This window comes from Panicum hallii, chromosome 7 (assembly GCF_002211085.1).
Source record: "Panicum hallii strain FIL2 chromosome 7, PHallii_v3.1, whole genome shotgun sequence".
Classification (NCBI taxonomy): Eukaryota; Viridiplantae; Streptophyta; class Magnoliopsida; order Poales; family Poaceae; genus Panicum; species Panicum hallii.
In genome coordinates this window covers 8,633,544-8,703,229 of record NC_038048.1, presented here as the reverse complement: position 1 = coordinate 8,703,229, position 69,686 = coordinate 8,633,544, and the positions used below count along the sequence as shown (strand labels likewise).

General features: G+C 47.8%; 5 protein-coding genes across 12 annotated transcripts; 1 reads left to right on the top strand and 4 right to left on the bottom strand.

Annotated features, from left to right (window-relative positions):
* The first annotated feature begins 2,039 nt into the window (after positions 1-2,039).
* On the top strand, positions 2,040-7,025 carry LOC112899576 (ATG8-interacting protein 1-like). The gene is made up of 3 exons (XM_025968094.1): positions 2,040-2,202; positions 2,913-3,620; positions 6,593-7,025. Exons 2-3 carry the CDS (start codon positions 2,923-2,925, stop codon positions 6,597-6,599), a joined length of 705 nt encoding a protein of 234 aa, XP_025823879.1. The 5' UTR covers positions 2,040-2,202; positions 2,913-2,922; the 3' UTR covers positions 6,600-7,025.
* A 362-nt stretch (positions 7,026-7,387) lies between these two features.
* On the bottom strand, positions 7,388-10,184 carry LOC112899575 (protein YIF1B-B-like). Its single transcript, XM_025968093.1, has 5 exons — positions 9,987-10,184; positions 8,509-8,681; positions 8,329-8,427; positions 8,085-8,236; positions 7,388-8,003 (listed from the first exon to the last, which is right to left on the bottom strand). Exons 2-5 carry the CDS (start codon positions 8,677-8,679, stop codon positions 7,622-7,624), a joined length of 804 nt encoding a protein of 267 aa, XP_025823878.1. The 5' UTR covers positions 8,680-8,681; positions 9,987-10,184; the 3' UTR covers positions 7,388-7,621.
* Positions 10,185-22,090: 11,906 nt separating this feature from the next.
* LOC112899829 lies at positions 22,091-34,292 on the bottom strand. 6 transcript variants are annotated; one of them, XM_025968449.1, is made up of 6 exons: positions 33,770-34,292; positions 32,449-33,693; positions 32,259-32,377; positions 26,393-26,446; positions 26,090-26,162; positions 25,631-25,979 (listed from the first exon to the last, which is right to left on the bottom strand). In XM_025968449.1, the coding sequence occupies exons 1-5, from the start codon at positions 34,170-34,172 to the stop codon at positions 26,136-26,138; spliced, it is 1,848 nt and encodes a 615-aa protein (XP_025824234.1). In that variant the 5' UTR covers positions 34,173-34,292; the 3' UTR covers positions 25,631-25,979; positions 26,090-26,135. The 6 variants fall into 6 exon arrangements, with proteins under 6 accessions (XP_025824229.1, XP_025824230.1, XP_025824235.1 ...); XM_025968450.1 differs by lacking the exons at positions 25,631-25,979; positions 26,090-26,162 and adding an exon at positions 24,018-24,146; XM_025968447.1 differs by having other exon boundaries at positions 25,630-26,162.
* A 574-nt stretch (positions 34,293-34,866) lies between these two features.
* Positions 34,867-35,415, bottom strand: LOC112900477 (uncharacterized mitochondrial protein AtMg00810-like). Its single transcript, XM_025969341.1, has one exon. It carries the CDS (start codon positions 35,413-35,415, stop codon positions 34,867-34,869), a length of 549 nt encoding a protein of 182 aa, XP_025825126.1.
* A 2,223-nt stretch (positions 35,416-37,638) lies between these two features.
* LOC112899830 ((R)-specific enoyl-CoA hydratase) lies at positions 37,639-45,110 on the bottom strand. 3 transcript variants are annotated; one of them, XM_025968453.1, is made up of 4 exons: positions 44,749-45,110; positions 44,508-44,644; positions 44,293-44,420; positions 37,639-37,697 (listed from the first exon to the last, which is right to left on the bottom strand). In XM_025968453.1, exons 1-3 carry the CDS (start codon positions 45,034-45,036, stop codon positions 44,303-44,305), a joined length of 543 nt encoding a protein of 180 aa, XP_025824238.1. In that variant the 5' UTR covers positions 45,037-45,110; the 3' UTR covers positions 37,639-37,697; positions 44,293-44,302. The 3 variants fall into 3 exon arrangements, with proteins under 3 accessions (XP_025824238.1, XP_025824236.1, XP_025824237.1); XM_025968451.1 differs by lacking the exon at positions 37,639-37,697 and adding an exon at positions 42,989-43,608 and having other exon boundaries at positions 44,293-44,423; XM_025968452.1 differs by lacking the exon at positions 37,639-37,697 and having other exon boundaries at positions 44,037-44,420.
* Between the last annotated feature and the right edge of the window lie 24,576 nt (positions 45,111-69,686).

The following is a 69,686-nucleotide window of genomic DNA, read 5'->3' as shown; positions in this document are numbered from 1 at the left end:
AATTTTGCAACGTGGAGGAGCAATTGCATATAGAAGAAAGAATAAAGAAAAAGAAAGAATAAAGAAAGAAAGTAATTAGGCATCCCTTACAAGCGTCCCCACCTAGCATTTGAATATGAGGAACATGAAAAATACCACCCTATATTGGACGTAGGGCAATCGTCCGAACCGGTCTAAATCCTTGTCTTCGTTTGTTGGCCATCGAGCCATGGAGAAGGGCGGTGCTAAATTTACTAGCCGGTGATTGAAAAACCGATATATTTATCCCAACTAAAATTTAGTCCATTAGTCCATAAAACCCACATAATTCAAACTAATTTTGGTTTCACATATTTATATGTTTGAAATGGTTTACCACATGATGTTTAGTCCATGGATCCCAAACAGGCATGGACTAAGGGGGTGTTTGGATCCGGCGACTTATTTTTAGTCCCTATCACATCGGATGTTTGGATGACAATTAGAGGAATTAAATATAATCTAACTATAAAACTAATTGCATAAATAGAGACTAATTCACGAGATGAATCTATTAAGCCTAATTAATCCATCATTACCATATATTTACTTTAGCATAATATTATCAAATTATGGACTAATTAGTGTTAATAGATTTGTCTCGCGAATTAGCCTCCACTTATGGAATTAGTTTTATAATTAGTATATATACTCTTAATTGATGTCAAACATGATAGGGATTTATTTTTAGTCCGGACAAGCTTTAGTCCTAGATGATCCAAACGGATTTTAATGTTGCTCGTGTTACACAACTAATTTAAGGCAAATTAATTAGTTTCAAGATGCGGAAATCCTAATGTCCACGAAATACTCACACATCATGGGGTCACAATCGGAGGTACTTATGCAACTCTGGCGCTCGCATGTGGGAGCATGCATGCATGCATGCTTGTACATGTGCATCATCCATAAACAAAAAAAAAATGGTGTGGATTTGTATGTGTGGCATGGAACTTATGTTCGACATGGACCCTATATTCTAGAACACTAACAAAACGTAATTTTTTTCAATAAGCTATTTATTAACCATTATGACCCTTAACTTGTTTTGCAAATTTCTGAATAAAAACGTAACAAAGCCACTCGGATGGGGGAAAATTCAAGAACCATGAAGCTAAGGGTATAACGGTCCCTTTTTTCTGCAGTGTTCTGTGCCCTGCATCAAACAAAAACGGACAAAACCTGCCAGACAAAATTGATTTAAAGGTGTCACATAGACAAAACCTGCCCTTAAGACAAATTTAGTTCAACCAATAATTCGGAAAACCTTGATGAAGATCTTGTAGTTTGAACGGTCTATCCAAGATGAGAGAGGACATATATGTGTCTCATGCTAATATACATAATGCCAAGCAAATAAAATTATAATTTTGATTTGGGTGAATAGTGCTCTTTAAAGCTGATGTATGGGTTAAACTTAAAAGCTTTAGGTACAGATGATGGCATGATCGGAAAGGATCAGTGCATTTAGCTAAAAAGGACGCCCACGTTTCCTTTTATTTGGATTGCATGGGTCCCTACTGAACTGGATCCTAGGTCATCACACATTTCACCCTAGCCCACAACCGTCCTGGAGCATAAGACCATCCACACCTACCATTAAGGTGTTTCCAATGATGACAGCTCTTTTATGTTGCTTATGTAGCAGAGAAAGTTAACAAGTAGAGATAGAATTTTAAGAATTTTTTTGCGTCACCTACTATCGTCATGGGCCTGGTTTTAAGCCTGTTCCGATGGGCGATTGGAAACGGAAATGTCATGATACTAGCTAAGGTGACAGCCCCGCGGAACCAATGGAAGGCTAGGCATGTAGCAGGAAGGCATCAATGGAAGCGAAAAGCGGTAAAATAGGATTTACGCTTTGTCTATTGGAAGACGCGTGATAACGTTTCCAGGCCGCCTACGTGCTGGCAGGTAAGGTAAGGACGAGGCACGTACGCGTGAGCCTAGCCCGCGGACCGCGGGCCCCGCCTGCCAGCGTCCTGTCCCACACCTCCCCTCACCCTTCCCACCACTTCTCTTCCTTCCTTCCTTGTCAGCCTCTCCCACCCATGGCGGTTTGATCTGATCCCCTCCCACCTCTTCCTCCTCCCGGCCCCAACTCCCTCCCCCCAACCCAAGCACACGGCACCCAGCACCCTCTCGCTCTCCGCCTCCTCCCCTACAGGAGATCAGTCTCTGCTGGTAAGCCCTGCCGACCTGCCTTTGCTTCAACTGATCTCGCTCGCTGTGCTGTTGCCCGCGGGCGTCCGTGAGCGACCCGTGGAGTCCAAAGCCTTCGCTACTGTGAAGTCCTAGTTGCGGATTCGTTCCCGCTGCTGGCGCGAACAGTCCGTCCATACTGTTCCTGTACTTGAGAGAGCGTCGAGCGCGCGAGATCCGTGGGGGCTAGGGGTGCATCCCCACCCTGGTTTTGGGGCTCTAAGGGACGAGGTCAGCGATAAGCTGTCGCCGTTCATGGTTACTCTTTGTCAAGTTCGTCTGTTTCGTGAGTGAGGTACTAAGATGTGGGTGGATACGATGATAGATTAGATTGGCAGTGGCTCTAGCATTCGTGTTGCTTAGATTAGATCGGTTTTTCTTCTTTGGAGACCCTCTCAGGCTAAAATTGGATTGTTGATGGTGAGTCCCTAGTGCACATTTATCTGATAGCTGTGCTTTAGTCCTAGTCGAATCACCTTAGTTGGTTCAGGAGTGTGAAAATCGGTACCTCTAATGTTTACTTCTTGGTGAGTCAATGTATGAATTCCAGTTCCTGTCTCCTATCCGCAAGACTTGATGACTGTGACTTGCTATGTAATGCAGTGCTGGCTATCTGATTTTTATGTAATCACATCATTTGTCTGCAAGCCTAATTGCTGATTTTTTTCCTCTCCCAATAAATGGCACATCAGATTTGTGGATATGGCTGATAACGAGAAAGAGGTGCGAGAGGGAACCACCCCCCGTGGGGCGGACTGGGAAGTGGTGACTCTCACAGCATCTGCCTATGAAGCAGCGCCCGGGCCTGCTGGAACTGAACCAAAGCCTGTTAATGAAGAGCGCAGTTCATCCAACGCATTGCTTATGTCTGACCACTTTGTGTTTCCGCCCAGTGAGCACGAGAACCTGCCGATACAGACCAGTTTTGATGATATACAGCCTGAGAAAGATGTGCAGGAAGCTAGTACCAGTGTGGAAGATTATAGTATCAAGAATGATGCTGGGTCTGAGAGAGTTCAGTTCTATGATGAAAGGAGAAACCTATCAGTTGATGATGCTGAGATGAGAGATGATGTTCCTGGGTATGGTTCATCTCACACTGAAGATGATGGGGATGGCTTTGTTGCTCATGATGATGACAATGAAGCTGGTGATGGTTCTGATGAGAAATCAGGCCAGCCTTTAAAGCCTGCAGACAGGAAGAGCCATGATGCTGGTGCTTCATGTAAATGCTGGTTGAAGAAGCACATGACATGTCTGTATCACCAAGCGAAGGAAACAAATGCTATCTGGTCTGTGGTGGTTGCAGCTGCCCTGGTTGGGATTGTGATTTTGGGACGTTGGCACAAAGATAAATTGCACTTTGACCACCTTAAGTGGCGCTCTGGCTCAGCAGTGAGGTGTGTTAACTTCTTGTTTCCTACAAATATATACATTATTTCGTAGGGTTGAAGTATGCAGATAACTTATTTGATGCTTTTGGACTTGTGCACTTTAGTAGTTTAACGTGTACACACAAGCGTGTGGTTCCTCTTCAGGTTATCTGCAGTTTGTCCTAGAATTTGTCTCTGCATCATATATTCTCTGTAGCAATAGCCAAATTCATTTTGCAGTGCTAGTTGATGTTCTAATCTGTCATCCTCATAAGTTTCTAGCGACTAACTAGTAAGGTGGTAATCTTTTGGAACTGATAGTTGGATGCTGTGTTCTGCATTTCTCTAGTCGTGCTTGTTTTGTGGGTGTGATTTGGAATTCAAAAGGATTGGACAGCAGTTGTACCAAATTGCATCCATTGTCTAAAGCAGATTTGGATCAGATTCATTCATCACATGGATTTGAATATGGATTGGTAACTAAGGAATAGTACTTGGCTAGTTCCAGATTCTCGTCTCAGTTCGGATTGAACTATCTCCTCAATTCTATTTCATCTGATGTTGTAGACTTAATATACACTATAAGTGCAAACACAAGATGACCACATGCTCATGTTAAAATTAGTCTATCCTTACCAAAGTTATTTCATTTTATGTATTATACAATATATGAGTTAGGTCTATTTATGCAAGATATAGGTAGCCCCTCTCAAAACCCTATAACTTCAATAAAAGGACATCATGCATCCTAAACAGGGGTTAGTGGTGGGGTGGGTGGGTGGGTGGGTGTGTTGGTGGGGGTAGGGGTTGACTATTAAACATTTTTTCTTCCAGTATTTTGCCCAATCTGTAATTCTGTATTAGATCTGAATTTGTGCTAGGAACTTAGGATATTGTTTCTGATATTGGACTCAATTCTTACATGCTTATTTGGATAGAAACGGAAAAAATTATTGCGTTGTTGAAAACTATATATAATCAATATCAACGTCTTTTTATATTTGGTACTCTCTCCATCCCTATAAGGAAGTCATTCTGTGATTCAAAATTTGTCCCACAATTCTTGTCATTGTTATCCCATTTAATATCCGCATGTGCATGCGGCAGTCAATTAGTGCTAAATATGGCTAATAAATAGGGGCAAGCAAGGTCATTTCACACTTTTGCTAATTTGTCTAAGTTTTTCTAAAGTGACTTTCTTTTAGGGACGGAGGGAATAAATAATATGGATGAAACCATTTTATTTTCTATTGTATCTCTATATTTTGCATAAAGAACCAAAGGGCCAAATTTTCTTTTGCGTATTATCAGGCTGGTGCTGTTCCAGTCCGTTTTCATATTATGTGAACTATGCATGTTTTGTTGCGTGAATAGTCACTCTGAAAACTGTGCTTAAATTATTTCTGTGTTTCCCATTAGGATTCTCGATTGCATATATTCTGTGAATTGACATGGTTGCTGTCGCATTTGAGGTTTTTAATGTACTACTTTATGAAAAGAACTTAGTTCATGCAGGCTCCGATTTTTTCCCCCTTCTGTTGTTCCAGAATTTGGAACCATTTTTTCGAATTTTTTTCTTGCAGCTCACAATTTAACTAATTCTTAACTTGGGTTTGTAGCAATGACCTAGCATGTTGACTTCATGCTTTGTATGTTATAAATAATTTTTAATTCCTCTTAAAATGCCTGATAAAGTGATAATGACAAAGATTTCTATGGATATGGTACTGAATGGTTTGGAAGTTGAAACATTGGTTAGTTGAAACAAATTGGGAAGTGATTAATTGGTTTAATCATTTCCAAACAATTTGGTTGCACTGTTATGTTATAATTTTTGGCAAATGTTATATGTCATCAACCAATATGATCCTGTTCATGCATCAGTAATCAGTAAGTACTAATGTACCAGCAGTTGCTGCTTCTTAAAGGTAATAATAGCAACAGGTCCATGGTGCCCTGTGAAATGTATCTCTCTTTTTCAACTGTGAATGTGTTCCTGTTAATTTTTTATTAACATCAAGGATCTAGATCAATATCTAAGTTTCTTAGGCAATGATATCCATTAGAAATTGTTCTATCTTGTGGTAATAACTATTATGTGCAAACTTGAGGGTATTTTTCTGGCAGTGCTATGTGTCCACAACGATAGATTCTTGAAGAACTTTTCTGCTGCTATACCTTCAGTTCTTTTGCACTTTTACCTTGTTATTAATATTTATCTATTGGTCGCTCATGTTGGGTTTCATCTCTAGCTCATCCCAACTTGCTTGGGAATAAAAGCTCTGATGTTGTTGAGTATAGCTTCAGCCTTTTGAGCACTTGGTACTTTATTCTATACATTTAACTGCTTGTCCCACTGGCAGACATGTTAAGGCCCCTTGCACTGACTATTGACTACTGAGGAAATGTGCCTGAAACATGCTGAGGGTTCTTATAGAATAGCGTACCAAGGGTGTAATGAAATTAAGAGATCTGTGCAGTGGTTTCACTGCACTAGTTGCTCTGACATATGCAATACAAACAGCTCAGCGTCATGGGCCCTACTGAAAATGGAATGCTTGACATTCCATCAGCATGAAGGGCACCAGAAATTTGCCATGTTCTGTCCTAGTGCGATGTTTATGCATTCCCGCCACCCCCCCCCCCCCCCCCCAAAAAAAAGGTTCCATTGACAAGGAAACATATTTTTACACTTCATGTCCTGCACATTGTTGCATCGCCTTTTCTATTCTCTTTGATATCAAAGATTGACGTTATGATATGCGTTGTTTTGCTAATATATACAAAAATTAAAAAATGATTGTGAAACCAGCTATCTGTTTACTCGTGACTTTTTTAGAGGTGTACCTTACTAAGCTGTTTGCTAATGTGTCAATATTTGGAGCTGCAATCATTTTGTCGCGCTAGTTTCTGACATTACGGTAGAAAGTTTAAATTCCCTCTTACAGTTTTACCCTGTATCTACCTTTGCCTATAACTGAAATTGTTCTCTCTGGCAGAGGATGATCAACAAGTGGTCTTAGCTGATACAAAGCTTTGATGGGTTTACATGTCACCTGAATTCAGTAACCAAGATGGTGGATGCAATATGATTGTGATGATGACGAAAAGGAGTACGGCTGATATAATAATGTAACATTTGACTAGAATTTTATTTGCAGCCTAAAATGCCTGGCTTCTAAGCTGTCAAATTCTCCTCCACCATTCACATTATCTTACCACTTTACTTGCAACGTGGGCACCTGGCACATAATTTTAAGTTCCTGCTACTTTTGCTGTGATGTATGTTTTGACCGAATCTGATGGCTATTGAATACAGAATTGCATACTGCGTTAGAATTTGGTTGTTCACCGAGGGCAACTGAAATGCATTTGTGCTTTTGCTTGTGAAAATGGAAAACCTGGAAAGTTTGTTTGGCTTCTAATTTGTAACTCCTGAGTACTGAAATATTGTTTGGCAATGTGCCATTTTGTCGAAAGCATTATGGTTGGTATTTTGATATGTTTGTGTTATCAATTTTTACCACGTAAAGTGTATCTGCTAATCTGATACAATTGCAATAGCCCCAAGGATCAACTTGCTGGGGTAACTAAGGCAGCATTCTAAGTTTAACGTGGGCCGAACAAACGTACAAAAGTTCGCCTTGTTTAAAGGATCCGAGTTTCCATTAATTAGAATCTAGTAGACACCCCAAATATCCTTAGGGCGTTCTTAATGTTACAATTAGAAACATTTCAAAAATTCTCAATTTAAGACAGCAAAATATAGCAAGTAGTTTTAAAAGGCATAAAACTGAAGACCTGCCGGTAAAAACTGGTTGAAAGCAGTAACCAAGTCTGTGGGAAGTATCACATATAACTTCACAAGCAGCACTCCCGATCTATACAGACAGTCAAGAACATACTGTTGATGCTCAAACAGCATCAGCTGTTGAGATCATTCTCCAACTATTTTTACAACACATTTAAATACTTAAATATCACTTGTAATGTGAACACGGCAAAACTAAAACAAACAGGAAACTGTATCATGCACCTATGCTGCCAAGCCAGAAGAACAGGGGAAACTGTGCTATTGCCATGAAGAGAAGGAAGTAATGCTGTCGCGATGAGTGCCTCTCGCTGCTTCTCATCTCCGTGAAAAGCACCCTCTTCATTGTCCTCACCAAGAACACTCCCATGCACAGGCTCATCCATGGCATCATGACGTAATATGAGTATGCCCATATGAGCCTTGCAACAACAGCAAGGGATAGCCCGGCAAATAAGTAGCCACCATATGCTACCAAGTCGAGAAGTGGCACCTCACCACCGCCCATTGAGTAGAGCAAACCTTTCAGGATCACAAGCTGGAAGGCCCATCCGATGAGTGCCCTGGAAAACTGCAGATTTATAGCTTCTGGAGTGAACCTGCATGAGTACCAGTTACATCAAATTAGGAACTTTCAGTCAACCATTTGGCAACTGAAGAATTGACTGTCAACAACTCACTTTCCCATGAAACCTAATGTAAAGCCTGCAAGAATGATGAAGCTTCCAAATGCCATGAAAGGGATGTACAGATCTGGTGCATTTATGTCATAGATTGGAGGTTTGTAGGACAAACGCCCACCAACAGGTTCACTTATCCGAGTCCAGTGCCCCTGCACGAATAATGGAAAAATAGCACTTTATTTCAGTAGACTACATCAACAAACCAGTTTTACATGCAATGTTGTTAGGAAAGATGATTTACCCTGTGAAAGAATGGAAACAATATAACTTTCAACTTGTTCCTGACATATTGATCATTCACATGGAAGTAATACTGCGGGTTGGAGAAGTATCTATTGATCTGCACGAAACAGAACCAATAATTTAGAGAGAATGTAAGGAACGAAAATATCAAGGATAAGGTTGACTGGAGACTCCTTACATTGCTTTGCATGAATTCTGAACTAGAATCCAAGAACTTCTCCCCATATACTCCTAGCCCAGATCTAATTAGACCTGAGCTTGCACCATATAATGGATTGTTAAACTGGCCAGGCTGAGAATTCTGCTGTGGCATCTGCATCCCAGGAGGGTTCCCATAGTTATTATACATGGCTGCAGAGAACAAACAGAGGTAAGAAAATGTTAGCAAGACCATAATGACAATATCATAATCGACTTGACATATTTGTGGCCAAATCAATGACGATAGCACAGCACTAGCACGATGTGACATAAAACACAGGTAAGTATACCAGAGCTATTTGTGATGTTGCTAAGAAAGCTTTTTTTTTTTTACACTTTTGCTTGATCTCAGGCTTATCATCATAAAAAATAAATTCCCCGGCACATAAGAAAAAGGAGTGCAACATGATTCTGGAGTCATACTACATCAGTCTAGAAGAGAGAATTTCCCAATTATAAAGATAATGAGAAATTGCACAGATCATCTCGCAGTATGAGCTATTCAACTGAAGTTAAAGTTCAGTTACAGAAGAGTCCTACTCATGTAAACTGATTTGCTTGCCCATCGCCCACTTTGAGAGAAAAAAGACGACGATGCAAATAAAGACCATCGTCTACGGCTGGCAATGTATGGGCACAAGAATATCAAATAACCGCAAGCAACCACACTCATTGAGATGTAATGAAGCAGGTAGGCGTATTCAGCTTACCTATTTGACTGTAATATGGCAATGATGATGATTTTTCTAGAAGCGAAGAAATACCAAACTATTGTTTTTTCTCTTTTTATGTAGATTATGGAGGAGGCAAACGAGAAGCAATGCATGTAGTAAAACATAAAATTCCCTTGTTATGTCTATTGCTAGAACACACAGAATTACATGAACAGAGACATAAAAATCTTAAATTTCCTGGGTTGCTTCCAGGGATGATCCTAACTAGGCACTTTGCCATTCGTTCCTAGCATCCATAACTTATCTGATCTCTATTTCTTTATGGATCATCGAGTAATAAAATACACGCAACCAAGCAGGAAATCTTGGTAAGATCAGTATCGCCTGAGTCCGGCTTTCCAAAATTCCAAGAACAGCATCAACCTTAATTTCAAGATCCTCCCGTTCCTATACACCAAGAGCTATCTCCATTACCAAAGCGAAGCCTTGCTCGCTGGTCAGAACAAGACTACCCCTAATTTGTTTTTTTAATCTTCCGCGCAGAAAAATGAGGAAGAAGAAACAAATCGAACCGGCGAACGGATTTGATTCGCAGGGCACAACACGGACGCAGAGAAGCGAACTACCGCTCCACTCGCTCGCTTGATGGATCGGGTGGATCGCGAGTTCGAGGGGTTCGCTCAAACGGATCGGACGTGTGGAGCGGACGAGGGATTCGGGCTCGATTAAGCGCGTAATCGACCCGGAATTCGCGCGAGGCGAGAAAGGTAGGGCGACTTACTTGGAGGAACCGGTGGAGGAGCGGTGGCGGGAGGAGAGATGGCAGGGCAACCGCGCGCGGCCGGCGGAGGCGCGTTGGGAGCCTGCCTGTGCGTGCGGTGAAGGAGAAGGCGGACGCGGTTCAAGGAGAAGGCTCTTTCGGGGGGCCTTTCGTTCGTTTCCTTCGGGCGGAAGGACGCGAAAGAGGAAGGCCGCCACGCCCACGCGCGTGCTTGCCCTCGTGGCCGCCGTGACGTGGCCATGTCGAGTGGAATTTCTAGATTTGTTGACCTCTGCTTATAGCTGTACATTTGGGCCGGGCTAAATGGGCCGGCACGCAGCCTGATGATTTTGGCCCGGCCCAAAAGAGGCACGGCACAATAGATGATGGGCCGGGCTAGGCCCGAGAAAAGGCCCGGCCGTGCCATGGGCCGAGAAGCCAGCCTGACAGGCGGCACGGCACGGTCCGGTTAATTGCCGCTTGTCACAGCACGACCCAATAAGCCCGCGTCACGTATATAAGCCCCCGCCCCGGCGCCCTCCCAACCCTAACCCTAATCCCCCCCCGCCCCGCCCCCCAGCCCGCAGCGGTGCAACACCGCAGTCACACGCCCAGCCGCCCGCGCCCCCGGCACCGGCGGCCCCGCCCCGTCACCCCGCGCCCCCCGCCCCAGCGGCCCCGCCCCGTCGCCGTAGACCGGCAGGCCCGCCAAGCCGCACCGCTGCAGCCCGCACTCCCGAAATCCCGCCCTCCTCGCGGCTCCGGCTCTCCCCCACCCGGCCCCCACAGCCTATCCTGGATGGCTTCTTCATCGAGGTCGCGGGCCAACCCGAGCCCGGGGGGTCGTCCTCCACCTCCTCCTGTACCCCGGTTCCAGCCGCCGCGGACGACGTTTGTCGATGCCGATGCCGACAACGATCCGTCCGACATCGACCACGACCTTGCCGATGGATCCCCTCCGAGTTCGCCGACCTCAGTGCCCTCGTCCACATCGACCCTGTCGTCCACGCCGACGCCGTCACCGACGGCACCATCTGCTACGGTGACCTCCGGCATGGCAGCGCAGCAGGGGCGGGGGAACAAGGGCAGGAGAAGGGCAAGCACATCGCACGTTTGGAACAACTTCGAGGAGATCTCTGAGGAGGTGAATGGTAAGAGGGTATGTTCTGGTGCTAAATGCACCCTCTGCAAGAAAGTTCTTACTGGTGTTTCTACTAATGGTACTGGTCATTTAATTAGGCATCTTGCTTCATGTAGTAAGAAGGCTGATCGTTTTGCAAGGTCTCAATTTGTCTTCAGTTTAGTTCTGATGGTTCTCTTGGAAATTGAGAGTACAATGCTGAGTTTGCTCGTACTGAATTATATCGTATGATTGCTAGGTTAGATCTGCCTCTTGGCATTGGTGCATATAATGCTTTCGTTGATTATATCAAACGTGCTCATAATCCTAGGTTTGCCCCTGTTTCTAGGCAGACAACCACTAGAGATGTTGCTAAGCTTTTCAATCAATCTCATACTTTGCTTATGAAATATTTAAATACATGTTCTTCTGTTGCAATTACATCTGATATTTGGAATGGTAATGCTAAGGAGGATTATCTTAGTGTGGTTGCTCATTTTATTAATTCTAATTGGGAACTAGAGAAGAGGTTGCTTGGCTTGCGTCTTATAGATTGTTCTCACTCTGGTCCTAATATTGCTGAGCGAATTGGTTTTGTGCTTGATGAGTGGAAGTTGACTGATAAGATCTTCTCTTTTACTCTTGATAATGCATCTGCTAATGCTAATGCTAATGCCATGACTTCTTTGACTCCTAAATTCTCTGGATACATTGGTTCTATTTTCTTGCATCAAAGATGTGCATGTCATATTATAAACTTGATTGTTAAATCTGGTTTGAAACGTTTGAAACCTTATGTTGAAGCATTCAGAACTACCATATCTTTCTTGAATTCATCTAATCAAAAGATTGCTGCATACAAATCTTATTGTATTGCTATGGGTGTCCGTCCTAGAAAGTTTGGCTTGGATATGGATGTGAGATGGAACTCCACTTATCTTATGTTAAAGCACCTTCTTCCTTATAAGAGTACCTTCTCTGTTTTTATCCATACTCACTATAAGCAGGCTATGGGTCAGACCCTTCTCACTAAAGATCATTGGTATGTTGCTGAAACCCTGCTTTCTTTTCTTGAATTGTTCTATGAGTCTACTATTGAGATGTCTGGTGTTTACTATCCCACTGCTCCTGTCATGTTGCATTATATTATTGAGATTGCTGCTCATCTGAATAAATATGAGAATGACCCTTTGCTTATGGAGTCTATACTGTCTATGAAAGCTAAGTTGTTTAAGTACTGGAGGACTATTCCTATGTTGTATTTATTTGCTTTTATTCTTGACCCTAGGGCTAAGATTAGAGGCTTTCATAAGGCACTCTAACTTATTTTGCAGCTTACCAATCATGATTACTCTTATTATTATGAATATGTTTGTGTTGAGCTTTCTAAAGTGTTTGCTAAGTATGAGCAGAAATTTGGTAACATTCAGTCGTATCGTCAACCTCAAATTAATACTGCTGGAAAGAAGAGAAAAGTTTGGGGGAAGATTTTTGGTTCTGATGCAGTTGGTGGAGGTTCAGCCCCATCATCTTGTACTAATGCATCTGCTTCACCTATATTTGCTACTGCTACAACCCCCTGCTTGCCTCTCAGTCACCTGAGTTGTCATCATATCTTGATAGTGACCCTATTTCTGATTTTGATGATGACTTCAACATTCTGAGCTGGTGGCGTGATCACAGGCACTTATACCCGGTACTATCTATCCTTGCTAAAGATATTATGACGGTTCCTGTGTCTACTATTAGTTCAGAATCTACCTTTTCTCTTGTTAGCAGGGTAATTGAAGAGTGGCGTCGAAGCTTGACATGCGAGATGGTGGAGATGCTTTCATGTTTGAATGACTGGGAGCTTGGAGCATCTCGACAGCAGCATGACTTGGAGAATGAGGAGCTTCTCTCTGGATTCGAGGACTTGTACATCGATGAAGCGCCGTCTTAAGCCTAAGTGAGAGTGGGTTGTCGGCTGTACTCTTTTCCTTTCTAAGGTTTTCTCATGTAGTTGATATGAGTTTTTACTTAGAAAGGTTTTTAATGAGGCAGCCAAACATTAAGGCAACCCATAACTGAATTGGGCAATTTGTATCACTTAAACTATTTGGTGATCTATTTTGGACGGTTTGATTGTGTATTTGTGTAATATTTTCTGGTTGAGTAGAGTGCTATATATTTGAAATTTTTAATATACATCTTCTCTTCTGTTATTTAAATAATTAAATCATGTGTTGGATAAGCGAGCTGTAAAGACCCGACAGACCTAATGGGTCTATCGGGCTGTCGTGCTAAATGGGCTGGCACGGCCCATTTAAGAGTGTACGGGCCGTGCCATGGGCCGAGAGGCCAGCCCGATGGGCGGCACGGCACGGCCTGTTAGTGTAAGCGTGCCGGGCCAGGCTAGCATTTCATACATTGGCACGGCCCATGTAAGAGTCGGGTCGGGCCGGCCCGGCCTGATGTACAGGTATACCTCTGCTTCCTAGTGTCTTCCGAGTCCATTTCTTTAACGACAAAAAAGGAAAAAAACCGTTTTATTTTCTTATACGAAACGGTAATGATAGGGATGACGTGTGATGCGTCGGATGGTTCAGTGGGTCCAGCTTAAATGAAAATATCGTGATGTCCATCGCTGCTTCCTTTCCACCTTACCTAAGGATGGCAACGGGTATGAAATACCCGCGTACCCGCGGATACTAAACCCAGTGGGCGCGGGTACGGGTTTAGATTTGTGCCCGCGGGTACTGGCGCGGGTACAGATCTAAACCCAACGGATAGTTTGTAACGGATTTGAAAAACTAATACCCGAACCTACAAACCCGCCAGACCCGCTGACATGTGGGCCCCGAGTGGTTATATATATACACACATTTTAGGGTTAGGGTTTCCATCCGATCCCCGATTCCCAGCCGCCAGCGTCCCCGTCTCCCCGACCTCCCATTCTCCCAATTCCCAGCCGCCCCGCACCACCGGCCCCCATCCCCCGCCCCCGTCCGCCCCCGCCCGCCCCCGTCCGCCCCGCCGCCGGTCGGCCGCCCGCCCACGTCTGCCCCGCCACCCCGCCCGCCCGCCCCCGTCTGCCCGCCGCCACCCGCTGGTCGCCTGCGATGTGTCCCTGGCCGGCCGGCATCTCGGGGACGCTGACCGCGCCGCTACAGCTCCTGAACAGCACTACTGGCCGCGTGACCTGTTTCCTCCTCGGGCTCTTCTCCATCGCCTAGATGCATGCATGTCTGGCCGTGTCCGCCACATAGTTGTCATCCCATAATCTGAAGTCAAGGTTAAATATGGCGCTAAATTTTCATGTGGCCATGTGGGTCATATATTTGACTTCCACATGCATATATATTATTTCCATATATTGTGCAGGGTGTCTCTTGGTTGCTGGAGCCGTGGTGGTCTCGTTGGTGGTTTTTTTGTTGTGGACTTGTGGTGGTCGTTTGGTCGCTTCGTCGAGTGGAGGTGTGGGTCGGTGGTTGCGGTTTCTCTGTATTTCTTCTCTACTAATACATAGATGGGCAGTTAACCTTTCAGGTTCCCTTAAAAAATATGTATGAAAAAGTAAAATAGTATTTGTGTTTCTAGTAGGAAATATCAATTTCATAGTTCATGGTTTGGCACATGGATTGCTACTTTCCATGTGCTTTTTTGCTAACATCAATTATATTTGGATACGTTCTATTCTTTTGTATTTGATGAAAATGAAATGATATTCATATCTTCTCTTGTTTAGGCAAAAGTGTGGATAGTATAGAAATAGCAGTATGCATCCGGGTTTTGATTCGTCTGCATTTCTTTTGTTAACTGATGTGTGGTATGTGAAAAATATGTTTCTAGATTCCCTTACGTTTACTTCCATTGACATGTCAATCCATATTCTGAAGTCAAGGGTAAATGTAGCGCTGTGTTTCCATGTGGGGTCATATATTTAACTTCTACATGGACCTATGTTATGTACATACTTTTCTGCAAAATATTGTGTCACTTCCCATGGATTTATATGCAAGGGAAATATTATTCCAAAGGAAAGTTCCTCATGTGCAGCCTAGTTTGAACATACCTTTGTCATATTTTGTTACTTATGTATACATGTACTTGTGAATTTCAGGTAGCGCAAGCTCTTATGAAATATATAGCTTGGCTTGCAAAGGTCCAATAGTCACCCAAAGAAAGGCACGGCATCATCACTTGCAGGTTGGAACTTAAAAGTATTTTGTCCCATTATTGAATCATGATTAAAGTTGTGTACTTGTGTCTTTGTTCTCTAGCTATTTAATTTAAGATCATGTATCATTATTCTCTAGCTATTTATTCTCTAGATATTTAACTTAAGAACATGTTAATTGTTTTACAGTTGCAATGGCTAGTGCTCCTAGTAGCTCCCAAGTTCTAGGTTCCCAAGCATCAGGTGCTGTAGTGGCTACGGTTGATACAACAGAAGATAATGTTGTGCACATTTCGGATGGGGAGGAAGAAGCTATTGCTGCTCCTGGTAAAAGGAGGAAACTTTATTCTAAAGTGTGGAATGACTTCGTCCAAGTTTGTGTTGATGGAGAATGGAAGGCCAAATGCAATCATTGTGGCAAGAAACTTTCAGCCGTATCAAGGAATGGTACAACCCATCTGAAAATCCATCTGAAATCTTGTCCTTTAAATAATAAGAAGCCAGGAGATAAAATTCAAAGTAATTTGCGGTTTGGAACCACTGAAAAAGGGGCAATTACTGTAGAAAACTATATGTTTGATCAAGAAGTAGCTAGGAAAGCTCTTTATTCCATGATCATATTGCATGAGTACCCACTCTCCATTGTTGACCACTATGGTTTTCATAAGTTTGTTACTGCCCTGCAACCTTTGTTTAAAATGGGTACTAGAAATACTATTAGAAGGGACATAATACATTTCTATGAGGGTGAGAAAAGGAAAGCTAGGATATTCTTGCAAAGGACCAATTGCCGTGTTGCTGTTACAACTGATCTTTGGACAGCTGATAATAAAAAAAGAGGCTATATGGCTGTGACTGGACATTTTATTGATGACTCGTGGACGCTTAAAAGCTGCATTTTGAGGTGATTATCTTTTTTTCATAAATTGTTGCTTGCTGTTCAGCTTTCAAATTTCTATAAATTATGAACTTTATATATGAACTATTGCTTTGTTATATGTAGGTTTATGTATGTGCCGTGCTCCCATACCGCTGAAGTTATTTGTGATGCATTACACAAGTGCCTCCAGAGCTGGGATATTGATCGGAGGGTATCAACCATGACTCTTGACAATTGCAGCACCAATGATAGTATGATTGGCTTAATGGAGACAAGACTTGGTGCAGCTAATATGCTTTTGAGAGGTAAATGGCTGCATATGCGGTGCTGCGCACATATTCTCAACCTCATCGTCAAAGATGGCATGGACATCATTGGAAGTGCCGTTTCAAACATCCGAGACAGTATTGCTTATTGGGTTGCTACACCAAAGAGGTATGAAAAGTTTGAGAAAACAGCTTTAGATGAAAATGTTGAATTGGTCAAGAAGTTGGAACTAGATTGCAAAACTAGATGGAACTCAACCTATATCATGCTTAGAATTGCTATACCTATAGGAAGATTTTTGAACGCTTGGATGAGCTTGATAGGAACTATGTTTGTCCACCACCAAATGATTGGATATTTGCTAGTATAGTTTGTGATAAATTAGAATTATTATATGACCTCACTGAGTTGTTTTCTGGGACTAAATATGTGACAGCCAACCTTTTTTTCCCTAAAGTATGTGAGATTAAACTTAAGATCAAATCTTGGGAGCATGATGAGTATGAAACAATTAGGGAAATGTCTGCTGCCATGATAGAAAAGTATGACAAGTATTGGACTGATATACATGGTCTTATGGCTATTGCTGTCATTCTTGATCCACGTCTTAAGATGACAATATTACATGCTTGCTATATTGCCCTTTTTGGTGAAGAACATGCTGAAATTTATGTGACAGAGGCCCATGAATTGCTATCTGATTTGATAAAACAATACCATGTTAAAGAACAAGACTTTGTTAGTACATCATCTAGCGGTGCTAGTTCTTCAGTTGATGCAGCTGGTGTGTTGTCTATTTTTAAAATCCTTGCTGCAAATAAGAAGACTACTAGCTTTGTTAGAAGTAAGAATGAGCTAGATCGCTATTTGGATGAAGAAACTCTTCCTCATGATGAGAATGAATATTTTGATATCCTTGGTTGGTGGAAGTTGGAGGGGACTCGGTATCCCATTTTGAGGCAAATTGCTCGTGACATCTTAGCTATTCCAATAACAACAGTAGCTTCTGAATCAGCTTTTAGCACTAGTGGAAGGGTTTTGAGTGAGCATCACAGTCGTCTTACTCCTAAAATGTTGGAGGCTTTGATGTGTGTTCAAAGTTGGCTTCGTCATACTCTTAAAGGTAGTACTCTAGAATGTATTTTTGATACAAGACGTGTAAACTGTAGCTACTAATATATGTGAAACTTATTTGTAGATGACGGTGATGGAAGGGTCAACAGCTTCTGGTCATGTCTTGAAGATATTCAAGAAGAAATGAAGGCAGATTCTTGCATCAGCACTGGTGATTCCGACTAATGATTTCTAATATTTGCTTGGCTCAATTGGACTTTTATGTAATAATAATTTTGAACCCGAACTCTTGTATGGTTGTATGCGTTTGTTTCTGTTAATGTGTGATGTATCATGTATTTATGTATGAGACTAGTTTATTTATTTGCTCAGATTTATTTATCCCGTTAAATAAATGATGTTTACTTGCTGTTGAAATGTAATGTGTGCTTGATTTTCTAAAATTTGCGGGTACACGGGCGTGCCCGCGGGTACGCGGGTATCCGCGAATAGCGGATATGGGCATCGTTTCATGCCCTTGGCGGGCTGTGGGCGCAGGCGCGGGCGCGGGTACGGATTTTGGTACGTGGATACGGATATACAAAGTTAATATCCGCGCGGATTTTACCCGTTGCCATCTATAACCTTACCCACTCGTTCTTCTCGTTCTTCTCTCCTCTATCCATTCTATTTTCTCGAAATCTCCCAACCCGAGCCGAGCGACGCCGCCCGCCAGGATTCTAAATCCAGCGCCCCTGCCCACAATCCATGTCGAGCACCTCCGCCCTTGTTGCGCCTCCCCCACGATCCGCTAGACGAGACCTCCGTCGTGTCGGGGAGGTGCCGGCGGGACATGCGCCGTGGGAGTTGCGCCGGCGGGGAGCGCGCGGCGGGGTGGCACCGGGGAGGAGCGGTGGCGCAGACCTCCGCTGCGTCGGAGAGGTACAGGCAGCGCTGGCCATAGAGCGCCCCGTGCACCGCCCGGAGCTCCCCGTGGTCGTCCAGGAGCGCAGCGTCGACGTGGCGCGGACGCCGTCCTTCGGTGGCCTTGGCGGCGGCACGGAGGCGGAGCCCGTGCCGGTGTCGGAGGTCACGATGCGTGCACTGGCGGGCCAATAGGTATACCGTGATGCTGCAATACATATTTTGGGACATTGTAACGAGCAGCTCATGGTGTTGCTCATGCTCTTGCAGTAGATATTTTTGGATGATTGGGTAATGTTGCATGAAATTTACGTTTGATGTTGCGGCAGGAATTTTTTCTCTGAATACGATGTTTACATTGAACTATTTTTTCAGTATTTTTTAATATTACAATCTTATATTTTTATATTTTATATTTTCTATATTTTAGATATTTTATTTTGACGTTGCAACGAGCGTCCGATCCAACATTATGATGTTTACCTAGCAAACCCGTATATGAAATAGAGCGTGTTCTGGACGCTTCACTCTTATCACATATTCCTCCACCCATACTGTGTTCAGCTATTACCCCTCCGGTACGGTCTGGTTTCTTTTTCCAACTTTATCAAATCTCCAGCAAGCTGATTAGGATGTTTTGCAAGGTGTCAATAGTGTAACCTGTTTGGTTGCTTGAAATTATTTCAGTGACCAACATCGTATATTCTAGATAAGCATGCTGAATGGACATAGTAATTGTAAAAAGTAAGGTGGGTATATGTGTGATTGGTTGCCTGAACTGATACGGTAATCATTATAATTATAACCAGTAGCGGACCCAGAAATTGAAACCAGGGTAATCCTAGCAAAAAATTTTAAAACGCAAACCGGTATAGTCTAATAGCAGTTCCGCAGCAATACGTATAGAATAATCAAATTTACAATAACATAAGTAAAAAGATCCCATAATATATTCAATTGGACAAATTAGTTCAGAACTCCAATAATTTACAATATAAAACATTGCAACATTAATAAGATCTTAAATAAATAGATAATTACAATACTAGTCTAGTCTAATGCTTTTGCTTTACGCTTCCTCATAGTCATGAAAGTGTGAATTATGTCATCCTCATTTATATTAGAGAAAATTTCACGCTCAATAAAAATAACCTGAAAGGATCTAGATATCGATAAGAGAGGGTGAATATTCAAAATTGAAAAATTACAACAATTAAAACAAGTTTATCAGTAACTTTCGGAGTCTTCAGATATTTGTTCAGAATCTCCGCAACTTCCGGAGATTCCGAAGAAATGTTCGGATACTCCGGAGAAAAGTGCTGAAACCAAACTTGACCAGTCAAACCTCAACTAAAAGTAGATCGAAGGCAGGATTTGTACACTTGTTTCTACCCTTTGCTTTCACTACCTGCAGTCAAAACCTTTCCAACAAGTAGATCGAGAGCAAACCCTGGAATTCTAATAAAAACAAGAACTTCAACAAATCACAAAGTGAAAGCACTAAGACACAAGGATTTATTTTTCGAAGTTCAGTTCCCCACAGGGAAGGCACCAAGAAGAACACTTACTTCTTGAGCTATGAAGCCTCTCCTTAGCAGCCTCAAGGTTGCTAAGATCACTTACTAGAAGGTGGAGGTTGTACAAACTTCCCGAGGCATACCACAAGTTTGGGTGCTCAACGGGCAACGCCTAGCCGGCTAGGAGCTTGAAGCTCCAAGAGTAACAAATACGAAATCCACTGGCTTGACGAAGAATGAGGTGCTCAAGAGATAGGAAATCAGCTCACTAGTACTCTCGCTTGCTTTCCCCATAATTTCCCCTTAATCCCCTCACCAAATCTTGCTTAGAAGCCAAAGGAGGGAGTGAGGAGGGCTCTTGAATGCTTAGGAGTGAGGCAGGTGAGTTCTGGTTGGAGAGAGTTAATGTGGAGGGGGTGAAGGGGTATTTATACCCCGGCCACCAAAATTAGCCGTTGGCCGAAGAATTCTTCGAAGACTCTGGACACCACCTCCGGAGACTCCGGAGATATGCAGAGACTCCGCACATGTCCGGACTCTAAACACTCCGTAGAAACCCCATGTCCGGAGACTCCGGAAAGATCTCTGAAACTCCAAACTTTTCTGCAGGAACACTCTAAATAAAATATTCCATATGTTGTGTGAGTGCAAATGTATCTCTCGTAGGTTTGTTACATCATCTTGAGCACCTTTTTCTATGTAAGGCGAGTATATTTCATGTCCCTCTTAATAGTACGATATTTCTATACTCAAATTCCCAAAAATAAAATAACTAAAACTTCATGTACCTTCATCTTGCAAATTTCATTCCTTTTTATGATCATATCCTTTTTATCTGTTCATCTATTCATCTATCACCAATAGTTCCTGCTCACATTCTTACAAGTAGCATTAGTTCTACAAGCATATATCATTAATACACCAAAACCCACTAAGCGGATCTAAATATTCTTTCATGACCAAACAATCATTCTTAACTATCACACATGCGATTTCTCATTTAATTCTTCACTAGATTCAATCCAGAAAATACTTTTTCCATAGTTGCAGTTACCACCTGTAGAATCAATGCCAATTAAAGGGTCAAGAACACTATACCACAAAGATCATGTTTCTGAATCGCTTCATGTTTTTGAAAAAGAAGTACTGACCAGTGAGGGGAGGGGATTGCAATTGGGCAATGGAGCTGGTTAGCTAGCTGCCTAGCCCCTGCAGCCGGGCGCCAGCTTGGACGGTCGGGGCGGCAGCCGGCCGTGCGGGTGCGTGGGTTTGCCACGGCTGCGTGCCTGCGCACGGCGTCGGCGGGAGGCGCGCTCGCCCAGCAAGCAGCAGGGCCCGCGGGTGGTAGGCGGTGGCAGGCGCGGCCGCGCGGGTGGCGGCCGGCGGAGGCGCGTAAACCTCGGGGAGTTGGTGTTGGGGAAGCCAGGGCGGTAGGGGAGGGTGGGAGACGGCATATGGTGGATTTGGGCTGAGGGAGAGGTGACCAGCTCTTGGGCTTAGAGAGTTGTTAGGCCATTTGTGGCCTGAATTTTGAAGTACTAAAATTTTTTGGACCAAAATTTAAGGTAGTTCTGGGCCTACCTGGAAGACCCGCCGCTGCTTGTAACGATATTTGGTTGGTTGCATGGATAGATGCCGGTGATATTGCATATGAGACTGATGAGTGGACCAGAAGCAGATGCAATGCATTCACAAAGCCTGCATGAGTCGGGCGTTTCCACCCGGCCAGAATGAGAACGTATTGTTGCATCCGCTCGTACAGACAACTAAATACTCTTCTTTTAATTTTATACGGATCCACTGATTCAAGCAGAACTCATATAAGCAACCATACACACCTTAGTGAATAGGATCGGTACGTAAATGGACAAAGACTACAATAGCAACAGGAGTTAGAAAGATGGGTGCCACAAACGGACTAAAGTCCAACTAGAGCTCCACGCAGTGGCTACACACATCGTCACGAACTCACGAAGCTCCAACACAACTCTAGACCGCCATTGCAGGTTGGAGGTACGTGGAGTAGCAAGTGGGTACAGAGCTCGGAAAGCAACTGTAACGTCGCGTATTACGAAATGTTGTGCAAAATTGTGAAGTTTATAAAAAATATTTTGTGCTTGTGTATATAAGTAGTTCATCATAAGAGCATCTTGGCGTGATATTGGTTAAGTTACCAAGCACCTCACGCATAAACAAAAAGGCGAATAGCATAGGATATCATTGACTTGTATAGTTTATGCACAGCACACATCAAATAAGTGATACAATAATTTTTATTCACTAGGCGCAGCATAGACATGCCGGTTGACATCTACTTGGTGAAGGTGGTCTGTCATAAGCCATACCAGGGTTGTGAATTCACCACCACTGTTGAGCTTCTTCGCGTGGGACTCCCTGCTGCACCGGTTGGCCGTGTAGATTAGAAAATCGGCCCAGACCTCATAGACCAGCTGCAAGGTGTTATTGGGCTTGTTGGTGCTGCTGACCAGTATTTTAGCCAGTTTGATTGCCAATGACAAACGAAATTTCTGAACAAAGGGTCCAGAGAGCTCCTTCTCGTATAGGGCGCTGGCAAGATTCTCACTTGGCTGGAACCCGGGATCAGATATGAGGCCATTGCTGATGATGTCATTCCATTGAGTGTCCAGGCTTCTCTTGGTCCATTGGTACAGCTTGTTCTGAGCAAGGCCCGGTAGCATGTCAGGCCGTTTGACGAGGAGGAACATCATGTAGTTGGATAGTGTCTGCACTTCCTTCACACGTTGTTTATCCTCAGGATTGTTATTATGCCTGTTGGCGAGGAAAATGTCCGTGGCAATGTGCCAGATGATGATCCCCTCCTGCAGCTCAGCACCGAGGAAATTGTCTTCAATAGCAATATGTTTTCTCCAGCGCTTCAGTGCCTCCGTGCCCCATTTATCTCTGACCATTCCCAGTGTGTTCACGTAACCACTTTCGATCATGTGTTCTATGTAAACGACCACCAAGTCCTTGAGGCCATTTGGAACACCAACAGCAGGCATGCTATAGCCCAGGATTCTTGCCAACCTTCCAGGCCTTGCTGTGCACATCTCCAACATGTTGTACTGCCCCATGGTGCCTGACCACCTCCTTGATAGCCTGAAGAAGCCAGCGATTCGTGTGCTGTGGGCAAGCCGTCGAAGAGAAAGGACCATACGACGAAGTTTGTGCCACCTCTCCAAGCACAAAGCTGAGTGACGAAGACCACTCCACTGGGTTGCACATAGAAAGGAGAATGTCCAGGTAGACCATAGTGCGCTCAGCAGCGATGTCATCTCCATGAGGAAGGCACTACCCAACAAGACATAAGTGATTGTGATGTCCGTGCTTCTGTTTCCCTCCCTGCCATAGAACAGGAACAGCAGAAAGGAAGCAACCACAGCGAGCGGCGAGACAACACGGATGCAGTAGCCAGGCAGAGTGTGGAGCACGGGCGCCTTGGTGTACAGGATGTCATACATCAGGGACAGCTCCATCTCTGTCAGTGTCCACATATACCCCATCTCATTCTTCTTAAGGTGTGTAAGTATGCCAACCACATAGGTACCTGGATTCTCCGAGGAATCCACCATGGCAGATTTGCAGACGCGGAACACAGCGTGCGCACGCCGCATCAGGAATTCCTCTTTATCGACTACCTTCCCTTTGAAACCCCCCTGTGGTGGTTCATCCTCAAGGTAAAGATCACATTTGCCTTGTTGCTCCGTGTCCTCCGCCTCCAGAGACTCCCGGATGATGCTGAAATCAGCACACCTGAGAGCCCATGTCTTCTCACAAAACTTGACAACCGCAACGGTGGTCATCAAGGTTGTGCCTAGAGAGAACAAGATTCCACTGCCGGTGATATGCTTGTAGACGACGTACCCGGCTCCCAGGACCTGCACGACAAGAGTCAGAAGATGGCGCCTCCACAGCTTGTTATCCTCAAAGGAGTATGCCGTGATGTTGTCTGGGCCAGCAAGGTGCAGCAGCAAGAATGGCGCCCAGAAGGCGACGAGCCGGTGCTGGCGCAGGGTGCTGCTAAGGGAGAGGTTGCCAAGGGCATACATCGCCGTGCTGTCGGCCAGCTGGTATGCCAGCCAGAGAAGGAGCCTTTTGGAGCTGCGGCCTTGACGCCTGCGGATCCCAGAGAAGAAGAGCAGGATAACCTGCTGCGTGAGGCTCAAGATTACAAGGATCTCGGTTGCCCATCCATTCCAAAAGTCCAGCAGCCATCCAGCAGCGACTCTCGGCTTCAGAACTGTTCATCAAATAACATGCAGTGTTGCCACACACACATAATTAATGAGCAAATTACATGGTATAGATAAAAAATTAACTAAAATTAGTGTATACATACTGTGGGTACCCCCTAGTTGATCAGGACCAAAATTAGCCATGAACCCAGCATAGGCAAAGATAGGCAACAGCCGGAGACGAGACAGAATCGAAGGTAATGAGTATGCTGGATTGAAGCTTGGTTACACCAACTAATCGAGCATGCATGGTCTGGTCTACCGTGTTTTTAAGGGTGGTGAGGTCAGCCTGGCGCACCAAACCATATAACAGACAGGGACAAAGTATAAGCATTTTGTTATTGTTTGGCCGTCAGCCTACAAGCTGCAATCAATTTGCTAACCATATGCTATACATCCATTAACATGACCGATTCCAAGCCTTCCATCAATCTGTGATTGGGACCATGTGACGGCTGGAGGTGGATAGCATATCAAGTACAAATATTCTGCCAGGCAAAGACATGGCGGCGGAGATTATCCACTTCATTAATATGTAACTATACTAATATGCTTGGGTGTCATTATTAAAACAAATCAAGACAGCTCAGTATCTTTACTCATTCATAAATCAGGATGACAGGTGCTTAAACTCTTGCGGTGTTCTTGCCTCAATAAAAAGCTACATTGTCAAAAACCTTTTACTAATTGAAAACCTACTTCAATTTTCTACAAGCTCCGGAGATTTGTCCAGACTCCAAAATGTTTGAAGTGAAGTTAAACTAAATAGGGCGCAGTTCCAATATTCACATTCCATGGTAACATCCCCGCCCTTTATTCCACAATGTTAGTTTATGTTGGCTCAAAGCGCAGCACTTTCAGACGAACTGGTCCACGTGAAGAATATTTTTGTAAATAATATTATTTAATAGAAATCTGCAAACCAGGTACCCCTTCTTGCCAATTGTAAGAATAGATGCCTAAAAACATCTGAAATGGCATCTATGAGGGTATCAGGATTACGAAAGCCGAGATCAATGGCAAACTCCTTAATATCATATTCACATACTCAGTCAGTCAGGAGTCAGGACACACTTAGCGAATATTGACAATTCTACAGCTGAGAAGCTGGTTACACTGTTGACAATTTGAATGCCGCTAGGTGGTATCGATGATTCAACTGCCGACATGTACCCATGATTTATCATGCAACCGTCCTTTGTTGAGACACGTAAACACAATTGTCACCCTTGTGTTCCGATATATAAATAAGGCTGTCAAGGAAATGGCCATGTTTTATGCATTTCCATAAGACTAATTAATACTCACTGCTCCACAAATGACCTACTAAGGCTCTTGAGGAAGTGGCAAAGTTTAAGGAATTTCCCTACTAGGAAACCATTTTTTTCTAAAGTGACGGAGGGGTGGAACTCTCCCTCATTTCTAACACCATTCTACTATCCTCCATTTTTCCACTCAACTGTAGTCTTTAGATTTCCACAATATACAATAGGGAGATACGTAGTAGTGAGAGATGGGGTGAGAATGCAATATAGAGACCAAAAATGATTAGAATCAGGACCCAAGTTATGTGATATGTATGGGTGGTCCACCCCTGGTAGGTTTCCTGCCTAGAGCAAATTTGGGGCACAGGGAGTTAAATTGACAATCTGCCCAGTTCCAAATTTAAAATCTCGTCACTTTCAAGATCTGTGGGCTTGGAAAACGATATTTGGTCCAGGCATGCTTGACTCTGCTTCTTGCATACAGAATGTACCTAATACTTGGTGATCTACTCCAGCACTAACACTTAGTGATCCAAAAGCGAACTATGATAAGGTTGAAAAGAATGAAATTAGCTGTCATAACAAAAATATTAGCATCATTTCAAAATGTCAGAGAAAACGATTTTTTGGGGGTCTAGTTGAAAAATCCAATATCACTATAGCAGGGGATCTAGTGCGCATACGTCCTAGGGAAGGAAGTAAGCCTGTTGTGGCAAGGGCTTTAATGAATTAAAGATCAGCCTGTTCCTTGATTTTCTGGAAAAAAAAGAAGAAAAAGAAAGGTCACCGCACAACATTTGTCATCAAATATCTTGGTAGAGTACTGGAGTGAAATATCAATCTTTTCCTAGACGGAAAACGGTAGACGAACGGCGAGGTGCCGTTTAGGGTTTAAACGTGTTTAGACGTGTTTAAACAGAATTAAACGGCCTAAACGGTTTGGTACTGTAGCAAAAAACAGAGAAATTGTATAGCTTTTCACTAACCTTTTGTGAAGTAAACATGAAGATTTTGATGTCCTCCCATCTTGGGATATGTACCTGAAAATAAAGGTACACTTGTTAGTATGTGGTATGCATAATTGTACATTGCAGCAAGACAAATGTTGTTAAATACGCTCACATCAATGAGAGATATAATAGACACATCAAACATCATCCACAAAGTACAAACATAGATAGTTCTTACAAACCAAGCACCACAAAGTCACAAACAAAGCATGGTTCTTACAAAGAAAGCAACAATAGTTCATAAAGTGGATAAACGATAAAGATAGTGCTAATATGATTATGACGACCAAAGTCTAATGCTTAGCCCATCAACTATCATTGTCTTCCTCCCCCTCTTGCTCAAGAGCAGTTGTGACCACCACATCATCGTGATCAGACTCAAAGTCAATATCTTCCTCATTTATTGCTTCTTCTTCACTATCAGACTTGGGTTCTTCTTCAACCTCTCTTGCACTAGCCAATCTTGCACTCCTACGTAGTTTTGTGACCTCATCAGCACCACATGTCTCAGCAATTAGTTTCCATGTGAGGCCTTGTTGACAGATAGAGGGAATAGGAAAACACCACACACCCTATGCGGGGGGGGTGACCTCTCATTATATAGCCAATACAAGAAGATGTACATACCCGACATGGGCCGCCCAGTATGGGCCTATACGCCCAATATGGGCCTCAAGTATACGCACACAGCTATACACTCTAGCACCCGCCCTCAGTCGAAGCATCAGGATTCCGGATGCAAAGGGTGGACCGAAAATCCTGAAATAGTTGCACAGGAAGTCCCTTCGTCATGATATCAGCGAACTGATATTGTGATGGCACATGAAGAACACGAACTTCGCCGCGAGCCACCTTCTCGCGAACGAAGTGGATATCGATCTCAATGTGCTTGGTACGGCGGTGGTGGACTGGATTGGCAGACATGTAGACGGCGCTGATGTTGTCGCAGTAGACCACGGTAGCTACCTTCAACGGGACATGAAGTTCCTGAAGGAGTTGGCGTAGCCAGCAACACTCGGCGACCACATGAGCAACAGCCCGGTACTCGGCCTCCGCACTGGACCGGGACATCGTGGTTTGTCGCTTGGACGACCAGGACACCAAGCTGTCGCCAAGGAAGACACAGAAGCCTGATGTAGAGCGGCGGAAGTCGGGGCAGCCTGCCCAGTCGGCGTCGGAGTAGGCAATCAGCTTGTCAACCGGCCCAGTGCCAATGTGGAGGCCGGCTGACAGGGAGCCCTTCACATAGCGAAGGATGCGCTTGATCAGCGCAAGGTGAGGGTCCCGGGGGTCATGCATGAACAGACAGACTTGCTGTACTGCATATGCGAGATCCGGACGCGTCAGGGTCAGGTACTGTAGGGCGCCGGCGAGGCTCCGGTACTCAGAAGGGTCGGCGACAGGAGGACCCTCGGTAGCCGAGAGCTTGGCATGAGTGTCAACAGGTGTCGACGTCGAGTGACACTCGGCCATGCCTGCCCGCTGGAGAAGATCCAACGCGTACTGGCGCTGGCTGAGGAACAGCCCGTCGGAGGAGCGCGTGACGGAGATCCCAAGGAAGTGGTGCAGCTCTCCGAGGTCCGTCATGGCGAACTCGGAGTGAAGACGAGCTGTGATTCGCCGGAGCAAGTCCGTCGAAGAAGCCGTGAGGATGATGTCATCGACGTACACCAGTAAGTAGGCGGTGGCGCCTCCCTCTTGAAGAACAAAGAGGGAGGTGTCGGTGGCAGAGGCGACGAAACCCAGGTGGTGAAGGTAGGTAGCGAAACGCTGGTACCACGCCCGCGGAGCCTGCTTCAGACCATAAAGAGAGCGCTGCAGCAAGCAAACATGATCAGGATGAGCAGGGTCGACGAAGCCAGGAGGCTGCTGACTGTAGACGATCTCCTCCAGGCGGCCGTGAAGGAAGGCATTCTTCACATCGAACTGGTGTATCGGCCAGCGTCGTGAAGTAGCGATGCTGAGGACGACCCGGATCGTGGCAGGCTTGACGACGGGGCTGAACGTCTCGCCGTAGTCGACGCCGTGTCGCTGGGTGAAGCCGTGAACAACCCAGCGAGCCTTGTGGCGGGCAAGTGTGCCGTCGGAGTGGTATTTATGTTTATAAATCCACTTGCCCGTCACAATATTGGCACCAGGAGGTTTGGGAACGAGCCGCCAAGTGTCATTGTCGACGAGCGCCTGGTACTCCTCAGCCATGGCAGCCCGCCACTGTGGATCTGCCAGGGCAGTCCTGTAGTTCCCCGGGATCGGGGAGATGGCAGTGGCTGCGAAGGCCATCTGAGCCGTAGGAGCTGGAGGGAAGCCGTAGCGCTCAACAGGCCGCAGGGAGCCTGTCTGAGACCGCGTCACAGGCCGGTTGACTGGAGCCGGCGGAGGAGGCGGCGGTGGATGGGCCGCCACAGGAGGTGCAGCTGGACCAGCAGCAGCGGGCGCAGGTGCCGGTGCAGCTGCAGGAGCCCTCGGTGCTCGACGCCGAGTGTACACCCGGAGTGGAGGAGGGGCGACTGGAGCTGGGGGAGGGCCGGCCGGAGCTGCGGCCGGCACGTGGCCGACAACCGGCCCAACCTGGAGGACAGCTGGGTCCTCGAAGAGCTCCTCTAGGTGAGCACGGGACCGCGGCTGCTCGACGTCGACAAGCGACGGAGCGACCGCAGTAGGGGCCATTGCTGCAGTGCGAGGCACCAGTGCAGCTTGACCTGAAAGAAGGAAATCCAGAGAGCTCGGAGGCACACTGGATGGGTTAGCAATGAACGGAAAACAGGTCTCATCGAACACAACATGGCGAGAGATAATGATTCAGCGAGTAGTGAGGTCGAGACAGCTGTACCCCTTGTGGGAGGAGGGATAACCGAGGAAGACACAAGCTGTTGAACGAGGAGCAAGCTTGTGTTTGGCAGTGGCAGTCATGTTGGGATAGCACAGACAGCCGAAAACGCGAAGATGAGCGTAGTCGGGTGGCTGGCGATGGAGCAGCTCATAGGGAACACTGTTTTGAACAGCAGAGGAGGGTCGCCTGTTTAGGAGGTAGGTCGCCGTAGCGAGAGCCTCGGCCCAATACTTGGGCGGCATGCCAGCATGAATGAGCAGGGTGCGAATGCTATTGTTGAGGGTTCGAAGAACGCGCTCGGCTTTGCCATTCTGCTGGGAGGTGTAAGGGCACGAGAGATGTAGGCGAATGCCGCGGGATGCAAAGAAGGTGGCGAGAGCATTGTTAACAAACTCAGTGCCGTTATCAGCCTGAACAGCTCTAATGGGAAGGCCGAACTGTGTCTGGGCAAAGCTGCAGAAGTTGGTTAGATGACCAGCAACTTCGGACTTGTGAACAAGAGGAAAAGTCCAGCAAAAATGAGTAAAATCATCAAGAATGACGAGGTAATACTGAGCACCCGAAATACTCGCTACAGGAGAGGTCCAGACATCATAGTGAACTAGGTCGAAAGGTATAGTGCTGATAGAATTAGAGGCACTAAACGGCAGACGCACATGCTTGCCAAGTTGACATGAATGACAAAAAGGCTGCCTAGATTTATTACACTGGATGGAGGCATTATTTCTAAGCAACTCTATGGTGGCGACCCCAGGATGACCAAGACGCTGATGCCAGAGACTGGTGGAGATGGCGAGACTGGCGTGTGGAGCTGCAGGGCTGGCGGGGATGGTGTACAAGCCGTCGGAGCTATTGCAGCGAAGAATCACGCGACTGGTCGGGATATCCTTAACAGAAAAACCAAGAGCGTCAAATTCAATAGTGCAATTGTTGTCTTTGGTGAACTGGCGAACTGAAAGTAAGTTGCGCACTAGAGAAGGGACAACAAGAACATTATGAAGGGAAAAATTGGACGCGTGGGTGGGTAGGTATGAGCTGCCATGACTGGAAACCGGGATGGTCTGACCATTGCCCACGGTGATGAAAGGATGAGAGGGGGGGTGACGGGAGAGGAGTATACCATCCGACGAGTGCATGTGGGAGGTCGCGCCAGAGTCCATGACCCAGGAGTTGGAGTTCTGGAGTGCCATCTGGTTTAAGGCGGCAATGAGGCCGGCCTGATCCCACATCTGAGGGTTGGAGACTTGAGCCGGAGCGAACGCGGTGTGCGCTTGGGGTTTGGCGCCGAGGAGGCCGGGCGTGCGCCCGCCCTGCACGCCCTGCCACCCGCCGTGGCCGCTGGGCCACCCGCCCTGGCCGCCTTGCCAGGAGCCGCCGGTTTGCTGACCCGTGGGACCCTGAGGGGCGTACGGGTTGAAGCAGACCCAGGGTCCCATTGGGCGGTACTGTCCCCCCTGTGGGGTGCCCTGCAGGACGCCGGTCTGCGGGCCGCCAGTGCCCTTGCCTCCTTGACCACCTGATCGGCGACCCTTGCCGCCACCTTTGCCGCCCTTCTGCTTGGGCGCGCCGCTGCCTCCGCTGTCCCCGCCCTTGCTGCTACCGCCCGTAGCAACCCCCGCAAAGGAGGAGCGGCAAGAGGGGCTGGTACAGCAGGCGGTGGTGGAGGCGACGAGGGCAGTAGCCACCGTTTTCTTCGCGTCGTTGGCGAGGCGTAGCTCTTTGAGGGAGAGCAGCTCATGGGCACGCGTGAAGGACGGAAGATCCGTGGCGTTGGCGATGTCGTCGGCGGTGGAGTCGAAGCGAGGGTTGAGGCCGCGCAGAAGGCTGAGAACGAGCTGGGAGTCGGTGATGGGGTTGCCGACCTGCCGAAGGGCAGCAGCCTTCGACTTGAGGCGCTGGCAGTACTCGTCGATGGTGGAGTCGCCCTGCTTGAGGGTGTGGAACTCCTCGAGTAGGAAGACAGCGCGGGAGGCCGTGTTGGTGCGGAACAGGGCCTCGATCGCGACCCAGAGTTGGCGCGCGGTCTGGTTCTCGTCGGTGATGGCGAGGTCGAGGACGGAATCGTCGACGGTGCCGAAGATCCAACTGCGCACGCAGCACTCCGCGACGTCCCAATCAGGATTGTCGGGCTGCGCTGCGGTGCCGTCGATGTGGCGGCGGAGGCTAAACTTGCCGCACAACGCCGTGAAGAACGACGCCCACTTGGAGTAGTTGCCGCTCTTCATGTCTAGTATCACGGGAACGTGAGCCTTGACGTTGACGGTGGTGTAGGGGTGGACGACGAGGGCCTGTGTTGGTGCGGGAGGGAACACAGGCGCGGAGGCGTCCGATCTGGCGGCGCCGGAGGAGGAGAGGTTCATGGCGGCGGCGCCCTAGGCCAGGGCGCAGAGAAGGGAGAGATGCGGCGCCAGGGGGCGGCGCCCTAGGGCAGAGAGGTGGGGCGCAGGGAGGGAGCGGAAGTGGAAGAGGAGGGAGCGGAAGCGGAAGAGGAAGGGAGCAGAAGCGAAAGGATCGTTGCTTCCCCTGATACCATGTTGACAGATAGAGGGAATAGGAAAACACCACACACCCTATGCGGGGGGGTGACCTCTCATTATATAGCCAATACAAGAAGATGTACATACCCGACATGGGCCGCCCAGTATGGGCCTATACGCCCAATATGGGCCTCAAGTATACGCACACAGCTATACACTCTAGCAGGCCTGTCACAGGCTCAACATCGGACCCTTCTTCATCTGCACCTTGGACCATCCATCCTTGAGCAAAGGTTCCTTCGGTTGCTACAAGCGGGTCTGCATTTTTGTTCTTTTTGGCTTTATTTTTCCTCTTTGCATGTAGATGATTGAATGTAACATAGACAAGTGATTCAACTCTCTCACATGTGAGCCTATTCCTTTTCTTTGTATGGATCTACAATATATCTAATTAATTCAGATGCAATTAGAGTGACTGAACAAAAATGAGACATGTTGAATAGAGTAACTAACTTAGTAAATTTTGCAGACTTACCCCTTCAAAGCAGCTCCAATTTCTTTCACAACCTGAAGCACTTGATGTCAAAGAGAGGATTCTAATAGCAAATTTCTGTAATGTTGGAACTTGTGTTCCATAATTTGCCCACCACTTAGCTGCACAAGAATAAATGGTTAGACTTAGTAGAACAGCCAACGATACAATTTGATGCAATCAACTTAAATACCTGGACTGAAATCGTAATCCTTGCAGCCAGCTTTTGCTACTTTTTTTGCAAAATGTCCAGCTTTGTCTTTAAACTTGTGAAAGTCATCATTGAGCACTTGACTCTGTTTGTCGTAGTCACCATGATAGAATGTTTCAATAGCTGCAATAAACCCATCCATGACATCCTCACTGTCAAAGATGGATGGCTTGCTGTAGCTATAATAAGGATTTAAACAATATGCAGCCATATGAACCGGACAGTCCAACCATTTCTTCATTTTCTCCTCCACAATTTGTATGATACTCTTGTACAAAGCAGCCCCAGTCTTGTCTACATTCCCTAGGCCGATCCTTATTTCCTCCTTGGCCTTAAGAATATCACCATACACCCAAGCCATTGATGGTTTAATATCCCCATCAACCATGCGAAGAACTTGAACTAATGGTTCAAAAACCCTCAAGCAAAGATTAACACCATTCCAGAACATAGGCTTCACCAATGTGGCTGTGGCTTGTACACCTTTAGTGCTTTTCTTGACATGACTAATTTTCTCCCATTCCTCGCTTTGGGACATCATCCTTAGTTGTTCTTTCTTGTCATACAAGCTTTGCAAAGTGAGATAGGCAGATGCAAATCTGGTCACACCTGGCCTAATAATGTCTCTCTTCTTTGTGTATTTCCTCATCAGGGACAAAGTCTTGTGGTGAGCATAAATAAAGATGGTTAGATCTTTTGCCGAATCAAGTATGGCCTTGAACTTTTTCATCCTCCCAATTGCTTCAAGCATCAGGTTAATACTGTGGGTTGCACATGAACTCCAAAACAAACGAGGTCTCTTGACATAAAGCAGATCCTTTGCTGCCATGTTATTTGATGCATTGTCTGTGACCACTTGAACAATCCTTTCCTCCCCAACTTTCTCAATAAATCTGTCAACAAGCTCAAAAATCATTTGTCCTGTGTGTGCCTCAGCTGAGACTTCCTTTGACTCAATAAAAGATGTTCCAACACAAGAATTAACACACATGTTCATTATGCTTCTCCTCTTCTGATCTGTCCATGCATCAGTCATAATAGAGCACCCTGTTCTGGCCCATTCTTGTGCATGATCAGTAAGCATCTTCTTTGTATCCTCAACTTCCTCATGCAGTAGTTTCTCCCGCAGCTCATGTTGGTAAGGCTTCTTTGCACCTGGCCCAAAGCGGCCAGCAGCTTCCAACACTTGGTCAAACTCATCACAATTTATCGCATTGAAAGGAATTCCTGAAATTAAAGTAAAAGGTTAGTATTCAATGAAATTAATGTTCCTAAAAGATCCAACTAATATTGATCCATTTACCTTTCACATACATCCACCTTGCAATATATCTCTTCAACTTGTGCAACCTTTCTTTCTTTATATGTTCAGAAATCTTTTGCTGGTGGAGGTTTCTTGAGGAACCCAAAGAACTAGAGTCCATAGGCATGGTGAACTTGTCCATAGGACCAACTGCTCGTGGTTGAGAGGTGAGAATCTCGTCAAGGCCCGTGCTGCCATCTTCTATGTCCATCATATCATCGCTCACAGCATCTCTAACCTCTTGTTGTTCCAATATCGTAGACCTTTTAACATTCTTGGAATCTTCAATAGCTTTCTTGCACTTCTCCCTATCCTCTGGATTCGCATTGGGACATGACCGGACTTGCCCTTTTATGCCAGCAATATGTAACTTCAGCCTATAAATTCCAGCCCTCACAACCATCGGACATAACTTGCATTGAATCACATTCAGATCATCTGGATTAACAAGAACTCCATACTGCCACCCTATATCATCCGAATTTTTTCTGAGTTTACTTCTCAAACTCTACCACAATGCCATACCCTCTACCCTCTAGGGGGTTGGGGATACATATTTATAGGCTGCTAGCCAGCCAAGGATATGCTAGTTGCTAGTCTAAGATGCCAAACTAGATGCTGTCCTAGATGCTGTCCTAAAAGCAGTCAAGATGCTGCTGTCCTAACTGCTCTAAAACTGCTGTCCTAGCTGCTCTAAAGCAGTCCAAGATGCTGAGAAATGCTGAGAGAAACACCCTGCCCACAAAGACCAAGTACAGAGACTTATTCCCATCATTCTCCCCCTAAGTCTTGTGCGTCGTCTTGTGGGAAATCTGGACCATCCCAATCTTGGAGCAGAGCTCCAGGAACCTGATCCTCCCAAGAGGCTTGGTGAGCAAGTCTGCAAGCTGGTCCTTGGTGTTGATGTAGCCTGCCTTGATGCTCCCTTCCTCCAAACAGCCTCGGATAAAGTGGTACCTCACCCGGATGTGCTTGCTCCGTTCATGGAAAACGGGGTTCTTTGCCAGGGCCAGAGCGGACTTGCTATCCACTCGGAGATCCTCCGCTCCAGCGTCTCTGCCGAGGAGATCACCTAGCAGTCGAGCGAGCCAGATCGCCTAAGTCGAAGCGGTGGAGGCCGCGATGTACTCGGCCTTGCAGCTGGACAGAGCTACCACCTGCTGCTTGACCGACTGCCAGCTGACGAGGCACTTGCCAAGGAAGAAGAGGATCCCACTGGTGCTCTTGCTGGTGTCGATGTCGCCGGCGTGGTCGCTGTCACTGCACCTCGGGTAGTAGAGGCCATGGTCGAGAGTCCCCGCAACATAGCGGATGATCCTCTTCACAGCCTGCTGGTGCTCCGTCGTCGGTCGCTGCATGAACCGACTAACGTAGCCGACGGAGAACGCTAAGTCCGGCCATGTGTGGGCGAGGTAGCGAAGGCTCCCCACAAGACGCCGGTACTGGGTAGCGTCCACCTCCTTTGCCTTGCTATCACGGCTCAGCTTCAGCCTCTCCTCCATCGGAGTGAGAGCTGGGTTGCAGTCGGTGAGCCCAGCTAGCTCAACGACGCGCTTGGCGTAGGCGGTCTGCCGAAGTGTGATCCCGGAGTCGTCCTGGTGCACCTCGATCCCCAGGTAGAAGGAGAGAGGCCCCAGGTCACTCATCTAGAAGGTGGCCTTCATCTCTTCCTTGAACGCCGCCACCTTCGCATCCTTGGTGCCGGTGATCACCAAGTCGTCGACGTAGATGCCCACCAGCAGGACATTTCCTCCATTGCCCCGTCGGTAGACGGCCGCCTTGTGCGGGCTTTGCTCGAAGCCCATCCTCCTGAGCGTGGAATCCAACTTGGCATTCCATGCCCTTGGTGCCTGCCGCAAGCCATAGAGGGCCTTGCGCAGGCGCAGCACCTTGTCCTCCTTACCGGGGATCGCGAATCCCGGCAGCTGGTGCACGTAGACCTCCTCCTTCAAGTCGCCGTTAAGGAACGCCGACTTGATGTCCATGTGGTGGACACGCCAGCCCTCCTGGGCAGCCAGCGCAAGGAGGAGTCGCACGGACTCCATCCGTGCCACGGGAGCGAAGGCATCGTCGAAGTCGATCCCCTCCCGCTGCAAGAAACCTCGTGCCACCAAGCGAGCCTTGTGCTTGATGATGGCGCCGGCTTCATCCCTCTTCAGCTTGAACACCCACTTAAGGGTGATCGCGCGGTGACCACAAGGGAGATCAGCAAGCTCCCAAGTGCGGTTCTTCTCAACCGCATCCATCTCCGCCTTCATCGTGGCACGCCATGCCGCGTCTTTCTCGGCCTCTGCGAAAGACCGAGGCTCACCGTCGTCGCACGCAAGGTGCAACTGCCCCTCCAGGTCGTGAGGCACTAGTCCCGGCACTGGCTGGTCACTGAGAAGGTCCTCCATCGTACGGTACCGCAACGGCTCGCCGTCGTAGCACGCGTCGATGCGCTCCTCATCGTGAGAGAGTGGGGTAGCGAACTCCACCGGGCTGGGCTCGACGTGAGCTAGTGCTGGAGTAGATGTCACACCCGATTTATAAGAATATAAATCGAGCAATCATATATGCGCCAGGATCAAGTCACGCATATATACAACAGATCATCAAGATATCACAACACATGTCAGGAATAACATTAATATAAATCGTAAACGAATCATAAATGAATTATTTTATTACAACCGAATCAAGAATCGGTTCAAGAGTTGCGGAAGCGTAAAAGGAATACATGAAGAGCTGGGCGCCACAGGGACGTTGACTGGGAGACAAACACCTAGAAGTCGTCGAAGCCGCTGACGTAATCCTCCACGTTGCCGGGCACTGAGCAGCAGTCGAAGATATCCAAAATAGAACAGAAGAGTAGAGAGGCAAGTGTGAGTACAAACTAGTACTCAACAAGTATAACACGAGTATGAGGCTCTAAGGTTAGCTGACTCAACTGCATTAGCTTTTAATCTTGGCAAATTTTATTAAAGCTAATTACTACAAGTGGATGAGTTACCATAACCCAAATTGCATAAGAATTAATCAATATTAATTAAGAACTACTGAGAACCATCCAAACCAAAACCACCCGGGGAAATCTCCCTAATCAAAGGTTGATAACCCCACTAATCAGACGGAGGATCTGGGCCGCTCATGACTGTGAGCACAGCTGATATATCAGTTTTACACTCTCGAGAGGTTGCACAACTTTACCCAGAAGTCGTGAGCTATGCTAGTTGTTCATCACACTTCCTTAGGTGAGATGGCTAGCAAGCACACTACGAGACCGTTACAAAGGATCACGTTGGTAAGGTGTAACCGCTAAGGATTCTGGATCAGCGACGATGGGGCCCACCTCCGGGGGTACAAGACACACAGCACAGACCAAGCCGGAGGAGCAGGGACCATTGAAGCTTACCACCCCTCTTGCCCACGCAGGTAAGTTATTCCCGAACCAAAATAACCTAATTAGTAAGTCAAGACCGTCCCATTCCAGTCTTGTGGTTGCGCGGTTGTCCCAGGTTGTCGCTCTATGAACCGGTCCTTATGGAGAGTGGCCAACCAAGCACTAAGCACCGTGCTGGCCCCCTAAACCATGTTTCTAACAAAACATCTTTTAAGGATGCACAAACCACTCAAGCACACAGCACAGAGGGTCGGCTCCAGAATTAAGTTGCATAAGACCATTATTCAAATTAATTAAAAAGGACCAAGATATGTTATAGCGCAGCAACCTAGCACAACTAACCAAAATGCAACCCAAAGGATATATATAAAGGATATAAAGGTGGCTAGGAAATCCTTATAAGCATACAGAATTAAATGTAGTATGAAATTGTATTTAAAAGTAATAGGAGGTTCATGTTATACTTGCCTTCCTCGTACTCTCCCGGCTGCTGCTCGAACTGCTCGGAAGATGGCTGCTCCTGGTACTGCTCCGGTGGCTCGACGTCTACTCACGATCGTAACAGCAAGACATGGGCCACACATGCACACACATGCAAACAATAGCAAAATATAAGCAACAGTGCACCAAGACAATGGAACAGCACATAAAACTAGCCTAGAACTATTCTACGCGTTACAACGATCGCGTGGATATAAAGAACACCTAAAACGGAGCTAAAACGCGAAAACTACGCTTAAAACAAGATCCAGGGACCTATTTGCGAGAAAAACATGACTTACAGGGTTTCTGTGCAAAAACTGAGGACCTAAGCGTAATTAAAGCATAGACTCAGGGGCTAGCGCGTGAAAACCCAAAGCATGGACTGCGGGTTCGAAAACCGAAAAGCTCAGGGGGGTCCGTGCAAGATTCTTGGTCTTTCTGGAATTATTTCTCAACTAACTAGGACTGTGGGTTTATTTCTCTGAAAGACAGGGGTTCTTTAGCAAGAATGCCAGGCTGAAGCGGTACTCTCTTTTCTGGGCCCTCGGATCTTGATCGCGCGGCTGAGGTTCACAGGGGCGCGGCCGGCGGCGGAATGGACACCGGAGCTCATCTCCGCGGCGGCGCCTTGCCGGCGCAGACCGTTCTCGGCCGTCCGAGCTCCATCTGGGATGAGGTCAAGTCCTGGAGGACGCTGGCGGCATGTGTAATCCATCTGGGCAGTCGTGGTGGAGGATTTGGGCATGACTAGGGCAGAACGGCGGTGAGAGCGGCTCGGGGCGACGGCGCAACGACGGCGCTCGCGTTCTGGGCGCTACGGGCGGCTAAGGGCTACTGCATCTGGTGCAAAAGGACCAGGGTGATGGAGCGAAGCTCACCGGAGGAATGTGGGGGCCGGCGGTGCAACGGAGGAAGGACGGCGACGACGACCGGCGGCGAAGGGGTCGGGCTCCCGCGGAGGGGGACGATGCCGGGGTGGCCGGGCCCTCTGGATGGTGGGAATCGCTCCGGGAGGTTCCTGCGAAGGAGATGGGGAGGTCAGCACGGCTCGGGGAACACCGGTGGCCGGCAATTGCTCGGAGGCGACTCACCGGCGGCAATGGTTCGAGCTCAAATCCGGCGAGCTCCAGGGCACGGGGAAGACTGGGATGAGCAGTGGCGGCTGGGCGAGACACGAGAGAGCGGACGTGGGCAAGAAAAAGGGATGAAGGGCCTCGGCGTGCGGGTCGCTGGCAACGGATCCCGTGCCTTCCGCGGTTCGTTGCGACTCGGCCTTACCCAGGTGCGGCGGGGCTTCTAGAAGGGGAAAGAAGGCTCGGGTGTTGACCAGTGGGGCCGCGCGAGCGCGAGAGAGGGAAGCCCAAGGTGCGGCGGGGCGGCCCTCGGTCAGCGGCAGAACGGCCGGACCGGCGAGAGGAGAAAACAGAGGAGGCGCGAGGAAAGGGGGAAGAAACGCCTGACCGGTGGGACCGGCCTGGCAGAGGCCGTGAGTGGCTGCTCGCGTGGGAAGAGAAGGGCCGGCTCGGGCTGGCCGTGGAGGAAAAGAGAGAGAGAGAGAGGGAGAGGCGTGGGGCTGGGAACTGGGCCGGGGTCGTGGCCCACGCGGGGAAGGAGAGGAGAGAGAAGAGACCCGAGGGAGGAAGTGGGCCAGGGGAAGAGAGAGCCCGTGAGGGAGAGAGGGAGAGGGGGAGTGGGCTGGGCTGAGAGGGTTTGGGCTGGTTTCTTTCCCTATTCTTTTCCTTTTCTTTCCCATCACTCAATCTATTCAAACAAACTATTTGAATTCAAATAGATTTGAATTCAAACCCAACACAAATAAAATAATGCACCAGCATGAATGCACAAACAAGTTGACCCTATAATAAATTTCTAATTACTTGCATCATAAAATTACTTTAAACGCGAGATAAATTAGGGAAAACTCTGAAAATTTTATTTAAGCCCAAATAAATTCCTCAAAATTTAGGAAAATTACATTAGGGTGTTACAGTAGACATGACCGGAGAAGTGGCTGTCGGTGCTGGAGTGCATGGCGTTGCCGACTGAGATGGAGCCGACGAGGAACTCGTCTTAGCCGGAGTCGTGGCTGGAGAGCATGGTGTCGCCGGCTGTGGTGGAGTCGGCGAAGACGATCTCGTCGCAGCCCGAGTCCTGGCTAAAGAGCATGGTGCTGCTGGGGTAGAAGGCGTCGGGGACGGTGAAGGCTCGGGGACTGGGGTAGGCACGCTCGTCGAAGAAGGGCTGCCTACTCCCCCAGCTCCCTCGAAGTGGAAGTACTCGACAGTGAAGTCGTCGTACGCCGGAGTCGAGCCGTCGTCCACTGCCTTGTCCCACGCCCATCCTCGGCCTTCGTTGAATACAACATCGCGCGCGGTGCGCACACGCTGTGTCTTCGGGTCGAGGATGCGGTAGGCCTTCGAGCCCTCCGCGTAGCCGATGAACACTCTCGGAGTGCTCCTGTCGTCGAGCTTGCTGACGTGGCCAAGCTCCTTGGCGAACGCGAGGCAGCCAAAGACCCGCAGGTGGGAGACCGCCGGCTTGCGCCCATGCCAAGCCTCGTATGGCGTCCTGCCGTCGAGTGCCTTGGTAGGCGAGCGGTTGAGGATGTAGACGGCCATCACCACGGCCTCTCCCCAGAAGACAGCCGGCATCCCCCTCTGCTTGAGGAGGGCCCGGGCCATCCCTACAACCGTCTGGTTGCGCCGCTCGACGACGCCGTTCTGCTGCGGACTGTACGGCGCGGAGTAGTGGCGCTGAATGCCTTCTTCAGCGCAATACGACGCGAATTCAGCCGCCGTGAATTCGCCGCCGTTGTCGGTGCGCAACACGCGCAACTTGCGGCCACACTCCGACTCCGTCACAGCTTGCGTGCGCCTGATGGCGTCCGCAACCTCTCCCTTGCTGCCGAGGACCATCACCCACATGTAGCGGGAGTGGTCGTCGACGAGCAGCAGGAAGTAACGTCGTCCTCCCGGTGTGGCCGGTGTCACCGGGCCACACAAGTCCCCGTGAACGAGCTCGAGCTGCTCCTTGGCTTGGAAGCTCGCCTGGTGGGGAAATGGGAGCCGTCTCTGCTTTGTCAACACGCATACGTCGCAGAACTGCTCCACATGGTCGAGGGACGGCAGGCCTCGCACCATCTCCTTGGCACTGAGCCGCTTCAGGGCCTCGAAGTTGAGGTGCCCGAAGCGCTCGTGCCACTGCCACGCCTCGTCGTCCCGACGAGCAGTGAGACAGAAGGGTTGTGCCACCTGCACATGGAGGACATAGAGGCGGTTTGCGCCCCTGGTTACCTTGGCAATAAGGCGACGCTGGCGATTCCAAATCCTCATGACTCCGTCCTCAACCATCACGCGCGAGCCGTTCTCATCTAGCTGTCCCACGCTGATGATGGAGTTCCTCAACGCGGGAATGTAGTAGACTCCGGTGAGCAGCCTGTGCTCACCGGACTTGGCGGTGAAGACCACGGAACCGACGCCCTTGATCTCCACGCTGGAGGCAGCTCCAAACCTGACGAGACCTCGGACGCTGGGGTCAAGCTCGGTGAAGAACTCCCGTCGGCTAGTCATGTGGTGGGTGGCACCGGTGTCGAGGCACCACCCGTCGGTCTTGTCGTCGCCGGAGCCGTCGCCGAGAAGGGCATGTGCCTTCGGCTCGTCAAGGTGGAGGAGAGCCGCTGCAGCCGATGCCGCTGGAGGTAGCTCGTTGCTTGTGTGTGCTAGGAGCAGAGCTGGCTCCTCCTCCGCCTGTGCGACGTGGGCCTGGCCGCGTCGTGGCTATCGACAGTCCCTAGCCTAGTGGCCAGACTTACCACAGTTGCGGCAAACATCGTCCTGTGCCGGCTTGCGCTTGCCGACGGTGCCACCTTGGGCACCTCCGCGCGCGCCATCCTCGGCACGTTCTCGAGCCCCAGCCTGGGCGCCTCCCTGCGCCTTGCGCGGCTTGCCGCGCTTGCGGCCGTCTGTCATGGAAGAAGGCTCCCCCTTCTTCCCGTCACCTCGACGGACCTCCCACTGCTTCCTAGCGAAGTGGAGCTTGCTGCCAATGGTGACAGGGTCTGAGGAAAGCTGTGGCTCATCAGCGTCGATGACCTTGAGGCGACCAATCGCCTCCTCGATCGACATCGTGGAGAGGTCCACTAGAGACTCGACCGAGCAAACCATCTGCTTGTACTTCGGGGGGGCGCAACGAAAGAGCTTCTCGATAGCTCTTTCCTCGTCATAGGAGGCGTCACCGAACTGCACCAGCTTCTGCCTCAGGGTGTTGAGACGGAGGGCGAAGTTGTCGAGGTCCTCACCCGGCTTGAATGCCAGGTTCTCCCACTTCTTGCGAAGTGTCTGCAGTGTGGACTTGCGGGCGCGGTCGCTGCCGATGCGTGCCGCAGCGATGGCGTCCCAGGCCTCCTTGGCAGTCTCCTTCTGTGTGAGCGAGAACTGCATCTCGGGCGGGACTACAGCAATGAGGGCGTCCATCGCCCGTCGATCCTCGTCGAAGTCGACGTCGCCGTAGTAGACCGCCTCCCACAAGTGCCGCACCTGGAGCCTGATCCTCATGATCGCGGCCCACTCGACATAGTTGGTATTGGTGAGGGTAGGCCACCCACCGTCCCTGACGACGGCCTGGACCCCGTAACGGCCTTAGCGCCGGTCTGGGGAGAGGGAGTCGCGCCGCCTGTGAGGGGCGCGCTCTCCGTCGAGCCTGCCGTGTCGTCGGTCATGGGCCATCTCAGCCTCCAGCTGAGCAACCCTCTCCCGCAACCGCTGGGCCTCCAACGCGCGGCCATCAGGTGCGCCTTCGCCCGGCGCGCCGCCGCCGTGCGCGCCTCCGCCCGGAGCGCCGCAGCCGTGCGCGCCTCCGCCAGGAGCGCCGCCGCCGTGCACGCCTCCGGCAGGAGCTCCACCGCCATGTGCGCCTCCGGGGGCAGCGCCGCCATGCTGGCCTCCGGGGGCACCGCCGCCATGCTGGCCTCCTCCGGGAGCGCCGCTATAGGCGTGCTCGGCTGCCCACCACGCCGCACGCTCTCAAGATGCATCCATGGCCAGCAGCTCGAGGTCTGCGTCGGCGTTGTCGTCAGCACAGACAGAGCTGCTGGCATTGCTGCGTAGAGCTTCAGCCTCTGCTGCCGCCGCACGTGCTGCAGCCGCCGCTGGTTCCGCCTCCACCTCCGCTCTGGCTGCAGCCAGCTCTGCTGTTGCCAGCCTCGACGCCCTTGCCACTGCGGCAGCGGTCTGTGCTGCTGCCCGCTCGCGCTCCTCCGCTGCAGCGAGTTCGGCCTCCTACTGGCGCCGCACATTCGAGGCGACCGAGTGCCGAGAGTGTCCTGCGGACATGGCGCGCTGCGGGGGGGCTGCTGCTGCTGCGTGGTGTGGATCCTCCATCAGACAAGCTGCTGCTTGTCTGTACAGAGGAAGGGGGTTGAGCAGGAGCAGCCGGAACTGCTGCTGCTGCCGCTTCTGCTGCTGGCAGGGGCTGCTGCGAGGCTATGGAAGGGGATAAGCAGGAGATGCTTAGGCTACAGGATAGTACGGCCCTGATACCACTTGTTAGTAGCAGAATTTTCACTCTCATTGAGAGTGAAGATGACACTAGGAGTTGGGAATTTTTTCTGGGTTTACTTCTCAAATTCTACCACAATGCCATACCCTCTAGGGTGTTGGGGATACATATTTATAGGCTGCTAGCCAGCCAAGGATATGCTAGTTGCTAGTCTAAGATGCCAAACTAGATGCTGTCCTAAAAGCAGTCAAGATGCTGCTGTCCTAGCTGCTCTAAAGCAGTCCAAGATGCTGAGAAATGCTGAGAGAAACACCCTGCCCACAAAGACCAAGTACAGAGACTCATTCCCATCATAGACAGCCCAAATGAAGTTGCTGCCTCATGCAGACGGACGCTTGTTTCAGGCGCGGCCTTGGGCCGATCAACGAGAAGTGAGCCCGCGGGGGACCCGGGTCCTGAACCGTCAGCATTATTCCATCTGGCAACAACATTTGATACAAATGAAAATTTAAATTTTATGTTTGATAGGATTCCTTAATGGTGAGTAAATGGTTTCAGTTAAATAAGGCTGCTTCTGTTAATCGTTATCAGGCAACCAATTTCATTGAAGTTATAGATTATAATTAGTTTCCTAATGTCATAAGTAGTATAAGAGGAATAGGCAAGATTCATAAGTGAATAAAACAACACAAATATCTTGATTTGGCACTGTTCTTGCTCAGATCCTATCACTTCCATGGATGGCACAAGTTGATTATATATTGTCTACAAAGTAAGTTGTTCTATTTAAGAAAGAACTCACATACCAGAAGTTTGTGGAAGCCCCTGATTATATGGTAGTAGAGAGTAGCCAGCAGTTAACAGACGTGATAGTACAAGATAGATATGCACTGGTGATTGGTCCACTAAACATACTCACATGGATTCATGGAGCAAGCAACAGGTTTACTTCACTGTCTTTGCAAAAAGTGTGACCGCTATACTAAGCTCAATTCGCACACAGTGTACGCCATAAGCAGTGTTAGTGAGGAGAGGGATTTTCATGTGGGATAAGAAAAATTTCTGAAGGACAGCAGTAGCACAAGATGTTATGATTTGCGACTTTAGCTTGTGCACTGTTCTACTCGTACTAGTACTACAATTAAGCAACAGCATTTGTCACCTTTTTATTACTAGTTAGTAGTTGACTGAGAGCTGAGCTCCAGTGTGGGCAGAACAGCCATGGCTTCCCCTTCGATCGCAAGAGAGCCCTCCTCTTCGTCTGTGAAGCATTTGGTAGCGAACTTGACGCTGCTAAGTGCAATGAACAACTAGGTTAGGTAGGCTGAAGCTACGATTAATGCGAAGGGGCGAGCAAGGCTGCATCCAAGTACATACACGTATCGGCTTGCCGTGGAGCTGTTCGCCGCGGTCGTGGTCCTGATGTGGAGTGCCTGAACTCGGGCGACCACCTCATCTCCGACGTACACCGGCGCGGCAAACTTGAGGGTCTGGCTCGCGTACACCGCGCCAGGCTGCACCAACCAAGCATCAGGCCAAGGTACACTGTGAGTCTCCACGCTCACGTGCTGCTCGACGAAATGCCGGTGAGAAAAGAGCAAGGAAAGAGCAGACGTACGAAGCGGGCGGCGATGATGGAAGGGAAGAGGGAGGCCACGAGCATCCCGTGCACGACGCGGCCGCGCTCGAACCCGCCCAGCTCCCGGGCGACGGCGTCATCGAGGTGCACCAGGTTGCGGTCGCCGCTGACCGCCGCGTACGCCGCCACGTCCGCCTCCGTGAAGCGCCGCCGCTCGCGCAGCGCGTGGCCGACACTCAGCACGGCCGGGCGTGAAGACGCGGCCGACGTCGTGGTGGTGGTGGTGGTGCGGACGAGGGGGAAGATCGCCCGTCGGCCGAGGCGCATGGCGGCGGCGCAGATTGAGGTTGCGGTGGAATCGGAGATGAACGAACCAGATAACTGACAGGTGGGGTAGGAGAGAGAGTTGAGTCGACAGGTGAATGTGTCACACTATGTGTGCTGCGAGTCCCTGAACCGTGGACCCTTTCGTCAATGTGTATCCAGGCGTCCCAATCTCTACTATAAAAAAAAATCCTAAGGCTGTCTCCAGCGATATTCTCCAAATTCCATCCTCTACATCCTTCATTTACAGAATTCTCTACAAGATTCTCTCCTCTATATCTCATTTCTCTCCAACAACATTCTCTAAATCTCGTTCTCTATACATTAAACCCTATATTAGAAACGTATTTTGTTCCAAATTTTTGTACGTACGTATTTATCATACCTCAAATGCTATGGACATATTTTATTTTTATTTAATTCAGTGTTTGAAACGTAAAGAAAAAATAGAGAAGAGGAGAGAGAATCTCTATATATAGAGGAAACCTGTAGCGTTCTCTATTTTAGAGGACCATTCAGAGAACGCTGCTGGAGCAATAGAGAACGGTGCTGGAGCAATAGAGAACGGAATCTTCCTCTATATATAGAGTAGAGAATGCTTTACAGCACGCCGCTGGAGACAGCCTAAGCGGGACGAAAACCTCCGTCATATGTCGCCGCGGTGCGACCCCACTAATCGTCTTTCGTTCAGCCTCTAATCTCCAACGTTCGTCCGATAGTTTTCGTTCTGCTGCTAAGCTCTATGGCTCGTCGGATCAATCCTTCGTCACAACCATGGAACTTCTTCGCGGTGCCTTCCGTCGTGCGCCCTTGGAATTCGAATTTCAACTCGCTTCTTTCCATGATTCTCTCATCTGATTTTCTATCCCCTTTTACCCGCAATAGGAAAAACCTAATGTTCCGCAACCGCCGTGATCACCCGCGCCGACCTGATCTCCTGCCGTCGTCGCACCCACAATCTGTCCCGATCGTGATCCTCCTGCAAATGTTGTGACCCTAAGCATGTCGGCGCGGGATCCTTCCGTGCCGTGGTTACCCGTCTTTGCGACCCCCTCCGCGGTCCTCCGCTGCGACCCTCGCCGTCGCGGCCCTGACCACTCGTCGCTCGCCGTTGCGAACATTGGCCATCGCGCCCGACCACGTGCCGTCTGAGGTCTGATATAGGTACGTGCGTGACAGTGTATTTGACCCCCCAAGTGGGTTTTGGTGTTGATGACATGCATAATTAAGGAGCTAATGTGTTTATCGAGATATAGATGGGTTAAAATTCAATAAAATAAAATATTTGCATGAAAAGTCATCAATTTACTTGATAGATGGTGCCGGAGCTTAAAAGAAGATCTTTATTTATTTTCTATTTTGAATTTGAGTATAGGAAACACCGTACTATGAAGAGGGATGCGAATAGCTAGCTTAAAGATGTCAAAGTGCTTAATTGAGATGCTAACTATCCAAAAGAGACACAAAATCACACACCTGTCCACTTAGTTTTCTCACTAACTCAGTGTATGTCGTAAAATCTGACCATGGGTCGGAAGTTACGACCCCTACCGGAAGTTGCGTGACACTTCCGACAGGGGGTCTATCGGTGTTTAACCTCCAAGCCCACCGAGGGAAACCCCCGAGGTGGTAAATTGTAGGTGGAGTGCCGCCGAGATCATAAACTCGAAGGTACAAGGAACACGAAAGTTTAGACAGGTTTGGGCCATCGAGAGCATAATACCCTACATCCTGTATGGTGGTTTGTATTGTCTTAGATGATGTAATGTTTGGAGGGATTCCCTACCTACCCTTATATAGTTTTGGGGGACAAGTTACATGAAAGTTCTAGCTAAATACAAGCTCAGAAATCCTACCCGAGTACTACTCGGGTAGTTATCTTCTGTTCCGACTAGTTCTACTCCTGTACGAGTAGTTACAACTGGTGTAGGGCGTGGGTCATGTCCCATACCTTATCCTAGAATATGTACATCATGCGCGCAGTCCCGTGGCCCTAGGGCTGACAAGCCCCTGAGCTCTTCGTAGTCGAGTACTACAGGCTCCCGAATACTTCTGAAGGCGTCTTCGGTTTCTTCCGAACTCCATCTTGAAGGTGTCTTACGAGTACTTCCTTGGCTGCATCGAGGCTATGAGGTGCTCATACCCCGAGTAGTTTTCAAGTCTTGTTTTTTATGTGGTGCATTGAAACTCGCACTCCATATGGAGTGGAGTGGAGTACCCCCGAGCCTTAGGTTGAATCGAAGAATCAGGCTGAGGGTAAAATTAGTCTTGAATCTTTTGTTATTATCTTCCAAAAACTTGAAAAATAAGCCATCAATGACACGTGTCCTGCAGCCCCCGAGCCTTGAATCCAAATCCCAAAGTTTTGAAAAAAAAGATCCAAAGAGTCATGGCATGGATTGTGTAAAAAATTAAAAATTTGAGTTAATGGTTAAAATGAGTAAATTGGTTCAGAAATTCAAAAACCCCTTTTTTTGATAGCATCCCTGAAAAAATAGTTAAGAAAATAACTTTCCCAAAGTAACCAAAATTACCGCTCAAAACAAATCTTATCCCAAGGGAAAAAACCATTCGCATTCCATATAGTAATTGCAGAGTCACCGCTGGTCATTTAACCGCGCGGTAACTTAGAGTTTACTCACCCCTTTGCTTACATTCTTACTGCTTTGTCCTTTCATCTTCCTGTGTCCTGTAGCCGCTGCCACCGCTGCTAGAATTAGATCTAGGCTAGTCCCAACTTCCTCCCTGTGCGAAAAGTATTCGCTGAGAGCCCCTGCTTCCCCGAGCACATCTCCGCCACCTTCGTACTCAGGTCCCGAGCGCATGCGAGTGAAAAAGCTTGTGACATCATGAAAGGCGCCTCCAAGAGGAAAGGGAAGGAATCCAAGCCCGCCGCCACCACTGGGGACAGGTGGAGAAAAGTAAGTGCTCCGAAGCTGATCGCAAAGCACTTGTAGATGAGGGACTGCTTCAGTCCTAGGAGATCATCTAGTGGCGCACCACCATTGGGGATAAGAGGCCGTACAAAGAGGCTGATGAATAGTGCTATTCCAGCCCTTTGTCGAGCGCGGGCTAGCATTGCTGACTTCTGATTTCTTCCGCAGCCTCCTTTTTCACTATGGCATCCAGCTTCACCACTTGAATCCCAACTCAATTCTCCACATAGCCATCTTTGTACATTTCTGTGGAGCCTTCTTAGGGATAGAACCCCATTTTGACTTGTTCTATCATCTTTTCCATCTAAGAGCTCAACCCAATGCTGATAAGATAGAAGTAGTCGGAGGAGCTATTCTCCAACTAAGGCAGGGGATGGAAAAGGTGTACATCTGTCACACCCTAAAATATTCAATTTTAGGATGTGACTATCTTTTACAATGTGTTCATCTATCAATAGGATTTTCCGAGAATTTTAAAGATTTTTCTGGCAATTATTCTATTTATCCGAGAGCTAGAACCATTTATTTTATTACTTGGAAAACTCTAAAATTCTTTTTCATGAGTCCCAAATATTTTATTTGGAATCATCGTGACCCAAATTACCTCCCGAGTTTTTCCTTGAAAATTTTGGGATTCTTCCGGATATATTTTTCTTGGTTTGAAATATTTATCTGGACTTTTCTAGATTTATTTTAAACTTGAAAATGTGTTCTGGAAAATATTTCTATTTTGATTCTCATCGTAGTCGGACCGAGCTGTATCTTGTTGTACATCCTTTTAACATTATCCTCTCCGAATCATTAAGAAGTTCCATCGAGCTCCCGATCCTCTAACAGTTCTCCCCGATCAGGTCATGCTCGAAAACGACGCCTCGTGGCTCGTCTTCAGTGTTTTTCCGATGATGTTCGATCACCGTTAGCCCCAACGACTTGGCCTGATCTCTCTTTTCTCTTTTTCGCATTCTCGAACAGCTCGTTCATGTTCATCTAGCAGTGAGCTCATTTTCGTGTTCAGCCCTCACCCGAATCTGTTTCGGCCCATAACCGAACCCCTCGGCCTCGCACCGCTTTTTTTTCCTGCTCGCTAAAACCTCCTGCGTGCCCTATAAATCCTCGCGTAACCCTAGCCTCCTCTCACTTCCTTTCCTGTGCAGCGCCGCCACATCCTTCTTCACGTGCGCCCCTGCACAGCCGCCCCTTGGCGTGCGTGCTACGTTGAAGCAGGACGTTTCGCTCTATAAAAATCCGCAAGTCGAACCCCCGTTCCAGTCTGCTTCTTCTGCACGCCGCCTTCCCCCTGTACCCTAGCCCCTGTGCCCATATAAAACCTACCTGATACCGTCTGCGTCGCATCCCTGCTGCCCACGTAGCCGGCCCTAGATTTTCCTCGCGCCCCTGCTCTCCCTCCTCCTGCGCATCCACGAACAGGTGCTGCCGCCGGCCACCAGGAGCGTCATCGCCCTTCTGTGCATCTCCTGCCGCAGCACTGCCACCCCCTGCCGGCCTCGTCATCGCTCTGCCCAGCCCCTTGCTACGCGCGCTGTTCCCGTGCTGCACACGACCATCAGAAAGTGCAGCACCGTGCGCCCCTGCCCGGCCTGAGTCCCAGCGCCGCCATGCGTGTCTGTGCGCCGCCCCTGCGCGCCCAGCCTCCTCGCGTGAGCCCCTGCCCGTTTCCCCTACGCAGCGCCGTCTCCCCCCTGCAGGTCGTGCTTGCCGCGCCGCCCCTGCCCCTGGGCGCCGCCAGCAGCTGGCTGCTGCAGCCGTTTTCTCCCCCCGTGCCTCATCCTGCACGCCCCTGCATCGCCGCCGCCAGGTCGACGCGCCCCGCACCTCCTGCGCGCCGCCCTCGCCCCTACGTCGCGCCCCCCTGCAGGCCGGCCCTGCCGCCCCCTGCCTGCCTCTCTCCTACAGGCCGCCGCCAGAACTAGCAGAGGAGCAGAACCGCTTGGAACGGATGAACAGACCCACCCTTCATCTTCCTCCGCGAAATTCGATCACCACGATGCATCTCCGCTGCGGGTAAGGCATGGAATCGAACCCCCTCCCTCTCCTCTTTCTTTTCCCCCAATTCCCGTGCTCTCCCATGGTCTAAATCACTCCAATTTTGGCCGGCAGGAAGCTCCCGTGCAGCAGCCATGGAGGAAACTCGAGCTTTTGCAATCCAGTCCCCGAAGAAAGATGTAATTTTTCCTGTTCTTTCCTGTCTCTTGCAGATTTTGTAGAAAACCCCCTAGATCTATTACATCTTTTCAATCCAGCCCCACCATGGAATTTTTCAGATCTAACCCTAATCTTTTCCTGTTTTGCAAGCACTATTTTCTGTGTCTTGTATTTCTTTTCTGCTAACCCCTAAAGTCTATAGTTAATTGCGTATAGGCCCCTGTAACCCTGTTTTATGCGTAGTTTCCGCGTTTTAGATCCGTTTCGATCCGTTCTTTTTGCGTTAGTCTTCTAAAACCCTAAGCTATCATTTAGTAGCATTGTTGTGCCGTAATTCCTGTTTTTAAAATTAAATATCAATTTAATTTGAATAATATCTTCTCATCTAGTTTTCCGAAATAAAATCCAATTAAGTCTTTTCTCCGATTTTCATAATTAATGTTAATTTGATTAATATCAACTTAAACGTGTTTGTAATTTAATTTGTTTAGTTCAACACAAATCATAAAGTTATGCGTTTAGATGTTCTCACCAGTTTTCTTTTCTAATTAATTATTTAATTAGTGTAATTTGTACATAGAGAATTGTATATAAAATTTGACTAAGTTCTATTTCATCTTTATAAATGCAAATATAATATGAGTTAATTATAATTAGGGATATTCTCTTTTGAATATCTTTTACATTAGTTTTCTGGATTAAAATAAATGAAAGCATATAGTTCTTTTATTTCTTTCATAGCATAAGTCTTCCGATAGCTGTTTCTTTTCAACCCTAGCTCCGTTTTCCGCGTTTCTTGCGCTCTCGTGACCGTAGCAACGAGCCTTATCCTTTAGTTCGCTCTTTTAAAGCTTTCCTTTTGTTTGATGTATCCGTTCTCAGTCGTTCTTGTTTGTTTGCTTGCTTGTATGATTTGGGACCGATGCTTGTGTGACGTTAGAAGGAGCGTGATCCAAGTGCTTTGAAGATATAGAGTTTCAAGAACAAGAATTGAAGACTCTGAGCAGCTATTCTCTAAAAGAAAGGCAAGTGTTTCCTTGATCATACTTTTGTCCTAATAATCATAATAAATACAACATTTCCTTTATATGCATGCAAGTGTCCTAATATTGATGGATCCTAATTAAGGATATGCCTAGTCTTTGTGATCATTCCTTGTCAACCTAGGTTTTATCTTTGTTGTTGGGTAGCTATTGCTTAGTTGCTATAACTGGTTCCGGTTCGGGAATAATATATAACCATGATGATGATAATGATGATGCTACACCTGTTTTATCCATGTTCATGCTCTTTGTGTTGTTAATCACAAGATTATATGTTTAATCGGAACATGGAGAACCACCCAGGAAAACAGTGCAACCACAATACTATATGGCTCTGGTCTTGGCTGATTAATTAGAAACACTAGCTTATGACGATCTTACCGAAAGGGCAAGAGGGGTTGCATCGTCGGGGTATAGCTCGGTCCTCTTGAGGGTATGATAGGGTCCTGGGTAAGGCGTCTACCTCATTAGGGAGAGTTATGACCGCGTTGACTTGAAACCTCAGCGGACTGTCATAAGTTAGGGAATATTTGTAAAGGCCTCCTAGTGAATCCCTTGCCACTCACCTCGGAAGTGTTTAAGAGGCTAGCTACCTCGGGCAAATCGGGAGACACGAATTGTGGGTAAAGTGTACAACCTCTGCAGAGTGAAAACTGATATATCAGTCGTGCTCACGGTTAAGAGCGGCTTGGACCCTCACATGATAATTGAACTTGAAGATGAATTAAATCGTTGATCATGGTTATGTGGACCATGTTTATGGTTGTGGTTATGCTTATGCTGTATCTCTTCTCTCTCTTTTAATATGGGTTTTTGGTATGAACTTATACCTTAGTAATTAGGTGCTAATAAAACTTGACCAACTAAAATTGCTTATCGCAGTAAGCCAGTCAGCCTTTCCTTGCTTTTGGCCTTCATGTCATATAATTCCCAACACTTGCTGAGTACCAACCATAAGTGTACTCACGCTTGTTATAATTGCTGCTCAGAGAAGAAAGTGATGTGAAGTCTTTTGAAGATGATGCTGAGTTCTAGGCCTGCGCAACCCCCGGTCGATTGCCTGTGAAGTTTGAAGTCTCCGTTTCCAGGATAAGCTGTATAACTCTGATAATCTTTATAGTCTTTTAAATCTCTTTTCGTGATACTGTTGCTGATTATTCACTGATGAAGTCACTATATGTATGGAACTTGATCCTGGCATACATATAGTTCTGCATTCGGTTTTGTTCTTAAAACCGGGTGTGACAGAGTTGGTATCAGAGCTGTGTCAACCGTAGGACGCCAGCCAGATAACAATGGTCGTTTTCTAAGATCCATTTTGACATAAAAGTCATATTTTACCATATCCTTGACCCTTTTTGTTGTTTATTCCTCACCCTTCTTCATTTATCTCATCCTTGATGCTGCTTTTATCTAACTCTGTATCCTTTTCTTTTATCCCCTTCTTTCTATTGATTTTGCATCTCATAATTTCCTTGTCCACTTGTCCCCTCGTTGATATTGGTTACCCTGTATCCAATTGTACCAATTTATCTCCTCCTTTATTTCAAGTATGTTCACCTTGAAAATCCCTTTGCCTTCAATTCAAAAGTGATTTTCTTCTCTCCTCTTGTTACAAACGTTAGATCGTCCGACCTTGTACCCCGAAGAATGGAAGTAATCATCTACTACAAGAAGTCAAGCCAGAAAAACTGAAGACTGCATTGGACTTATAGGTGTTACACTCAAGAAGTCAATGTCTGCCAGACAAGCTGGGAGAGATGCCTACATCAAAAATGCTGAAGCTTTAAGATATGACCCATACCTAAGAGGTTTCCCTTTTCAATTGTAAAACATTAGTTTCGGTTGTTTGATAGTTTATTTTGGTGTGCTTGTAATGCTTGTTGTTTTGTTCTTGTCTGCTTAGACTCCTTATTTTTTTTCGTTGATGTGTTGTGGGATTTGTGCCTACAATGACATCATTTCTTCCTTAGTTTTCTCAACCACGATATCCTCACGTTCAAAGCATAAGCCAGCAGAAAAGACCCAAACCCAAATTCCATCTTTCTGTCTCGATACCCATCTTGTCATATCTTTTTTCTCTCGATACCCATCTTGTCATATCATTTTTCTCCTTGTCAGAAGCTCTTTTTTGCCTTCTCTCTCCTTTCTATCTCTAGACTTTACGAATCTCTCATCGACGCCGTCTTCCTGCTCCTTGGCAAAAGTTAGCACAGAAGATCCAAATCTGTTTTCTCTCTTTCTTGATACCCATCTTGTTACCTTGTCGCCTCCTTTCAACCACAAGGTTTTGTAAATCTCTCGTCAACCCCATCTGCTTGGAAGCATGTGAAGAAGATCCAATCATCTTCCCTCCCTTCTTGTTACCCATCTTGCCATCTTGCCTTACTCTTTAAAAAAAACTCTGTGTTCTATCTCCCCTTCCAATCACCAGCCCTTGTGAATCTCTCGCAACGCCTTCTGCTCAATCCAGCTGAAAGCAAGTGAAGATCCAAATCCAAATTCTCCCTTTTCTCGATACCGACCTTATTATCTTGTCGCCTCCTTGATGAAATCTTTTATCCTAACTCTCTTCTTTGTCACTAGCCCTTGCGAATCTCGGGACGAGATTCTGTTTAAGGGGGGTGTGACTATCTTTTACAATGTGTTCATCTATCAATAGGATTTTCCGAGAATTTTAAAGATTTTTCTGGCAATTATTCTATTTATCCGAGAGCTAGAACCATTTATTTTATTACTTGGAAAACTCTAAAATTCTTTTTCATGAGTCCCAAATATTTTATTTGGAATCATCGTGACCCAAATTACCTCCCGAGTTTTTCCTTGAAAATTTTGGGATTCTTCCGGATATATTTTTCTTGGTTTGAAATATTTATCTGGACTTTTCTAGATTTATTTTAAACTTGAAAATGTGTTCTGGAAAATATTTCTATTTTGATTCTCATCGTAGTCGGACCGAGCTGTATCTTGTTGTACATCCTTTTAACATTATCCTCTCCGAATCATTAAGAAGTTCCATCGAGCTCCCGATTCTCTAACAGTTCTCCCCGATCAGGTCATGCTCGAAAACGACGCCTCGTGGCTCATCTTCAGTGTTTTTCCGACGATGTTCGATCACCGTCAGCCCCAACAACTTGGCCTGATCTCTCTTTTCTCTTTTTCGTATTCTCGAACAGCTCGTTCATGTTCATCTAGCAGTGAGCTCATTTTCGTGTTCAGCCCTCACCCGAATCTGTTTCGGCCCATAACCGAACCCCTCGGCCTCGCACCGCTTTTTTTTCCTGCTCGCTAAAACCTCCTGCGTGCCCTATAAATCCTCGCGTAACCCTAGCCTCCTCTCACTTCCTTTCCTGTGCAGCGCCGCCACATCCTTCTTCACGTGCGCCCCTGCACAGCCGCCTCTTGGCGTGCGTGCTACGTTGAAGCAGGACGTTTCGCTCTATAAAAATCCGCAAGTCGAACCCCCGTTCCAGTCTGCTTCTTCTGCACGCCGCCTTCCCCCTGTACCCTAGCCCCTGTGCCCATATAAAACCTACCTGATACCGTCTGCGTCGCATCCCTGCTGCCCACGTAGCCGGCCCTAGATTTTCCTCGCGCCCCTGCTCTCCCTCCTCCTGCGCATCCACGAACAGGTGCTGCCGCCGGCCACCAGGAGCGTCATCGCCCTTCTGTGCATCTCCTGCCGCAGCACTGCCACCCCCTGCCGGCCTCGTCGTCGCTCTGCCCAGCCCCTTGCTACGCGCGCTGTTCCCGTGCTGCACACGACCATCAGAAAGTGCAGCACCGTGCGCCCCTGCCCGGCCTGAGTCCCAGCGCCACCATGCGTGTCTGTGCGCCGCCCCTGCGCGCCCAGCCTCCTCGCGTGAGCCCCTGCCCGTTTCCCCTGCGCAGCGCCGTCTCCCCCCTGCAGGTCGTGCTTGCCGCGCCGCCCCTGCCCCTGGGCGCCGCCAGCAGCTGGCTGCTGCAGCCGTTTTCTCCCCCCGCGCCTCATCCTGCACGCCCCTGCATCGCCGCCGCCAGGTCGACGCGCCCCGCACCTCCTGCGCGCCGCCCTCGCCCCTACGTCGCGCCCCCCTGCAGGCCGGCCCTGCCGCCCCCTGCCTGCCTCTCTCCTACAGGCCGCCGCCAGAACCAGCAGAGGAGCAGAACCGCTTGGAACGGATGAACAGACCCACCCTTCATCTTCCTCCGCGAAATTCGATCACCACGATGCATCTCCGCTGCGGGTAAGGCATGGAATCGAACCCCCTCCCTCTCCTCTTTCTTTTCCCCCAATTCCCGTGCTCTCCCATGGTCTAAATCACTCCAATTTTGGCCGGCAGGAAGCTCCCGTGCAGCAGCCATGGAGGAAACTCGAGCTTTTGCAATCCAGTCCCCAAAGAAAGATGTAATTTTTCCTGTTCTTTCCTGTCTCTTGCAGATTTTGTAAAAAACCCCCTAGATCTATTACATCTTTTCAATCCAGCCCCACCATGGAATTTTTCAGATCTAACCCTAATCTTTTCCTGTTTTGCAAGCACTATTTTCTGTGTCTTGTATTTCTTTTCTGCTAACCCCTAAAGTCTATAGTTAATTGCGTATAGGCCCCTGTAACCCTGTTTTATGCGTAGTTTCCGCGTTTTAGATCCGTTTCGATCCGTTCTTTTTGTGTTAGTCTTCTAAAACCCTAAGCTATCATTTAGTAGCATTGTTGTGCCGTAATTCCTGTTTTTAAAATTAAATATCAATTTAATTTGAATAATATCTTCTCATCTAGTTTTCCGAAATAAAATCCAATTAAGTCTTTTCTCCTGTTTTCATAATTAATGTTAATTTGATTAATATCAACTTAAACGTGTTTGTAATTTAATTTGTTTAGTTCAACACGAATCATAAAGTTATGCGTTTAGATGTTCTCACCAGTTTTCTTTTCTAATTAATTATTTAATTAGTGTAATTTGTACATAGAGAATTGTATATAAAATTTGACTAAGTTCTATTTCATCTTTATAAATGCAAATATAATATGAGTTAATTATAATTAGGGATATTCTCTTTTGAATATCTTTTACATTAGTTTTCTGGATTAAAATAAATGGAAGACTATAGTTCTTTTATTTCTTTCGTAGCATAAGTCTTCCGATAGCTGTTTCTTTTCAACCCTAGCTCCGTTTTCCGCGTTTCTTGCGCTCTCGTGACCGTAGCAACGAGCCTTATCCTTTAGTTCACTCTTTTAAAGCTTTCCTTTTGTTTGATGTATCCATTCTCAGTCGTTCTTGTTTGTTTGCTTGCTTGTATGATTTGGGACCGATGCTTGTGTGACGTTAGAAGGAGCGTGATCCAAGAGCTTTGAAGATATAGAGTTTCAAGAACAAGAATTGAAGACTCTGAGCAGCTATTCTCTAAAAGAAAGGCAAGTGTTTCCTTGATCATGCTTTTGTCCTAATAATCATAATAAATACAACATTTCCTTTATATGCATGCAAGTGTCCTAATATTGATGGATCCTAATTAAGGATATGCCTAGTCTTTGTGATCATTCCTTGTCAACCTGGGTTTTATCTTTATTGTTGGGTAGCTATTGCTTAGTTGCTATAACTGGTTCCGGTTCGGGAATAATATATAACCATGATGATGATAATGATGATGCTACACCTGTTTTATCCATGTTCATGCTCTTTGTGTTGTTAATCACAAGATTATATGTTTAATCGGAACATGGAGAACCACCCAGGAAAACAGTGCAACCACAATACTATATGGCTCTGGTCTTGGCTGATTAATTAGAAACACTAGCTTATGACGATCTTACCGAAAGGGCAAGAGGGGTTGCATCGTCGGGGTATAGCTCGGTCCTCTTGAGGGTATGATATGGTCCTGGGTAAGGCGTCTACCTCATTAGGGAGAGTTATGACCGCGTTGACTTGAAACCTCAGCGGACTGTCATAAGTTAGGGAATCTTTGTAAAGGCCTCGTAGTGAATCCCTTGCCACTCACCTCGGAAGTGTTTAAGAGGCTAGCTACCTCGGGCAAATCGGGAGACACGAATTGTGGGTAAAGTGTACAACCTCTGCAGAGTGAAAACTGATATATCAGCCGTGCTCACGGTTAAGAGCGGCTTGGATCCTCACATGATAATTGAACTTGAAGATGAATTAAATCGTGGATCATGGTTATGTGGACCATGTTTATGGTTGTGGTTATGCTTATGCTGTATCTCTTCTCTCTCTTTTAATATGGGTTTTTGGTATGAACTTATACCTTAGTAATTAGGTGCTAATAAAACTTGACCAACTAAAATTGCTTATCGCAGTAAGCCAGTCAGCCTTTCCTTGCTTTTGGCCTTCATGTCATATAATTCCCAACACTTGCTGAGTACCAACCATAAGTGTACTCACGCTTGTTATAATTGCTGCTCAGAGAAGAAAGTGATGTGAAGTCTTTTGAAGATGATGCTGAGTTCTAGGCCTGCGCAACCCCCGGTCGATTGCCTGTGAAGTTTGAAGTCTCCGTTTCCAGGATAAGCTGTATAACTCTGATAATCTTTATAGTCTTTTAAATCTCTTTTCGTGATACTGTTGCTGATTATTCACTGATGAAGTCACTATATGTATGGAACTTGATCCTGGCATACATATAGTTATGCATTCGGTTTTGTTCTTAAAACCGGGTGTGACAACATCCCATACAAGTTTCCATCTAGCCTGTCTGGCTGGAAAGAACGCTGGTTCTACATTGGGAACCATGCGCCTTCACTTCTAGAGAGGACCACTGGAATCCCAAAGATAACCGGAGGGTGGACGAGGAAAGCCCTCGAGCTGAGCCAAGTCAACGAGCCGCTTGCCAAGATTAAGATCATTAGCGATGAGGGAGTCACTAGAGTTTTGTTGATGTATTCTTGGATAGGCAGACAAATTCAACCGCTGCAACCGCGCACTCGCTTTGGGTTCGAGTACATGGGCCTCAAAGATTTGTCTCGGTTCTCTGCAGAGCAAATTCATTAAGCGGAAGCCTTGAGGCGGGTAAGCCGAGTACTTCTTGATGCCGGGACGGTGCCCTATATGCCATCCAAGTTGTTTACCATAAAAAAAAAATCCTCCCAAACAGGTAAGGGTAAGTAGTCGTGTCTTTCTATCAAGTACTTCTCAAGCCTTGATGTTGATGTGTACTGACAATATCTTGAACTTATTACAGGATGATGTAAATGTGTATAGGAGCATACCTCCAATGCCAGACATCGATTGCTCAAGTCACTTGATGCCTTCCACCTGTCCTCTTGCCATCACAACAACAAGTGAGGAAGAGGAGGGTGATGAAACTGACGATGACCGTACCCTGTCTGAGGTGATCAAGGGCAAATCCATAAAGACCTCCCAGGAAGGCGCAAGCTCTCCTGGTGGTGATCTCTTGCCAAATCACCCTAAGGGACCAAGGGCCGCCACCCGGAAGCGCAGGGCTAGTGCTTCTCCTGGTGGCGTTGAGGATGAGATACCCAGGTGAGCATTCTTTCCTTGACCTTTGCGAGTACTTTTGCTCAATGTGCAGTTGCTGAGTTTGATTGAATTTTCCCTTTTTTTTTCTTGATTCTGCTCTAGTTGCTCCTCAAACCCCAAGCACTCAAAGCAAAGGGTCGAGGATGCAGCAGGGGCTGATACTGTAAGGGAGTGGAGCGTGCCCTCCACCACAGTGGACCTGTCATCAGGTTCCGCTGGGGCCGCGCTGGGGCAATCACCGCCCGTGGCTGGCCTGAGTTCGATGGCGACCATCGCGGTTGCCTCGCCAAAGCAGACTCTGGCCTTGGCTGGCGAAGCCGTGCCGACAAGTGCTTTAGGTGCTGTCCCAGCACCTAGACCACTCAAAAGGAAGAAGTTAGGAATAAAGAAGTCTGCATTGTAACTATCCAAGTGCTTTCACTTGTAAATTGTAGATTCATTGTCGTAAAACATGTTGCTACTTCTTGTATGTAGCCCTTCCTCTACTCTGGGCTTGGAGGAGCCTAGCAATGCCACGGAAACTATAGCCCCAAGACAGAGAAGGAGTCGGATGTAGCAGCGTCGAGTGCGGTACCGGCGACAACCATGCTTGTTCAAGTCATCGTGCCGCGGGAGCCCTTAGAACCTGTCATCGCAGAGGCTAGAGGGCCTGACATTGGAGTCGAACCACCCATGGGGGAGAGGACCGAAGCTGAAGAGAAGTCCCCAGAGATTCCCACTGGTAAGTTGATGAAGCCGCCCTCGCCCGTTTGATCTTCTTTGCCTGAGTTCTGATAATCGCTACAGGTGAGGTGACAGAGATCCCGCAGCAGCAGCTTGCACCTCAAGGACAAGGTGCTGCGAGTACTTCTTCGGGCAACATATTGGTCACTCCACCGAAGTGGCTGTATGCCATTCCACGTGAGCTGATTGAAGATCCGATGCTTACTTCAGCAGTCCTGAAGAAATTCCAAGATACCATCTAAGACCTATATAAGTTTTCCACAGTAAGCGTCCTGGACTGGAGATGACTGCCTTTGTCAGCTAGCTTGATCTTGTCTAATTGTTATCCTTATGTTGGGCAGTAATTGGCCAACCGCTCTAGGAAGAAGTCGAACAAGCTCCGAGCTGTCGAAGACGGGTTCCACCAGTTGCAGGAGAAAGATCACCAAATTGGCGAGCAAATTTACAAGAACATCGAGTTGAGGAATAAACTCAACACCCTCAAATAGGAGCATACCTGAGAGGTCTGGCTGCTGAAGAAAGAGATTGAAGAGCTCAAGAAAAAGAACAGACTGCAAGCCAAGACTCACAAGGTAATACTCTGTCGACTGGTTTATCTTGTTTTTGACATGCATGTAGAGTAGTATCTGAACTCATACAGGTACTTCTTTATCTCCTTTTGCTTGTAGAACTTAATAATATCATAAGAAATAAGGATGACGAGATCACTGACTTGAAGAATCTTGTATACCGTCATTAGATGGTGCATAGAAGCTGATCAAAGCGCTCCAAGATGTAGATATGCAACTCGTAGAGTGTATGACATAGATCAGGGATAGGGCCGCTGAGTAGGAACTGAAAGATAAAGAACTTGAAGAGCTCAAGGGTGTGACGCAAGTAGTCGTAGACATGGTGGATCCTCCAGAAGAGGGGGTAATCAGCGAGAGGACGCTGCCGGAGCGACTCCATGAAGCCCGATAGAAAATTTCTGGATACATCTCGAAGACCACCAAGACTTATGTAGCGCACATTCTTGGGCTTGTAAAGTCCTACTGGCCAAAGGCCAATCTGAGTCCACTGGCAGATGGCATGGCAATCGACTATTCTGAGGAGAAATTCTTAGAATTTGTCGAAGAAGTAAAGCCAGTGGCTCGAAGGTTGATAGATAGCTTGGAGCAGGAGTAGACATGATATGTAATCACTGAACAACCTATCCGGGCAAACATGTATAAGTGTGTTATTTGTTGTTGCCTGTTGATGGGTTCGGTGTGCTTACTCATAGAGTAATACCAAAAATCGTAGGACTTAGATAAAGAATACAGGACGCCCAATATAGAACTACTCAGAAAGCCACGCTTCTGGAGGTAGTCGATGACTTGGTGTCCAATGTAAAGTTCCATACTGGGAGAATAAGAGAATCAGGATTTACTCGCACCGTGCAATATTCTGGATTACTTTTATAGGAGTGGGAGCCTCTTTAACTTTTTCACAGTGACTCATGCCGTTGGTTCCTACAAATCGTTAGGCTAGTACTGAAATAGTTGGAGTCAGTCACAAGTAGTCTTTGCGCTTTGGCCCGTAGGGCAAGTGTGAAAGTAGTCATTTAGAACGGACTCGTGGCGACAGTCCCCGAGTACTTCTAGTGAAAAGGCGTAGTTAACGCGCTGTCAGTACTCGTGGCTGAAGCCCCCGAGTTATGTAGTCTAGCTTAGGGATAGAAAGTAGTTGTTTGAAGGACAAACCAACACTTTATTGATAAACATGCTGCGCTGTAGACGTCGTAGGAACTCGATATTTCAGGAGTTTGGGACCTCCTAGCCATCAAGGGTATAGTAGTTGATACGACCCTGGTCTTGTAACTTTGGCGACGATGAAGGGCCCCTCCCATTGCGAGTTGAGCTTGTGAAGCCCTGTCTCATCTTGGATGCGACGGAGGACTAAATCACCGATACTAAATGACCTCTCCTGTACATTGCAGCTTTGAAGATAGGCAGCTGACTGTAGCAGGGCGTTCCATCTGACTTCTTCTGCTGAGTCAAGCTCCAGATATCTTGCCTGATCAACTTCGCCTTCTTCGTACATCTCCAGTCTTGGAGACTTACACATGATGTCCGCTGGGAGGATAGCTTCTAACCCATAGACGAGAAAAAACGGCGTTTGACTTGTGGCTTTGCTTGGTTGAGTGCGAAGCCCTCAAAAAACTGAATGAGCTCATGAATCCACTTGCCCCCTTTTTTGTTGTTCTCATCGTATAGTCTTTTCTTCAGCCCATCATGGATTAAGCCATTAGCGCACTCAACCTGGCCATTGGCCCGCAGTTGAGCAACCGAAATACGTAATTTACCTTAATGGCGCTATTCTTGCATAATTCCCAGAACTCATGTGAGTGGAAATTAGATCCCAAATCTATGATGATAGTGTTGGGGAAGCCAAAGCCGCACAGGATGTCGCAGATGAAGCTGACTACTCGATCCGCGGAGATCTTTGTAATCGGCTTATACTCAATCCACTGTAAACTTGTTGATGGCCACCAATACATGGGTAAAACCTCCTGACGCCGTAGTCAAAGGCCCAGTCATGTCCAGGCCCAGCAAGCAAAAGGCCAGGATGGTGGTATGGTGATGAGATTATGCGTCGGGATATGAGCCTGTCTGCCGAAGAACTGGCAATTAGTACACCGATGAACGAGATCTTTGGCGTTAGCATAAGCTGTTGGCCAGTAATACCCAGACCTGAAAGCTTTCCCAACTAGCATCCTTGACGCTCCATGATTGCCACAGACACCATGAATTTCTTGCAGTGTTTATTTGCCCTCCTCAACTGGAACGCACTTCATAAGGATGCCTGTTGCTGAACCACACTATTACAACTTGTCGCCAACCAGAACATAACCCTTGCTTTGCCTGATGATGCGTGCAGCCTCAGCGCTTTTTTCGTCAACGCCAGAGAGTAGCTTTTGATCTTTGATGAAATTGATGAACGGTGTCCGCTAGTCGACCTCAATCATCATGACCTCTCGGTTGAGCTCACAAGGGCCTGGAGCGATGGTGTCTTGATCTGTTGCCTTGGTGGGCGGGCGATGTAACTCGTGTACAAATGCTCCTTGTGGGACGTTTGCCCAATCGGAATCCAGCTTCGAGAGCACATCTGCCCCCATGTTGTTGTCCCGACCCACATGATGGATCTCGAGTCCTGAAAACTTGTTCTCGAGCTTGCGTATTTTCGTGACATACGCGTCCATGGTGACCTTGTTGATGTCCCACTCCTTGTTGACTTGTTGAAGCACCAGCAAGGAGTCGCCATAGACAAGTAATCGCTTGATGCCAAGGGAGACAGCCAGGCATAGCCCGTGCAGTAATGCCACATACTCGGCTTCATTGTTGGAGACCTCAAATAGTATCTGGAACACATATTTGGGCTATTCTCCCTTAGGTGAGATGAAAAGAACTCCCGCGCCACCGCCTCCAAGCTTGAGAGAACTGTCGAAGTACATAACCCAATGCTCTAGCATGTTGGCTGGAGCTGCAACTTGATTTTCTCGCCACTCTGCCATGAAGTCGACTAGTGCTTGTAACTTGATGGTGTCGCGAGGCTTGAAATCGATGCTGAGAGCTTCCAGTTCCACTGCCCACCTTGAGATGCGTCCAGTTGCATCCCAATTGTGGAGGATGTCCACCAATGGGAAATCAGTGATAACTGAGATCTTGTATTCGTCGAGGTAGTGGTGAAGCTTCTTGGAAGTGATGAGTATAGCGTAGAGAAGTTTCTGAATTGACAGGTAATGAACCTTAGATTTGAAGAGACTTCATTGACAAAATACACCGGTCGCTGCACACCAAATGCATGGCCTTCCTCCGAGCGCTCCACCATGATGGTTGTGCTGATGATGTGAGCAGCCATGAGGATATAGAGTGGTGAGGATAGGGGGCGACTGGAGGTGATGCTTGAGATCTTCCAGCATCGGCGCCACCTCCTCTATCCACTGGAACTTGTCTTGCTGCTTAAGGAGCTTGAAGAAAGGTAATCCTCTTTCCCCAAGTCAGGAGATGAATCTGATAAGGGCTTTCATGCACCCTATGAGCTTCTGAACATCCTTGATCATCTGTGGGCCCCCATGTCGGTGATGGTGGTGATCTTCTCTGGGTTGGTTTCAATTTTCTGGTGGCTAATGATGAGTTCAAGTAGTTTCCCTTGTGGTACGCCAAAGATGCACTTGGTTGGCTTGAGCTTCCACCGGAACTTGTGCAAGCTGTTGAAGGTTTCCTTGAGGTCGGAGATGAACTCATCGCGGTTTCTAGTCTTGATGACCATGTCATCCATGTGAGCTTCAATATTGCGGTGCAGCTGATCAGTGAGGCAGAGCTAGATGGCTCGCTGATATGTGGCTCCTGCGTTCTTCAGCCTGAAGGACATAGTTTTGTAGGCGTATGCTCCAAACGGGGTGATGAACGCTGTCTTGATCTGGTCTTCTTCCTTGAGGGCAATCTGATGGTAGCCCGAGTAGCAGTCAAGGAAGTAGGACACAACCAGCCGTTGAGTCGATTACTTGGTTGATGCGTGGGAGCACGAAAGGATCTTTCGGGCCATGTCTGTTGAGGTCAGTATAATCCACACACATCCTCCATTCATATTATTCTTTTTCAAAACAAGTACAGGGTTAGCTAGCCACTCTGGATGATAGACTTCTTTAATGAAACCAGCCATGAGTAGTTTTGCTAACTCCTTTTTGATGGCCTCCCTCTTGTCGGGGGAGAACCGACGTAGTCGTTGCTTCTTGGGGGTGACTTTCGGATTGACTTTTAGGCAATGCTTGATTAACTCCTTGGGCACACCTTGCATATCTGCTGGTTTCCACGCAAATGTATCTCTGTTAGCCCTAAGGAAGTCGATGAGCGCGAGTTTCTTTTTGGCGTCCAGCCTAGCGCTGATGAGTGCTATCTTAGATGAGTCGCCCTCCTATAGTTGGATGGTCTTCACACTGACGTCGTTGGTGTTGAGCTTCACTATCAACTGGCCCAACTTCTTCTATGGAGGTACAATTGGAATCACCATCTCTGACTGGGAGAGTTGCTGTGCGGCCGCGAATACTTTAGATGAAGGTTCTGGCACGCGTGTAGTTGAGGCGTATTCAATTGCCTCTTGATCGCAGTCGTAGGACTTCTTTAAGTCGCCGTGGAATGTGAGGACCCCTATCTTGCCCGGAATCTTGAGGAGTAGGTAGACTTAATGGGGTATGGTCATGAAGCCAAAGCAGGTCTGCCGAGGATGGCATGGTATGAGGACTCAAATTTTGCCACCTCGAACATGATGTACTCCGTACGGTAGTTTTCTTTTGTCCCAAAGGTAACTGGCAGTGTTAGAAACCAATCAGTGTAGTCGCGTTTTTTGGAACGATGCCGTAGAATAATGGAGCCTTGCTTGGGGTGAGCATCTTGGAGATGTCCAACCCCATCTATAGGAGTACCCGGTGAGTTGTGAACCAGCCACTACAAGATCCAGGACGAGCGGGAATTTTTCTAGCTCGGAGAAGCTGGTCCACTAATCCTTTCACGAGAAAGAAATTGGGACCTTGCTGTATCTCAAGGGCTGCTGTATGGCTGGCTTGACAAATAAGATCTCACGCATAGTAAGCTTCTGCACACGCTTGGTTGGGAAGCCGCCATTACCGCAAAAGATAACGTTGACGACATTCTTGGGATCTTGATATCCCTGAGCCCCGACTTGTCTCCCTCCTCGTCATCTTTGTCCTTCCCCTTTTCATCCTGATCAGGGAGAGGTGCGTTGAGAGACTTGCGGAGGCTGAAGCATTGGAAGAGTGTGTGCTTAGACTTTGGGTGCATCGGGCATTGCTTGTGCAAGATCTTCTCAAAATGATCCTGCTGGTTCCCTAATTTTTTGCCACGCGAGTTGCGCTCTATAGCCACGACTTCATGGTCTGGCTTGCGCTTTCAGGAGAGTTTCGAGTTGTTCCGCTAGCTTTCGGCGGAGTGGTTGCCATTATTGCACTTGTCATTGTTACACTTGGGGAAGCGCTCATTCTCCTCATCCTTCTGGTCGGCCCATCGCTGCATCATGTCGTGGAGCTCCATGACAGTCTTGGGGCGGTTGTGACCAAAGTTGTGGTAGATGTTGTTCGAGCTGAGGCCGTTTTGGAAGCAGTGGATGACATCCTCATCGGTGATGTTGGCGATGGTGGCGCGCATCTCGAAGAAGCGCCTGGTGTAGAACCTTAAGGTCTCGTTCTCCTCTTGCTTGTCCTGTGACAAGTCATGGCGAGTACCTGCGTGGAGCATGGAGCCCTAGAAGTTGTCGATGATGGTTTTCTTGAGGTCTTCCCAGGAGTCGATGGAGTTTGGTTTGAGGCTTTTGAGCCAGGTGAACGGTGCGGATTCCAGCACCATGGGGAAGTAGATAACCTTGGTCGTGTTGGAGCCGCCCGACACTTCAATGGCGGTGGAGTACCAGCAAATCCACTGCCTTGGATCTTGTTTGCCATCGTACTTAGTGATGTCGACTGGCTTGAACTCCCTTGGGCAGTTGTGGGAGGTGATGTTGCGAGTGAAAGCTGGGAACCGATCACTGTCGTTGATGTCGGGTGAATCACCGCCACGCTCGCGGCGTCTCGAGTTGATGATGTCTCGAGCGTCATGTCCTTCGTTGATCTTCTGCCTTAGGTCAACTGTAGGCAAGTAGTAGAGGTTTCCATGGTGGCCGTGGCCTCCCGCAGAGTGACCGTCGGCTTGGGGCCTTGCGACCTGGTGGTTGCCCGATTGTCGAGGAGGCTGTCGGACTACTTGGTCAGCGTGGCCGCGTGCAGATTGCTGGGCGTGCTGGTGTCCGTGGCCACCACGATTGTCTTGGTTGTGGTGGCGGTTGTCGTTCCCTCGAGGGTTGGGTCCTCCTCCTGGGGTACGACTAACATGGGGGATGGAGCTCTCATGACGCTCCGATCTTGAGCGGGTGCACTGCAGCGACGGCATGGGGTCCCGCTGGTCCAGTTGAATGATGGTGCGCTGCGTCAGATGCAGCAGCCTCTCAGTCTTCGGGTTTTGGGGTAACCGCTGAATTAACAAAGCTGCTTCAGCGATGTTCCCAATTGGCGTGTTGTACTGGCGATCGTCGGTTGCAGCGAAGGCACCGTTGAGGTTTCTGCGCTGAGGTGGGTTTGTGTGCGGGCTTCTGCGTTCCACCTACGCTTGGCACGTTTGGCGTTCTTGATCCTCCGGATCCTTCTGTGCTCCTCATCTTCATCTTGAGGAGCGTCCGTCGTGCGCTCGTCGGCGAAGACGTTCGCTAGTTGTTCATCGTCGTACTCTCTTCCTGGTTTGTCATCATCGTTATGCTCGTGGAGGGAGGCCATGTAGACGTGACATTGCGGGGAAAACTATCCGCTAGAGCTATAGTCGATGAGTATTGTTCTGCCCTCTCCCTCCTCAAAAATGGAACAGAGGGTCTTGCCTTCCTGAAAAGGCAATTCTTGTGTGAAGGCCATAAGGCGGGAGTCATATTCGAGTATCTCAGAGGGCTCCATGCTCTTCCAGTACACAAACCGTCCCTATGGTGTTGAGGTTATAGTCAGGCCCAGACAACAACCTGGAAAGGTTTCGGAGTCATCATCCGAGTCCGAGTACTTGTCAAAAACATTGGCCTCCTGGCAGGCGGTGGCTCCCCCGCCTCTGAGCTTTAGTAGATTATCCAAGTCCTCTTCCAATGCAGAGAGGAACTCGGATTGAGTGAGCTCCTGGTAGACAGAAGCCGCATTGCATAGCCCACATAGGAGTCGGGGATGCTCTTCCTCAGATCGGATTGAATCCGACCCGAGAAGTCCTGGTGCAGCACGAGTCGAAGTCGTGTCAACAACGGACTCCCCCTCGATGTCCCTAGCTAGGTTAGAGAGTAGTGTCTCATCGAGGTTATCGATGAACTCATCGAGATCGCTGCATTGAGATGCTGCGGATGCCTCCGGCTTCATGTTGTCGAAGAGGTGCCAATGAAAGCTGCCCGCGCCGTCAACGATGCAGACCCAAGAGCCGAAGACAAAAGTTGTGCCCCCATCGAGCATGGTGCTGGTGAAGTTGAAAGATGCCATCGAGTTCATCAGTGGATGCTCGATGAACACCCCTACCTGGCACGTCAGGTGTCGGTGTTTAACCTTCAAACCCACCGAGCGAGACAACCGAGGTGGTAGATTGTAGGTGGGATGTTGCTGAGATCAGAAACTCAAAGGTGCAAGGAACATGAAACTTTAGACAGGTTCAGATCACCGAGAGCGTAATACCCAACATCCTGTGTGGTGGTTTGTATTATCTTAAATGATGTAAGGTTTGGAGGGGGTCCCTACCCGCTCTTATATAGTCTGGGAAATAGGGTTATATGGAAGTCCTAGCCAAATACAAGCTCAGGAGTCCTACAGAGTACTACTCAGGTAGTTTTCTTCTGTTCCGACTAGTCTTACTCTTGTACGAGTAGTTACAACTGATGTAGGGCGTGGGCCATGTCCCATCCCTTATCCTAGAATATGTACGCCATGTGTGCAGTCCCGTGGCCTCAGTCTGATAGGGTTCTCGGCCGACTGTTTTTAATAGGGTTGGGTTGGAACTTCCGACAAACACTTAACCAGCCCAGTAACGGCTAGTTTTGGGGGCTCGGGTATTTATCCCCCCTCAGCCCCTCCTTCATTTGCTGCTGATCTAACCCGAGATAAACACCTCCAAGAACATTCAATACTTCTCCCCAATCCCTCCAAGAGCTAATTCGTTGATTTGAGCTAGGGCTTGGGTGAGAGCAAGATTTGGGTGTGAGGCTTGAGCACTTGAGTGAGAAGGCAGACAAGTTAATCTCAAGAGCACTTGAACCATCTTTATCCATCAACTCATGTTTGTTACTCTTGAAGTTTGCTTCTAGATGGTTTGGTGTCGCCCGGATGAGCGTCCTCTCGTCTGTGTGCGCCTCAACAAGTTTGTATTATCCATCATTCGTGGATTTCATAGTAAGTGACTTAATCCTCATTTGTGGTTGATTGAGGGAGAAAATGGATTAGTGTGAGATCCTGCTCTTTGTGAGCTCCTCAACGGAGACGTAGCTTCCCTAGTGGGAGTGAACTTTGGTGAACAAATCTCTTGTATCTTATGCTTATTGCTTTTACTTAGTTCTTGTTGACCTACAGTTTGTTTTGTGCCGATCTACGTTTCCAAGTTGTTGTGCTTGTAAAGATCACTTGCAGAAAGCTCCTAGCATCATTGCTCAACTTTTGATTTAGCCAGGTTCTGCAGTTTCAAGTTTAATTTTGAATTTCGCTTAAAAACTTTATTTCATTAGAAGTTCCGATCGTGTGTCGGAAGTTCCAGTGTTGGAAGTTCCGATAGCTTTCTGCGAAGAATTTTTTAAAAATTATTAGATACACGAGCATCACTAAGATCCTTTCAGTGCCTGATGTCGTCGCATTGCAGTTTGGATTGACGCTAATCAAAGTTACAATTTCGTGTTGTTTTGCGGCAAAGCATGCAACCTGTTGGTAGGAAGCTGGGTAGGTCACCCCTATGCGATTTGGAAACTGCAATTCCGAAGGTTTCTCCCTAAATCTTCAGGTTTCATCTCCGTTCCACATCCCACACGCGCTATCAACGCTGAAGAACCCTCCTTCTCATTCACATGATATCGGAGCTGGCGGCAGTGCGGCAGTACTACCTCACCCTACCACCTGGAGTCAGGGCATGCGGCTATCCATCTTGGTTGATCTCCCACGCACGGTGATGGCACTGCTTTGCTGTAGCTCCTAGGCGTCACTATGTCCGGGCGTGCGGCGGCGGCGTGCGGCGATCTAGCCTGGTCGATCTCCCAAGTAAGATATTGCTCTGTGAGTCCTTGATCCCCATTGTCATCACATCCTCTGATCTAATCTCTTTGACCCTTGTCTCATCTGCCTCTCTAATCTCTCCCTCCTTCCCATATGCATCACAACCTTCACAGGACGTCAGGGAGCACCACTGAACCTGTCGCCAATCTGAAACCAAGGTCACAGATGAGATCTTTGTCTGCTGGGGTACCCGTTTTGCCAATTCCCATAGAAAACCGTAGCCTGGAGTCCATTCTATCATGTCACTGGATAGTATCGAGATGTTCATGCATGGGGCCAGGGGCGGACCCACAGGGTGGGCAATGGGGGCGGTCGCCCCACCTCAATTTTTATAAGCCTCTTATACCTATATATAAGTATACTACGAAATTGGAAAAAAATATAACATTAGGTGGGGCGAAATACCAGATTTTTGGCCCATTCCTCCTCTCCTCCTCTCTTTCGGCCCAGCACACAATGGCCCAGCAGCTGCAGCCCACAA

Excerpts from the sequence above, each read along its gene's own strand:
- LOC112900477 (XM_025969341.1), bottom strand. The coding sequence starts at position 35,415 with ATGAGTGACCTGGGGCCTCTCTCCTTCTACCTGGGGATCGAGGTGCAC.
- LOC112899830 (XM_025968451.1), bottom strand. The coding sequence starts at position 45,036 with ATGCGCCTCGGCCGACGGGCGATCTTCCCCCTCGTCCGCACCACCACC. Across the intron at positions 44,645-44,748 it reads CCATCATCGCCGCCCGCTTC|CCTGGCGCGGTGTACGCGAG; the intron begins GTACGTCTGCTC and ends TGGTTGGTGCAG. Across the intron at positions 44,424-44,507 it reads TCCACGGCAAGCCGATACGT|CAGCGTCAAGTTCGCTACCA; the intron begins GTATGTACTTGG and ends CATTGCACTTAG.
- LOC112899576 (XM_025968094.1), top strand. The coding sequence starts at position 2,923 with ATGGCTGATAACGAGAAAGAGGTGCGAGAGGGAACCACCCCCCGTGGG.
- LOC112899575 (XM_025968093.1), bottom strand. The coding sequence starts at position 8,679 with ATGTATAATAACTATGGGAACCCTCCTGGGATGCAGATGCCACAGCAG. Across the intron at positions 8,237-8,328 it reads TGTTTCCATTCTTTCACAGG|GGGCACTGGACTCGGATAAG; the intron begins GTAAATCATCTT and ends TTATTCGTGCAG. Across the intron at positions 8,004-8,084 it reads ACATTAGGTTTCATGGGAAA|GTTCACTCCAGAAGCTATAA; the intron begins GTGAGTTGTTGA and ends GTACTCATGCAG.
- LOC112899829 (XM_025968444.1), bottom strand. The coding sequence starts at position 26,432 with ATGGGAGGACATCAAAATCTTCATGTTTACTTCACAAAAG. Across the intron at positions 24,147-26,392 it reads TCATGTTTACTTCACAAAAG|TTCTGAAGCCGAGAGTCGCT; the intron begins GTTAGTGAAAAG and ends TTTGATGAACAG.